General features: G+C 41.6%; 1 protein-coding gene and 1 pseudogene across 6 annotated transcripts; one reads left to right on the top strand and one right to left on the bottom strand.

Moving 5' to 3' along the window:
* The first annotated feature begins 18,124 nt into the window (after positions 1-18,124).
* Positions 18,125-18,776, top strand: LOC147433440 (uncharacterized; annotated as a pseudogene).
* Positions 18,777-19,739: 963 nt separating this feature from the next.
* LOC147433439 (uncharacterized) lies at positions 19,740-60,217 on the bottom strand. Of its 6 annotated transcripts, none has more exons than XR_015185261.1 (4): positions 59,951-60,217; positions 59,423-59,802; positions 41,348-42,671; positions 40,677-41,252 (listed from the first exon to the last, which is right to left on the bottom strand). XR_015185261.1 is itself a non-coding variant. In XM_086490115.1 (4 exons), the coding sequence occupies exon 4, from the start codon at positions 48,236-48,238 to the stop codon at positions 47,624-47,626; it is 615 nt and encodes a 204-aa protein (XP_086346241.1). In that variant the 5' UTR covers positions 48,239-48,486; positions 59,423-59,611; positions 59,690-59,802; positions 59,951-60,217; the 3' UTR covers positions 47,502-47,623. The 6 variants fall into 6 exon arrangements, 3 of the variants coding, with proteins under 3 accessions (XP_086346241.1, XP_086346240.1, XP_086346239.1); XM_086490115.1 differs by lacking the exons at positions 40,677-41,252; positions 41,348-42,671 and adding an exon at positions 47,502-48,486 and having other exon boundaries at positions 59,423-59,611; positions 59,690-59,802; XR_015185262.1 differs by lacking the exons at positions 40,677-41,252; positions 41,348-42,671 and adding an exon at positions 19,740-19,991 and having other exon boundaries at positions 59,951-60,205.
* Between the last annotated feature and the right edge of the window lie 11,872 nt (positions 60,218-72,089).

Here is a 72,089-nt window from a genome sequence, read left to right as displayed (position 1 = left end):
TATAATTAACCACTTTGAGCCGTGGGTGTAGATACTTAAGAGCCGATTTTCAAAGGCTATGAGGAGTGGCAACTAAGGTTTTGAATTGCCAAAGCATACACTAAGTACATACATAAAATTTTGTTAACATGGCTGACAATAATAAAGAGAGTAGAATGAACATTGATAGCTTTGATTTTGCACATGAAGGTGCTAATGATGATGCTCCCATGTTTGTGAATTATCTTGTGACTAGGTTGCAACAAGCTATGGGCAACCCTACCTTACAAGCCGAAGTTACTCAACAACTTCGTGCCTATGGAATTTTCCTTCCTCTCCAAGAGGAGAGAGAGCTTAGGAGGCCTCTTGAAGAGACCCCCAAAAGAAGACTCTCTCCCATTCGAGAGGAGGAATCCAAAGAGAAAGAAAGCAATGAAAGTCTAAGTTCTTCTGAAGATGTGGCTCCACGAAGAAGGCGGTCTAGACGATCGCCTACTCCTCCCAAGAGGAAAAGAGCAACCCATAGTCCTTCTCCTCATCACTCTCAAAGGCAAGAGAGGAAACAAAGGAAGAAAAGGGCTAGGAAGAGGTCACCCTCTTCTCCTTCTTCTTCACCTTCCTTCTCTTCCGATGAAAGTTATGGCTATTCTCCTAGAGAATACAAGAGGGGAGGGCATCGCAAATCATTTCCTGCATGGCGAAGGTCACAAAAGCTAAAGAAGTTCAAGGAGGGAGGAAAGAGTATCTCTTTTCTCACCTACGATGGCACCTTTGGTGCTACCGACAAAGTGTTGGCCTTCATCCAGCAATTTGATGCGGCCTTTGGGGACGAGGGCTTCACAGAGTCCTCCAAGCTACGCCATGTAGCTATGCACTTCCAAAAATCAGTTCGTCAATGGTGGGCTAGCCTTCGTGGCAATGGAGAAGCCCCAAAGACATGGAAAACTCTACGAGTTTCCATCATGAAGCAATTTCTTCCAAGCGATACTAAAGATAAAGTTCTTACCAAATGGCGCGGCTTGAAGCTCCTCTCTCATGAGTCTATCAACAAGTATGTAGATAAGTTTTGGGATTTGCATCTCAAAGCTACTGTCTTTCAAAAGATAGACTTTGCCGAGCAAAGACAGCAATTCTGTGCGGGATTACCTGAAGAGATGGCCGAATATATCAACTCTCAACGGCCCGGTACTATTACCGAAGTAATCCACCACACCATGGTTGCTTCACGCATCAATTTCCATCAAGGGGCTAGACGTAATGTCAAGCCCATGCAAAACAAAGATAAAAATGATGCAAAGGGGAAATCCAATGCTCAAAATAATTCCCAAGGCACTTCCAACAACAACAACAACAATCGGTCCAAGGAGAAGGGAGTTTACAAAGGTAAAAACAAACTCTCTCCTGAAGAGCTTGAAGCTTTTCGCAAGGACCATAAGTGTTTCAAGTGTGGGGAGCAAGGACATGGCTATCGTTCTTGCCCCAAGAAGAATACTCGCAATGAGACTCCTAGGGCTTCCACCATCGAAGCTCCAAAAGAGGATGCTCATTGCAAAGGATCATCACTCTCCTATGCTTGGGGAAAGGTACGAGAGCATGATGCCTTCATCTTGTTTGACCCTGGCTCTACTCTCAACTTCATATCAATAGAGTTGGCCACCAAGTTGGGCATTCAAGCTTTTGAGATGGGAGATATAGTAACAGCTGATGCAGCTTTCAAGGGACAACAAGCCTCCGTTACTCCCTTGATTGGGAAGTTGAGGCTTCATGTCCAAAGCTATGTCGACAAAGAAGACTTCTTCATCTCTCCCCTCCAACATCAGGATGTTATCCTAGGGGCACCATGGTTTGATCGCATGGCTGCCAACATGAAGTTCCCTGAAAGGAGAATTTACTTCACCTACAGGGGAAAGAACATGTATGTAGATGCTAGTGAGCGTGGTCGCACTATTCCACTTGTAAATCCTCTTTCTTTTGATAAATCAATGAAGAGCTCAGTTTCTGCGTACATGATTTATGTCAAAGAGTCTCTAAAAGCTAATAATGTTTCATCAAATGAAAATGATAGGAATCAAGAAGAGTTAGACTTGTCTACTTTTCTAAAAGGATTCCAAGATGTGTTCATCGATGATATCCCTATAGACCTACCTCCAAAACGAGGGGATGATGACCATCGTATTGAGCTCCTTCCAGGAAGCTCACCGCCTAACAAACCTCCTTATCGAGTCTCACAAGCTCAACAAGAGGAGATCATGAGGCAAGTACAAGAGCTGGTAGACAAAGGGATGGTGAGGCCTAGTTCCTCTCCCTTTTGTTCTCCAGTCCTTTTAGTGCAAAAGAAAGATGGTACATACCGTATGTGTGTGGACTATCGAGCACTAAACCATATCACTATTAAAAACAGATTTCCCGTACCTCGGGTAGAAGATCTGTTTGATAAGCTACAAGGCTCTACCTACTTCAGTAGGATTGACCTTAAGAGTGGCTATCATCAAATAAGGATAGTGGATGAGGATATCTTAAAGACCGCGTTTCGCACAACATTTGGTCTTTATGAATATCTAGTCATGCCTTTTGGCTTGACTAATGCACCAGCTACGTTCAATCGTTTGATGGAGAAAATTTTTAGACCATATCGAAAATTCACTGGAGTGTTCTTCGATGATATCATCATCTACTCCAAGTCTTTGGAGGAACATAAGCAACATCTCCAAGTGATTTTTCAAGCCTTGAGGGAGAACAAACTTTTTCTCAACCAAAAGAAAAGTGAATTCTTCCTTCAAGAGATTCAATATCTAGGCCATATTATCTCTCACGATGGTATTTGTATGGATCCATCAAAGTTGGAGGTAATAAAATCATGGCCTAACCCAAGGAATCTACATGAGCTAAGAAGCTTTATTGGTATGTGTGCATACTATAGACGCTTCATAGCAAAATTCTCTCAAGTGGCAGGACCACTACACGACTTAACCAAGAAGAACGTTAAGTTTGTATGGACTGCTAAGGAGCAAAATGCTTTTGAAAAACTCAAAGAGAAGCTTACTTCCCAACCAGTCCTCGTGCTTCCCGATCTCTCAAAGCCCTTTGAGGTCCAATGTGATGCTTGTGGTGATTGCCTTGGAGCGGTTTTGCTTCAAGAAGGGCATGCCATAGCATATGAGAGCCGAAGGCTCAATGGTGATGAACGATTCTTGGGCATTTATGAGAAAGAGCTTTTAGCTGTTCTACATGCCCTAGACACATGGAAGCACTACCTATTGGGGACTCCATTTATCCTACGAACCGACCACCAAAGTCTCAAGTATTTCATGACGCAAACCAAGCTTTCTGACAAACAAATGAGGTGGGCAAATTTTCTTTCGCAATTTAATTTTCATATTGCTCACATAGCTGGTAAGCACAATCAAGTTGCCGATGCACTTTCACGACGACCAAAAGTTAATGCGGTGTCTATAGCTACTCACAATGATCTATCCTCTATGATAGATGAGTATGCTACTAACCCTGACTTTAGAGACATAATGTCAGCCCTTGCTTTGGGGAAGAAAGAGGAACCATTCACCTTGCAGGATGGTTATCTTCTTCACGGCAATAGGCTATGTGTTACCCATTCCCTTCGTGAGAAGGTTATGTATGAATCCCATGCTCCTCCATATGCAGGGCATAGAGGTATTCAACCTACTCTCCGAGGAGTAGAGACGTATTTCTATTGGCCTACCATGAAAGTGGACATACAAGAGTATGTTTCAAAATGTGTAGTATGCCAAAAGACCAAGTATGATAGAGGGAAGCAACCTGGATTACTCCAGCCATTGCCTATTCCAAATTCACCATGGGAGAGTATATCCATGGATTTCATCTTTGGATTACCCAAGTCTATCCATGGGAATACAGGAATATGGACAATAGTCGACAAGTTTAGCAAGCAAGCACATTTTATTCCTGTCAAAAAGACTATTAAGGCACATCAAATGGCAACTCTCTTCATATCTCAGATTTTCAAACACCATGGATTACCCACATCCATCGTGTCAGATAGAGATCCTAGAATGACCAGTAATTTTTGGAAAGGTCTCTTTGAAAATCTAGGAACAAGATTGAATTTCTCTTCGGCCTATCACCCACAAACGGATGGCCAAAGTGAGATAGCCAATCTTACGATACTCGATCTACTCAAGACTTATGTTACCGAAGTAGATCAACGCTCACAATGGGAAAAGTATTTACCGCTAGTAGAGTATGCCTACAATAATACTGTACATACTTCTACGGGCAAAGCACCTTTCGAGATCATAGAAGGAAGACCTAAAAGTCCCTTGCTACTGAAAGTACATGGGAAAATCTTCGCCGCCGATGAGTATAGCCGTGACCTACAAGAATCTTTTCAAAAGATTAGGGAGGCTATAGCCATCTCTCAACAAAGGCAAAAAGCTGCTGCTGATAAGCACAGAAGAGCCTTAATGTTCAAAGAAAATGATTGGGTCTTACTCAAGTTTCCTAAGGCTCGATTAAGGCAAACGACGGGCAAAAATCCTACGGGCCATCAAAAGTATTATGCTAAACTAGCAAAAAGATACTATGGTCCTTTCCAAATCTTGAAGCCTATCAATGAGACGGCTTATCAACTCAAGTTGCCCAACCATTGGCTTATACACAATGCCTTTCATGTAAGCTTACTTAAGCCCTACAAAGGAGAGCCACCAATTGAACCAATTATTGAAGACCCTCCCGAAGTTGAAGACCAAGAAGAGGTGCTACAACCCGATGCTATCCTTCGGCATGAAGACAAGGTACTACGACATGGTAAGATTATCTGACGGTATCTTATTAAGTTCAAAAATTATCCTTTTGAAGATGCTAAATGGATGCAAGGAGTACAACTTAAGGATAGTATGAACCTTGTCAATGCTTACAATGCTACATTAGAGTAAGCAAATGTACAAATTTCTTTTAAATAACTCATGTTTTTGTCTTATATGACTAGTCCTCTTTTTAATTGTGCACAAAATTTAACTAGTATGCATGCTTAGAATCATGTTTGTGATGACGACGTCTCTCAAACACCAAGTAGAATTTGTCACTCTACTTTGGGAGAATAAAATGGACTAAAGAGCAGACATGCTTGCGGCAGCTATGTCTCCCAAGCACCAAATGGATTAGTCATCCATCTTGGAAAGATGTCATAGGGTAAAAAGGGATCCTTTACCCGCTAAGTACGATTGACTAATGACTAGGACTTTATCTTTTCTACCTCATAGTCGAGGACGACTATGATTTCAAGAGAGAGGTAATGTCATAAAATCTAATATCTAACTAACCCAAATGATTTTCTCATATTAAATTGATCACTTAATGTGGGAGAATAAACGGGAACAAGTGTTAAGATATAGGTATGTGCTTATAGATCTATCTCAACACGGGGCCAATGGTAAAGGGGCCCAAAAGGGAGATGGTCTATCAAAGAGCAAGGCTAACCAATGGAGCATAAGACCTTAGGGTTAGCTTCATTGAAGACCTCCAATAAATGTGTGTAAAAGTCCTTTGACCTTAAGTAAGCTAGGGCTGAGCTTGAGGTGGGAACCCGGCCCAAGCTCGAGGTGCTTGTCATGCTTGAGGTGTTTTTCATGCTTGAGGTGCTTGATTAAGATGCTTGAGGTGCTTGACTGGCTCCATGCTTGAGGTGCTTGACTTGCTGCATGATTAAAGTACTTGAGGTGCCTTGAGAAGCTTGCCTGAGATGCTTGTGGGAACACCCCCTAGTTCAAGTGCTTTGTCATGCTTGGTGAGTAAGGTGCTTGGTCACCTAAAAGTCAAAAGCATTCCTACAAGAGGGGGGGTGAGCCCTTTTCCTAGGGGCTAGAGAGAGAACACCCACTCACACACACAAGGGAAGCCCAACTTGAAGAGGCAGCAAGGACACATGTCAGGCCCCTACCCATGTTACCTTCATGTGTTGCTTGAAGCCTATTGGCTAGGCTTCAAAGGGGTCCAATGATAAATTACATGAATTATCTAATTGTTTTAGCATTTATCAAGTCCTCTCTCTCAAAGGGGAAAGGGGGACACTTGTCCCAAGGCTACCCATGTTGCTTGTAATGGCTCTTGCTTGTGATTGGCTAGGCCTGGAGGGGTCCAATGAGCTTCAGGCATGAGCTACAAGGGGGGGTCAACCCAAGCAAGCTAGGGGGGTGCCTAGGGGGTATACTCACCCACACACACTCACAGGCACTCTCATTGTGTGATATGCAAAGTGCAAGAGCTCCCTCTCCAAGCAAGTAGAGGTTGAGAGCCTACACCAACACTCTTGCCTATGGAGTGCAAATCCAACCAAGAGCCATGCTTCAATGCTTAAGCTTGCCATATCCTTCTTCTTCATTACTATGCTATTATGTATGCTAGCAACAAGAGTATGATAAGTGAGGAACTAATTCTTTCTCCTACGAAATGTTTCTTCTTCCTCTTCCCTACCCTCATTCCCTGCTAGCTCTCTCCACCTTCGAAGGTGTTTGAGGTCTTGGGACTGAGGCTTGGGATAGTTAAATCTTTCTTCAAGTTTATGTTATGTTTGTGGTGCATGAAGCCTTCCATCTTCATGGAATCACCTAGGTCACAAGGAACACAAAGACTGTATTGTAACAAGTCTCTCTTTATGGGAGAAATCATAATACAAATGCCTATTGGAGGGGGGACCAGCTCCACATAAATCCGGTCCTCAATTGTTGTCATGTTCTCTAAACTCTCTCTCTTGCAAAAGTATTGTCTATGCCAAGTTAACTAATTGCTATGATTATGTTGCTATCTTCAATTATGTCTACCCGCTATGCTCACAAAATCATTTCTTGAAAGTACTCTCATTAAATTCCGCTATTCTCAAATTGAATAGGCAAATTCCATTGCACTTCGTCACCGCATTGTTGTGTGCTTTTCAATTGGTTGTGCAACCATCTTAAGCTCATGAAGGTTGGTAGGCTCTCCAGAACCATCGGATAGTGCATCGGTGGTCGTCTTCCCCGTCTCCACTCGATTCGTGCCCTTTGTCGCTCTTGCTTTGCATCCTCATATTGTGAAATCCACTTTTGCATCACTGGATTGTGAAGCATGCAAAATCGGTTGTATTTAGCCTCTAGATCTTCCGTCATCTTCTTCTCAACACCGAGATTGCACATGACAATCCTAGATATGCGCTCATCATCTATGGTTCGCCATAGCGTGTCCCGGGCTTTATCAAATCCATCTAGCCACTCTCCAATGTACACTAGGGACTCTGATACCAACCAACCTTCTGCCATGCTACCCTCCGGACGTGCCTTTTGACGCACATATCCCTTAAGCGTTTTCATGAAACGTTTTAAGAAGAACATCCATCTGGAATGAACTGTGCCAGCTATTTCCACCTCATCAACTATGTGAACAAGAAGATGCACCTGAATGGTTAGCATGGTAGTAGGAAAATGTTTCTCAAACATGCACACAAGCTCCGCAGCATTTAGTTTGGCGAATAGTATGGAGTCTACGTTGATCTCCTTTTGTGAGATCCATTGCACCACCTTTGCAAGTTTGTAGATTGTGTTACGGATGTCGAGAGACAAACATCCCTCAATGGAAACCGGTAAAATAAACTGTAAAGTATGTGCAGCAATGATATTAAAGTCCACATTTTATGCAATGATATTAAAGTCCACTATGAACGTACCTGACACATTTTATGCCAATCGTGTGACTTCAAACCGGTAAGCTTTCCTTCTTTAGTAAAACACGTTCGGAGCGAGTGCATTACGCCATTGGGGGTCCGCAAAGATCGAATGGTCTCTTTTACTTTGCGTTCTTGGGCTCCTGTGAAAATCCATGGTGCTTTAGGGAGTTTTATCGATCCATCAGACGCTGTTTGCGGCCAATATTGCTCCATACGATCCACATTTCTAAGGTCAACTCTGGCTCCCAAAGTATCTTTCTTGCCGGTCAGATGGTCCCATAGTAGATTACCCACATTCTTGAATATGTGCATTGGATCGAGCAAGTGATTGATCATGAGTCGGGGCCAGTATGGTAACTCGTACCATAGAGATAGTCTCTTCATCCATGGAGGCAATCCGTCATCGCACATCTCCTTCTGCTCTTACCATGCTTGTGCAGACATCCTTGGTGGCTCTCTTCCCAAAAAGCCGTCGCGTAACACATGATTCTCTGGAAGATACGCTTGATGACCTTCGTAGATTTGCTTCTTCAGTGAGGGCGCCCTACGTGCATTCAGTCTAGGTCCACATGTGACACATGCTCTGTATCCGCTTGTTTGAAGCCCTGCATGTATACACATGATAATAGATCAACTATGGGAAAAAACAAGATTTACAGTGTCTGAGTGAGGAGTGTCAATAGATCACCTGAGCATTCTGTTAGCCCGGGATAGTCATGCATGGTCCACATTAGAATGCCTCTGATCAAAGCATTCCGTCGTCCTGTGTGTCGGCTCATATCCACCACCTCTATGCCAATCCACAATTGTTGTAGCTCTTCCAATAGTGGACGAAGATACACATCTATATTCCGCACTTTATATCGCCCTGGCACAATCAAGCTTAGCCATAGGTGCCCCTTCTTCGTAGTCAACCACGGGGGAATGTTGTAGTTGACGATGACAACGGGCCATACACTGTAAGATGTTGATCTTTGACCAAATGGATTTACGCCATCCATAGCCAGGCCTAAGCACAAATTTCGAGCTTCCATGGCAAAATCCGACTATGTTCCATCTATATGTTTCCAGGCTACGCAATCTGCAGGAATTCGTAGCACACCATCCGAAGATTTATTCTCCTCATGCCATGATGCTAGGGCGGCCATGGACTTACATTCGAAGAAATGCTTAATGCGAGGAAGCAAAGGAAAATGTCGCAAAACCTTTTGTGGAATTTTTGTCCCGTGAAGATCTACTCGATATCTTTTGGAATCACATTTCGGACACTTCTCCATGTCTATGTATTCCCCTCTGAAAAGAATGCAGTCATTAGGACAAGCGTGGATAGAATTGTAATCCATCCCCAAGTGTCGCAAAATCTTTCTTGCTTCATCTCGAGAATCTGGCATCGCATTGTCAGCTGGTAGTATGTGCTCTTTAAGCAATCTACACAACATAAAAATACGATACAGTCGTGTAAAAATCTATCAGATCATTATACATTTAGAGTTTTATTAAAGTAAACTAATTGTAATAGATCACCTGAAAAGCGCTGTGACGCTAGTGTCACTCCATCAAAACTTTGCCTACATGTTGAGAAGAACCAGGAGTGCTTTCAATCTAGACATACGTGCTCCATTCTACAATGGCGTATCGGCTTCACTTTTCATATCATCATAGATAAGCCTTTCTGAATCCATGATCGTCTCGATCATTTCATCAATCTCGGGCTCAAACATTGCCTCGTTGGGAATGTGCTCTGCATGATCATCCCCCGAGCTGTCAGAGGCTACATCTTGTGGCCTCACATATGCTGCTTGACCAAAGCGCCTGCGAACACGTCTATTGGGTTGCAAGATTGCTGCTTGTTGGCCAGCGTCAGAGTCCGACGAGTTATAATTGGCAACAACTCGATCTATAATAGATGGATCGAACTCGCCAAATTCGCGAACGTGCTGCAAAGAAACACGTCTTGTCCGTCGCACAACATGCTTGCATTGATTACAAGGACATAAGACCCTCGTTGAGAGATAGGTGTTTCGGTTGGACGGTCCCACATCCTCGTCACTACTCATAATGAGGATAAAAATCTTATAACCTGGACAACAAATTTAATATTCTATTGGCATTCTTCGTCTTATCTCTCTCTCTCTCTCTCTCTCTCTCTCTCTCTCTCTCTCTCTCTCTCTCTCTCTCTCTCTCTCTCTCTCTCTTTACCTCACATTCTCTAGTCATGTCCAATCCCCGCACACCTCGGTCTAGAGGTGCACGGAGATCAGAACCACCGGGTTATAATCTCGTCTTTATTGGTCAATACCTATATTTGTGGGTACAAGAAATCTACAGACCCACGTCTACATGATACTGCATGTAGTGGACAAAACCCCTTTGCCTCTTCTCTAGCTGTAGCACTTCACAGCATCTTAACATCTTTTCACAGTAGATCTTTTCACTGTTCATCTAACTCTAAACCCTAAACCGTAAGTAATTCTTGCGTGGACTTGATCTAACGTAAATAAGCGTAAATCTAAAGAAACATAAATCTAACTAAAAATAAACCTAAATCTAATTTAACGTAAGTCTACATCTAACCTAATCTTTAACGTCTTTTGGGATAGTTTCCTACGACGTTAAAACTCTCTTCTTCTTGTGTGTGTGTGTGTGTGTGTGTGGGTAAACCTAAATAAACCTAAATAAACCTAAGTCTAATCTAATATAACATAAATCTAAATCTAACGTAAATTATGTTATATTAAAAACAAAGAACTAAACTAACAGGGATTATAAGAACCTTAAAACTGATTTAATTCATAATTTTTCACATAACTCGGCAAGAGTTGGCATTCTCATCACTAAAGATGTGAGAGTTAACTTCCGACGGTGATACTGCCTCATCTCCATCCACATCTGACGACAGCAATTGGCCCTTTAGACCGTTCTTGCTCTTGTTACTAACTTTGAAGTTGCTGTTGAATGACTAGAGGTTGTCTAGATGGTCATTGTGTCGGGGATGTAGTGACTCTTGCCGCCCTGAAGATCCACCTTCTTCCCTATCTTCTGAAGACATTTCACCAGCACTTTTGGATCGACGGAGCCCACCATGAGTGAAGGCAGCAATACCCTATATTCCATTGAGGGCTTTCTTCACCCGCTTCATGCAGGCATCGCAGTCTATGGAGACCTAAATCTAATCTAATATAACGTAAATCTAAATCTAGCGTAAATAAACATAAATCTAATTAAAAATAAACATAAATCTAATCTAATTTAACTTAAATAAACCTAAATCTAATTTAACGTAAGTCTACATCTAACCTAATCTTTAACGTCTTTTAGGATAGTTTCCTATGACGTTATAACTCTCTTCTTCTTGTGTGTGTGCGCGTGTGTGGATGTGTGTGCCAATAAAAAGAGATAAATGGTATAACCTTTCTATCACCCATGCCAAGTATGATAGATTGGTTATGCCATTTCCCTCTTGAATAATAGGTCTTGAGTTCAACTCCTCGTCGGCTAGATCTTTAGGTCTTTTAATTTTAATTAGTTTCCTACGACGTTAAATTAGTTTCTCTCTCTTTCTCTCTCAATGTGTGTGCGTTTTTTTGTTTATGCATGTTTTCTCTCTCTTTTCCTCTCAATGTGTGCGTTTTTTGTTTATGCATGTTCTCTCTCTCTTTTCCTCTCTCAATGTGTGCGTTTTTTGTTTATGCATGCTCTCTCTCTCTTTTCCTCTCTCAATGTGTGCGTTTTTTGTTTATGCATGCTCTCTCTCTCTTTTCCTCTCTCAATGTGTGTGTGCATTCTTTGTTTATGTATGTGTGTGTGCTTTTTGTTTATGTTTGTACTCTCTCTCTCTCTCTCTCTCTCTCTCTCTCTCTCTCTCTCTCTCTCTCTCTCTCTCAAAAACACTATGTGTGTGTGTGTGTGAGAGAGAGAGAGAGAGGGAGAGAGAAAGAGGGGAAGGGAACATGAGAGTGAGGAGAGGGAAGGAGCATACCTGGCTCTCGTTCCTCTCCTCGTGTGTGTGTGGAGAAGAAAGAGAGAGAGAGAGAGAGAGAGAGAGAGAGAGAGGGAGAGCGTTACCTGCTCCTTGCTTGAGGGCGCCGAAAAACTCAGATCTGAGATCTGAGTTTTTGGGCGCTCTCTGTTATTTTTTTTGCCCAGTCGGCGTCGCTATGAGCGTCGCAAATTTACAAGTATATTTGCGACGCTCATAGCGACGCCGGGAATTTTTTTTTTGAGCGTCGCTGTGTGAGCGTCGCTAATATGAATAGCCTCTTGTAGTGCTTCTCGCTAATACTGCAATAAGATAGGATGGTGAGGTTAGATATGCGTCCCACACCAAGGCATAGGCTAAAGCCCACAATCCTAACAGATAGCTCTTGACAAAATGCATATATTATAATTGCTATTTATTGATTTTGACCACATGTATCAAGCTATCTGACTATAATTGTAATTTTCCAAGTAGTGCAAAATTGGGATTAAAGTACATAGGTGTGTTGCAGATTTAAAAAACTTTTTGAGTGACTTTTGTATAGTTGAACAGTGTAGATCAGAGCTAGATTGATCATTGTGACCAAAGTGCACATGTTTATCTATTTTTTTTGTATCATTGACATATAAAGATTTAAGAGGAGATATAATTGTTGTGAGTTGCAAGCCTAGCAGCAAGTTAGAATGGAAGAAATTTCATTTCTTTCTTGCTTACAAACAACAATCAAGCAAGGATCATAAGTGACATCAAGAAGGTGAGATTCATAAAGTTGTCAATTCCATTCATTTGGTGACTATAATTGTGGGAGTACTATAATTGCACTTATAGTTGGACAGGTCACGGTCTTAGCCTAACATTGCATTAGTTGTTTCACTGCTATCCTTGAGAGTGTGAGACTATCCACATCAAGAGAAACTGGTATTTGGGTGAACCAAGAAGACATAATAAGGCAAATCGGGTGAGTTAAAAAACTGAAAGGATCCTTATAAACAACCAAAACATTCAAAGTGAGTCAAACTTAGTGTTTAAGCTCTATTCATAGAGGTGTACACACATCAAGTGAGATAAAGCTAACTAGGCATCAAAATCAGGTACCTACTGAAGTCATAGAGCGGAGCTTAGATCGACTCACACACACACACACACACACACACACACACACACACACACACACACACACACACACACACACATAGAGATACACAGACAAAGAGCTTACACAGTACGCAAAGAATTCATTGAAGGGTTATACATCCCAATTAATATTATTATTCACACAAGTATAAGTGAGTATATACAAAGAGTTAGTGATAAGCGAGTTAGGCGGGCGGCCGGCCATATCCGTATATGAGGCCACTTGGGCTTTAATCCCAACACCTACTAGTATAATCATGATTATACTAGTGAACCAACTTTGGGAAAGAGGTTTGGCGTGAGTAAAGATACATCTTCATCTAGTCAAAAGTGAATTTGGCATTTTTGATTGAGAGATTTGTCACAAAACTTAGCTAGAAAACGAGGAAAAGACTCTTGAAGTGTATTTGAGTTCAACTTTTGACTCAAAACTATGTATTATAAGTGTACATTGCTTCATTGAAGAGTATAGCACAAATGTATGAGATTACACCTCTAGAAGAAATTTATTTGCAGAAAAATAGGACTATAATTGCGATTATAGTTGAGGTTTGTAAAAACGCGGTTATAGTTAGAAAACCTCATTTTTTGAAATGTTGATTGTAAACCTTGACTCAAGAGAATTATGAATAATTGGTTTGATGATATCCTATTTAAAACAACCCACTTTTTTTGGAAGAACTCTCTTTTGAATGTCTATGTATAAGGTTTGGTGATATTGGATTTTGTACCTAACAATTAGAGCATTGACAAACAAATCAAGTAGCTAGTCACGTTTCTACATAAAAGTTGATCATAAGATTCATGTTTCTCAAATCAGATGTATATTACAAATCTGGGTATAGACACACAAAAGTCTAGCTTAGCAAGGTTTCTACCGACGAGAGTGTTAACCAGCTTGACTTAGATACCTTAGGACTTGTCACAAAAATTAATCTTTCTAGCTTTCCTAAATGATTTCTCATCTTATATTGACCATTTAATAGGAAAAGATATGAGGAACAAGAGCTAGAATATTAATAAGTTATTGGCTATCATCTAGTCTTAGTGAAGTGAAAATATGAAAATATAGCCTAAAGTAAAAAGGAAACCTTTATAGGATTCCAATGAAGATAAAAGGACTGGGGGCAAGCTTCATTATGCCTCCAAAGAACTGTACAAAAGTCACACAAGAGAGCTTCCAAAGGGTAACAAGGAAGATATGATAGACCTTGAAACTTGACTTACTTTAAAGATTGGTAGTCAAAAAATTAGAGTTTAGACCTATAGCAAATAGACTAGAGGAGTGCTAGGAAAATCACATAAGAACCCTAGGGGATTACCTATTAGGAACCTTAATGTAACCTAAGGTAAGTGGGGGGGCCAAGGTGGGAGCCTACCCTACATAAGTCTCTCTAGATATACATCCCCTAGATGACACCCACCGACACTTGGAGAATTTGAATTCTCTCCTCTCTATTGGTATTAACCCTTGAATCCCTTGAGGCCTTGAACACATGGCACAATGATACACCAGCTGCCATATGCATGAAACCCTTTCATTGGCTGGCCAAGTACATGAACCAATAAATATCAAGCTTTCTTTCTCATGTATAAAGGATGCTTACCTTCTTGCTTTATGCATGCAGCTTACCCATTGGCCAACCTATTCCTTCATCAAATCAAATGAGTTTTTCTTTCTCATGTGTATGCAAGAAGGGAACTCAAATTCTGTTGTGAAGATTAAAGGAGTAAACAACACACACTCTACACTTTTTATGAAGACTCCTTCTGTTGTGAAGAGCTAGGAGAGCCTAGATTAACACACTAGGCTATTTGGCATAAAGAACTCCTAGTGTAAATTTCAGAAACAAGAATAATATACTGGGACCTTCCACAAGTGGGTCACATTATCCACCCTCTATCCTTTACTTTGTTGCGAGAATACTCAAGATGCCTGCATCTATGTGGACACCATGGGACAAATAGGAAGTAGATAGTTATCACAAATGGTTGCTACGTCATCTTTTTGAGACTTACACAGACTCGTAACTTTCCGTTTTTTTGGAACTACCACAATTGGTGATACCCAATCTGTGTGCTTGATCTCGTAAATGAACTCAACCTCTTTCAATTTGCCGATCTCTTCCTTTATTCTCTTGTAAAAAGTCTCATTGTAACTATAAGGATGTTATTTACTTGGTTTCGCATCAGGCCTTAAAGGAATTGAATGTTCACAGATGTTAGGATCCACTCCTTTTAGGTCTTTATATGACCATCAAAAAACATCTCTATACTCTTTCAGAGTTTGTGTGAGAAGTTCTTACTTCTCTTGGCTTCAATCTATGGCAATACAAGTAGGTCTAGGCTCTTTCTCTAGTTTTGCTAAGTCAATCTTCTTAGCATTTTCTGGGCCATCATATAATTCATTGGCTTTAGGCTCTCTCATTGGTTGTTGGATTACTAAACATCTATCTTGAATTGTGTACTTATAGTAATGGGGTGCAACATCAATCTTGTTTTTTTCCTCATCCATTACAAGTTCATCACTGCTTTCCATCTCTGTGGTCTACACGTTCTTAAGTTTTTGTTTCAACTCATTGTATTGTTTTATTCTCTCCACTCTTGTGATAATTGGATCACCAAAGATATCCAACATCTCTCGGGGTTCTCTCTTTATTTTCTTATTTCATTAGGAAATGTGTTTTGTTTCGAAAGACTGACATGGTTCTAAGTCGTTTTTTAAAAGTCTTCTCCTCTTTGCGCTCTCTATATCTTCTTTACCGTGAGGAAATCTATACACCGAGCAAAAAAAACCGAGCATTCTATTTTTTTGAGCAAAAGTAAAGAGAATTATAACACAAATTTCTTTTTTGATTGAGCCCTGCCATAATGTCAAGTATAAGCACTCCAACAAAATGGTGAATCCGTACAGGATTGAAAACTCAAATGCATGAAGGTGATCACAACTACAATATAAATTTGTACTTGATTAAGTAACATAAGCTAACAAAAATGTTGGCACCCCTCCTGCTATTGCAGAGAATCCAACAAAATGGCCAATCTGTAGAGGACTATAAACCTTAGCTCGTAAAGTCGATGCTATGTTAAAACTCTGGCCCAACCGAATCCTTGGAGCAACTCCACTTTTGTTGGTGCAGCCTGATGCACAAACTCATGAGCTGCAAAAACCAACCCAAGGACGCGAAAATACACAAAGTACATGTCTTTACAAGGCACATATGTGAGCCACTGAGTCTCTTTTTTTTAAAATCCTCACAAGTACATCGAGGGAAGTCTTCAATGATCACATCATATGTCACTCCATTTTGAATTGACCCAGGAGTGCTAACATGAAAAAACTGCGACACATCACACACCAATATGACATCTCTAACTAGTTGTGCTTACATGCTTCGACCCAATGCTATCTTCTCATTGGAGTCTTTGGTTATTTTGACCTCCATTGAACATGCTTTCCATCTGTGAATTTAGCTCAAAAAGAACTAGGTTGTTTCTATATTGCCCAATAGGGCAATTGTTAGGTTGTGCTACCACATTATCACCTTGCAACGTCTCTCACTTAAAAAACAAAGAACATTAGTAATCTCTCTTTCCCAAATGATTGTGTGATATCGATTATCGAACATCAACATAAGTTTTTGCTTGCGCTCGGGACCGAAAATAGTTATGTGACGACCCATTGCAAAGGTTGTACCATTGTCGTCTAGAGGCAGAACAAACCATTGTCAAAAGATGATACAATCTCTTGGGAAAAAAAAATAACAGTGCTCTTTTAATGACGCCACGCTCTTTAAGACGTCCATTGTGAAACGGTCATAAATTAGGGCAAAAAGATGTATTTTGATTTGAGTCCACAAAGACATTCCTTATTTATCATTGATCGTTATTTAAAATTATCTAGATCTACTCACCTTTAGACAGGGCATAACTCCCAACCTCATTTTCTTACCCTAATTAAATTTTAAAAAAATATTTTCCCTCGCGTGACAAATCTATCTTCTCTTTGCTTTCAATGTTCCAAACCCTAATTGTCACAGTCCCCAAATCAACCTCCTAATTGACAAAGCAAAGAAATGCCTTCTAGGGAAACTAAGACGGGTCTGCGGCTCTTTGCAAGGCCTCACATGGCTCCTAAACGGCATCTACCTGCCAGGTGTGCACGCTCTACTATTCTCGTGAGCTCACAAATGCCAATACATTGCTTAAGAGTAGAAAATGGGGGCAATGTATTTTTTGAAGACTGTTGAAATCACTTCATATGGCTTGTCCTTGCCACACACAATCTAATTTCTTGCCACGCACTTCAAAAATGTTCTTTCTTGCTACCTTAGAACTCGTTTAACCTTTGTAAGAGTTCATTGGCTTTAGAACTTGTTACCTTTGAGTTGGTGTTGATAAGAGAAGAGAGGAGAAGAAGACTAGTTCGCCCTCCCAAGCCTTGTTGTCACATGTAGGTGATAAAGATACTACGAGGAGAGTCGAGAGTCCTAGAGAGAGATGAAAGCAGCTACCTTAAGCCCTTAGGAATATCTTGAGAGCCCTAGAGAAAACCTAAGTGCAGCCTTGAGAGTCCTGGAGCACTCTCACTTGATGACTGTCAGGTGTAGAAGATTTTGGAATCCTGAGACTGTCTTCAACTTGCACACTTAATAACTTTCGCATCCCTTCTCAGAATCTCATAATCCAGGTACTTAAAACAACGGGAACAAGTGTGGTTGAAAAGGCTTCGCGAACAAAAACACAAATTTTGCTCTATCTTGGTTGAAAATTGTACTTCTAGCTTGAGCGTCAAAATTAGCATCTTTTTGCATCTCCAGGACTTCTCCAACCTCTTTGATCACTCTAGTCATATTTGTCCACAAGAAAGCTAAAAAGACGGAAGCTTTAATGAGGCTTGATTATGCGACTAAGTAATTCAAATGCCGATTCTAAGTGGCAGAAGCTTCCAACACCTTGCAAAGAGAGCTTGTAATCATGTTTATCGATACAAGTTCCTTTAGAGGGGGGATCGGCCTCATATATCCAATTCTAAGTGGTAGAATCTTCCAACGCCTTGCAAAGAGAGCTTGTAATCAAGTTTATCAATACAAGTTCCTTTAGAGGGGGGATCGACCTCATATATCCAACCCTTGACACTTTGTTGGTATTTGTGTTTATGCTTACTCTCTCCCTCTTTTATTTATGTTGCTAGAGAGGCAATTAGATTCTACAAAATTATTTAGTTTAATCCTAATTTAGTTTCATTGGTATCAGAGCATAAGGTTCTCTCTTCTTTCGGAAAAGGGCTATCTACCACACAATTTCCAGGCCACAAGTATGTAGGTGGGATAAGCAACATGGGAGAGCCATCATCATCATGGCAAACTTTCAATTTTTCATGATGATGAGGGAAGTGCACAAGGCATGCAAGCAGTGAGGTTTTTGCTTGCCAAGCTACAAGAAGGTCAAGCTAATCCTCATCTTAAGTCTTTTGTCAACAACCTACTGATGACAGAGGACTTAATGTTGACAAGCACACGAAGGCTTCCTTCCAGTGTGAAACCTGTATATACAGAAGCTATGGAAGAAATTCCGATAGAGCATGGACCTATGCTAGACGACGGTGCTACCAAGGAGCATCCACAAGGTTATAATAGCCGTAAAGGCAAGCCTCTCGAGGAAGGCAAAATACCAAAGGAGGATGAAGCACCTCCTTCTCAAGGTAGAAGGAAGGATCGCATCAAAGAGAAACATACCAAGAGGTGAAGAAAATATTCTAGTGACGATTCTTCGTCTTCCAAAAGTGATCGTAGCTCACACGGTCGGTTCCATAAGAAGGGGAGAAAATCAGATTCTCCTCCTTCTAGTCCGTCTTCAACATCGGTGGATGATGATCTCTCTTTAAGTGAAAACAACAAGTTTGGAAGAGATCAAAGAAGCTTTGTAAGTTTAAAGAAGGTGGGAAGAGCATCACATTCCAAACCTATGATGGAACATATGGAAAAGTAGACAAAGTTCTCATTTTTATACAAAAACTCGATGCGGCTTTTGGAGGTGAAGACTTTACCGAAGCTTCTAAGGTTCGTAATGTTGTGATGCATCTCACAAAGTCTGCTCGACATTGGTGTCAATACTACATGCCAAAAGAGAAGCTCCAAAGACTTGGAAGTCATGTAGAACCACCATCATGAAACAATTTCTTGATGATGATGTGAAGGATAATGTACTCACAGCTTGGCGTTGCTTCAAATTTCGTGAAGGTGAGTCCCTCTAGAGCGGTGATAAGAAGTTCATACGTCACTTCTATCAGTTGCTCGTCTTTCACCTTGCAGGCATCAGATAACTTAGTGAGGAGGTCACCTAACTCCTCCATTTCCTTTTGTTGTTTGTCCCTGGCTATCTGATGTTGTTCGGCTTCTATCTTTAGCTCTTGCACTTGCCTTTGGAGATCAGTGATAGTAATCATCCTGTCGTCGAGCTCTCCTTGTAGAGCATCAATGACCATTTCTAGTTCTTTGGCTTTTGTGTTGCCGTTTAATGCTGTTGAGCGGAGTTTCTCCGTCATTCTTGCATCTGTCTTGCATACTCATTTACTTGTAAAATTACTTTGTCATTGGACTGCCACTCCTTCTGTCTTGCTAGTTGTGATGTGCCTACAGCCTTCTGTGTTGCTTCTTGCTGTGTTGTAAGTGTTGGTGGTGCTATAAACGGGAGCGTGACATACCCGAAATAACACAATAAACAGTATAAAATAGACTAATTGGCATACCTGGCACAATCACGTGGTCGCATGATCGCAAGATACACAAACAGAGAGAGATAGAGAGCGAAAGAGATTGAGAAAGCACGTGCAGGCGCACCTCCTAGAGTGGAGTGCTACGCCGGCACGGTGAGAGAGAAGAGAGGAGAGATGAGAAGAGCAACACAGACACTGGGTGCAATCTCCCCCTGTGCAAGAGTGACCATTTTCCTCTTGCACGTATTTCATTTATAGATATCTTAAATGGTCAAAGTGATTACAGACTGGCCAGCCGGACATAATTGGCCAAAGCTTATAAAGAGCACTTGAATAATCAAATATACATAAAATGTAATATCCTTCTACATAATCCATTATTTGCTGATACTTTTGCCACCTGTCAGCTGCAATAGATAATAAAATATCAATCCTATAACATACCTCGACGTTGGAAAGCAACTATCCTCAGTTGGGAAGATAAAGATCTGCAAACAATACTTGTCAAAAACAATGATTAGAAATCTGTATCAAATAGTAAAAAAAAAGTCCATAAAATTAGACAACATTTCTTATGCTTGCCGTCATCCACATACTACCTATTCTAGTGTCCCATACCGCTAGAATAAGCAGTATATGTCATACCCTGATGAATCAAGATATCATTGGTCACACTCATCATCGTATAAATCAATTCTCATCAATATCAAAGTTCACTTCCATAAATACAGTCGCGACAGAAAATAGACATATACCAATTCCAAATCCAAATCTAAAATATCTTTCATTTTCTATACCCGGGTAACAAAATCATACCAGTTGCAGTGGTGGCCAGTCACTACAGCATGATTTTGTGATCGGTGTTGCCTAAATCGGCACATCTACACCAATAAGATGTGCTACCTAAATCGGCGAATCTGCACTAATGCTGCCTAAATCGGTGAATCATGAATCTGCAATTTATCAATGTGTTGCCTAAATCCGTAGATCTACACCAAGATGAGTATCTACACACTGCCTAAATCGGCGAGTCTGTGTGCATGTGACCAATGGAGTAGACAACGCATAATAAAATATTTGCCACCTATTTGATACAATATTGGAGTATATTCGAGTGCAAAGGTACTTACAAATTATTGCTATCATTCCAAATCACCTTAGCTGATATAAATAGTTTTATAGATCAGTGAAAAAAAATCGTCATAGAAGGGATGCCATTTAGTGTAAGTGCAAGTGATGTAAATTCCACAATTCATAAGATAATATAGGTAAACGAAATATGAAACATGAGTGAGGTTGATGTACGAACGTAGCTTGCTAGCACAACACTTGACAACAAGTAATGGTATTTTCACTAATCAAATTAACATTGCAATGCTCGGCTATAATTGAAAGAAATCACTACCTGGATTGTCACTTAGTCTCTAAAATGATATCGTTGCATAAGAAATTCAATATAAACATTGGATTTGATTGAACATCGAGGACTTGCCTTTCTTAAAGCTATATATAAAAGGGATTATAGATACAGACAAACATGTCTGTTGAGAGCAGACATGACTTGTGAATAATTAAAAGAAAAATAGACGGATACAGTGCATCAGATATCATCATGACGGGAAGAGAAATTTCACGATGTGGTAGTGTGCAAAATTACTCAAGCTATTTATCAAAGAGCAAAATTGTGGGTATCAGAGGCTCAACTTTATGGTAAAGGAATCAATCAAAAGAGATGACCATTTGCCGTGAGCTGGCGATGTCGAGATGAAAATGGAAATTTTATGTGAAGAATAATAAGCTTCTTATTTTCACAACAGTAATGTGAGGCATCTGCATAGTGTGAGATCGAGGGGTGCACTATCATAGCATGTGCTCAAAACCAATTTCAACAAGTTCAGTGTTAGTAGTAGCTATGGTAGCAGCAAGCCAACAAGCATACACCAACGCCCCCCTCACGTGACCCGACATGTAGATAACAACTAATAGATGCAACGGTGATGCTCACCAATAGTGTGAAGACGTTGTTTATTATCAACGGTAGACGGATATAATAACGACACGAATGAGTTCACAAAATGTCGTCCGACAGTAGCGCAAGAGTATACAATCTGGAAATGACTACTGTCTGAACTCATATCCAACCAATCCTAATTGCATATACCTGACCACAAACTGGCCAAACAGGTGCTACAGAAAATAGGTGGGCATTCCCGTCAACAAATATATGATCACTTTGGGCTGCTATTCTAGTACTAGCGATATTGAACATCACAGGCTCTAGGTCTGGCTTTAGCTGTAATGGCCAATATTGCCAATATCACTTTTTTTTTCCCGCATAGTGACCCTGAGATTGAAAGCTTATGGCCTTCTGCATGTAACTAAAAGAGCATGGTTGAAAATTAGTTCCGCGCTGCTGCGAGTAGGGGTGGGAAAAAACGTGAAGCCAATGGTGATGCTGGTTGCCAATGTTGTTGCCTTGTAGTGCCTAGCACAAGTTCCACTTAGTAGGCTATTCTCTAAACCTCATGGCGGTGGCGATCACGTCGGCAAGGAAGTGGAGGCTTTCGGAGGAGGGGGAAGTGAAAGAGGCACACCAGAAACTTATTGCATTGGAAGAACACTTGAAGTATTTACAGCAATGCTATCCAAGGAGAGAAGCACTCGCAAAAATCTGCAGAGGATCTTTGACATGTATGGGAGGCAAGGGTATGAGCGGGATCTATGGGACGCACGGGATAAGGTCACAACAGAGCTAGAACAACTGAACACTGAGTTCCTTTCCACTTTCTTTCGCTCACCGTAATGCATGTTTGTGTAGTTTGTTGATAACTTCAAATCTAATGAGGAAGCTCTATCTCCCGGTGTCTGTGTCTGCAAATTAGTTGAATGCCTTTGCTATTAGGTGTTGGCCGGAGGGGCGAAATATGTTACTGAAAGAGAGATGAAACAGGATTTCAATTGGACAATAGCCAAGCTTCTTGAATGCACGGTTTCTCCCGTGACAGGCCTTGTGCGTGTGTGTGTGTGTGTGTGTGTGTGTGTGTGTGTGTGTGTGTGTGTGTGTGTGTGTGTGTGAGAGAGAGAGAGAGAGAGAGAGAGAGAGAGAGAGAGAGAGAGAGAGAGAGAGATCTACTATAGGGTGTAAGAGCGGAGCAACTTTCATGCCACAAGAAAATGTGTGTGGGTGTGGGTGACAGGCACACCATGCAACCAAAAAGGGTGTGTGTGTAGTTAGTAGGAGAGAAAAGGGAGAGAGAGGCGGGCTGATTACGGCTCGTTAAGTGACCACAACCGCAAAAAGTGGGTGAGCCGTTTTCTCTCGTGGCTGAGGATAGCAGTGACTGGTGGAGAGTGAGAGAGAGTATGATTGATCTGCAGTCCAGAGCTCGTGGTGTAGGAGTCTAGCGACATTGCTGCATGGGTTTGGGTGGTTGAGCCGAACGAGAGAGAGAGAGAGCGTGTGGCTGGCAGTGGACCAGAGAAAGAGAGGGAGATCGTGGGGTGTTGGCACAAAGAGTAAACGAGGGGGTGGGGTATCTCCCACATTGCATGGCTTGTGTGAGCCGAAGGGAGGGGTTTATTTGTGTGTGCAGCTGCCAGTGGACAACGAGAGCGAGTGGATGTTGTTGGCGGCTAGACAGTTGAAAGAGAGAGAAACAGAACAGCTGCATGGAGTTGGAGAAGTCAGAATGGTCGAGTGGTTTAAGGTGCCAAACTCCAGTTCTGGTTCTCACAAGAGAGAGAGAGAGAGAGAGAGAGAGAGAGAGAGAGAGAGAGAGTTTGACTCGTCATTTGCATGCCCACTTTGGGTGTGTGTGTGTGTGTATACATCAGCGAAGGAGACACCGGTATGAGTACAAAAGTTGTTAGTCGTAATCAAGGGCCGGTGGGTATGGTTGGTAGCATCTGCATGAGGATTTTGCTAGCCAAACCGTGCTTTCTTGTAGCAGACGGCAAAAGTGATGATGTGGCCGTTTGCTGATGGGAGCCACTGCGTTGTTGCTATAGAAGGAGTGTTTTCTCATGGCCATGTCACGTCCTACTGGCCTGGATCTGTCCACTTGGGGTTCGTTCCCCTCATGATCAAGAGATCAGACACAATGACGATGGAAAAAATGCCAGTTTCTTTTTCTATCTCTATCTTCTTCTACTAAGTCATAGAACTCTAATATTATTTGACTGGAATTACTTCTATTTCAAAAGATCTACTCTAATTCTACTTTTCCTCCTTCGTGAGTTCTTAAACTACATGAGCTGTTTAACTACATTAAGGCTTCTTCTTTTATTGTTCAGTGAGAATGGTCTTTCTTGTTGAAATCGACCAGAGGGATCAACTAAGTTTTCTTCAACACAAAGAGCACTGCGTCGTATACTACAATGTAACTCATGTATGGTAGTAATAATACTTGAAGCTTTAACATTAGGATACCCAAAGATTTACAAGAAACCATTTTTTTTTCTGTTGAGAAATAGAATCCCCAAAAAATTAATAAACCAATAAAAAGAAAGAGTTATGTAAGTGCACTTACCTTTGGTGCATAATCGCTCAGGTCCTCGCTCTAATGCTAGTTTTTTTTAAGAAAAAATATTTTGATCGATCGTTACAAGGAGCGTAGCCTTGCTCTGATACCATTGCTAAAAACGGGAGCGTGGCTGCCCTGCGAAATACCCAAAATAACACAATAAACAATATAAAATAGACTAATCGGCATACCTGGCACAATCACGTGGTCGCATGATCGTAAGATACACGAACAGAGAGTGACAGAGAGCGAAAGAGATTGAGAAAGCACGTGCAGACGCACCTCCTATAGTGGAGTGCTACGCCGGCACGGCAAGAGAGAAGAGAGGAGAGATGAGAAGAGCAACACAGACACTGGGTGCAATCTCCCCCCGTGCAAGAGTGACCATTTTCCTCTTGCACGTATTTCATTTATAGATTTCTTAAATGGTCAAAGTGATTACAAACTGGCCAGCCGGACATAATTGGCCAAAGCTCATAAAGAGCACTTGAATAATCAAATATACATAAAATGTAATATCCTTCTGCATAATCCATTATCTGCTAATGCTTTTGCCACCTGTCAGCTGCAATAGATAATAAAATATCAATTCTATAACACCATTTTCCTCTTGCACGTATTTAATTTATAGATTTCTTAAATGGTCAAAGTGATTACAAACTGGCCGGCTGGACATAATTGGCCAAAGCTCATAAAGAGCACTTGAATAATCAAATATACATAAAATGTAATATCCTTCTGCATAATCCATTATCTACTGATGCTTTTGCCACCTGTTAGCTGCAATAGATAATAAAATATCAATTCTATAACATGTGGCACTGTAGATGTGGATGGTTGTTCTTTTCCTTGGCCATCATGAGGCTTTGATGCCTTGGCAATTTTTGGTTGAGTGGAAATAGTTGGTATGGTCTCAACCCTTACAGTCTCTTCAAGTGCTGGCCTTTCTACCTTCTTTAGCTCAGGCTCTTTCTTGTGTGTAGTGGTATGATCTTTTGCTGTATCTACCTCTTTATCAGTTTCTCTCGCCGGCTTTTGAGTTTCTGCTACTGCCTGCTCCGGTTCGGGCTCGGCTTCTTTTTCTCCTGTCGTTCGGTGCGGTCAGCTTTTTGTGTAGCTTTTGTTTGGTGGGGGAATTCAAAATCTTTTTCTATTTCGGTCTTGGCTTATTCATTGGTATCTTGGCCTGGCAGTGATGGTGGTGGACTAGGCATGGGATGGTCCTGGTGTTCCGGCGGCGGTGAGGTGGGTTGGTGAGATGCCTGGCTTTTCTCTTGGGTCGCTGCTTCTTCTGCCCCTTTTAGCTTTAGGGCTTCGGCCTCCTGGTACATTCTTTCTAAATAATCTTTTGGATCCTCGGACTCTTTTCTTGTATGATGCTTCGTTCGAGGTCCTTTCAGGCCTATGGGTACCCACTTTTCTTGGTCCTTTCCTTGTGCTTGCCTACTGCGTTGGTAAGCCTATTTTTATCTTTCAAATCGTGCTTGTTTTTGAGTTGGCTCCTCTTGGTGTGCAGCCACAACTTTCCTCTTCATCTCCTCCCTTCTATCTCTCTTTTCTTCATTGTCAGAGCTTTCGCTGCTGTGTCGCTCTGATGAGCTATCATCTGATTCATCATCTGATTTAAAAGATCTTTTACCTGATCTTGTAGCTCTTGGAGAGGGTTGTGTTGCCAAGATCCATGTATTCTGATCCTGGGTAGGCGGTAGGTTGTTAGCCATGCGGATGGCATGATAGTCTATTCTTGTCAACACTTTTGGCGAGCCCAAGTATGTGATTTTATCCTCCTTCCTGGTGGCCTTTAGTGTGGTCAAGACATATTGCACGTGGTCCACAGGCTGCCTTGTTGTTGACTTCGGAACTTGAGTAAAGGTGATGGCCACGACGTGATTTGGTGTCATGTACCTTGGTGGCCTTTTTGCCAGGAAATGGAAGTGTTGATGGTACAGACGGGCTGGCTCTTCCACCTGTTTGTGGATGAGATCGGCAAATGTAGCCAACCGCGACTGTCTCCTTGGTAAATGTGCCCGCGGTTTTCCTGTCTCTTGCCCGCATGGTCATTCCTTCAGTGGGCAGTCTGAGTGCCTCTGCCACTATTTCTTTTGTGATTACAACCTCGACCTTGTTCCCTTGGGTATCTGATATCTGGGTGGTTCCATCTTCTTTAATGGTGGATAGAAGCTCGTAAGCTTTCTGAAAGTCCACTCCGCAAGGCTCTTGTTTGTAGAAATGTCGTAGCCCCAACCTCTGGTTAGCTTCTTTGGTTTCTGGCTTTGCAACTACATCGTAGACCTCTTTAGACAAGATTTGCAACTCCACCTGATGCCCTTCTTCACTTTTGCACATGCCAGTGAAGACCGCGGTGTAGTGTCCTTCCAACTGTTCTTTAGAAAGATAGGATGCTTTTGCCGCCTTGACTGACTCGGGGTCCAATTGATACGCAGGCAATTCTTGTAGTTTCTCTTTTTGGTTTGGCTTCTTCTTGGCCTTCTCCGCGGCTTGCATTGCTCCTGTTCAGTGAATAGAGTGCAAAGTTAGCAGAGTTGTCGGATTTTTCTCTAGAATGTCCTTTTAGACTGAAATGCTGATAATTTGGTCCAAACTGCTTCAAATCAATTTTTGAACAAGCAAAGATGTATAAAATCATGCATCTTTGCTTGTCAAAACAAAAATTTGCAAGCAAAGTAAATAATCGCGATTATTTACAGTTGAGAAAAATTTTCAACTTTTGCAAATTTGGCTTTATAGGCTTGAAGTATATGCCAAATACATGCTCTGAGTGAAGTATGGGCTCATTTGGATGCACAGGTTGAAAATGGTATCAGATTTTGGTTTTAGGTCTCTGAAACAGTAGATATAAAGGAAATTTGAGATTTTGAACTCCAAATTGATTCAAGATTGGCTAGTGGGCTTAAACATGTACTTTGGATGTATGATGACAAAATATCCAAATTCTCCAATTTTGACCAAAAAGTAAATACTCGCGATTATTAACTTTTCTTCCAAAATTGACAATTTTTTGGCATAAACTGGTTCTAGGCATGGTATAGACCTTGGGTATGAGATATGAGGTGATTTGGATCAAGAAAAGCTGTTCATAACCCGGATTTTGTCTTGCAAGGATTTCTTTGCGTTTTTTGGCAATTTTACAAGTAATGGGTGGTCATTTTGGCTCATACTTGATTTTTGGCATGTAATAGGTGTGTACACATGATGGGTGAGGTGATTTGACAATTTCCAATAAAAAATCATGCAAAAGTAAATAATCGCGATTATTTACAACAGTGACAAAAACTTTGCAAATCTCACAAATTTTGACCTAAACATGTTTCATACACCTAATAAAGTCCTAAATTGAATTTGGTCAAGTTTGGTCATGCCAGCATCACTTTGTGCTCTGTCGACTATGAAATCACCGTTTTTTGTGATTACTCTATTTGTTGGGATGGTCAGTTACCTTTGAGGCTTTGGACTTGTCCGTAACATAGTCATGAAGCTACCTGTCCAATTCTGGCTCATTTGGAGTCAGTTTGGCCTCGTATGTCTAATTTGACGCTTTGTAACCTTCAAGCCGTTTTCTGCTTTTCGAGTGCTTTGCTTGATGGATTTCACCAAACCACTCATATACATCGTGTATGGACCTCATTAGCAAGCCATTTGTGGAGTCACGTCGGAATTCTGGCATTTGCCAAAAACCCTAACTTTTCTACTGGGGACCCCTTTGACCCCAGCCGAATGGTCATTTGATGGTATAGAAAGGTTCTATTATGGTAGGCCACTATGGTCAGTTTTAGGTCATAGGTCTTCGTGCACTACTCGATTTCTAGGGTTTTTTCTAAAGCTTTAGACTAGTTACCGGCCGTAGAAAATGGATCATTATCGAGTAAAGAACTTACCCCTCATGTCTCGTGTGAGACGGTGCTGAAAAAGGTCAACTGTGGGCTCCGGAAATGTCGCGGGAAAGAAGCCGAAAACTCTCTCTACCAAGGCTCCAAGTGGAAATGAGGTGGTTTTAGCCTACCCTGGCTATCTATACCTGGACTTCCCAAACCAAATTTTTCCAGATTCCCCCGTTAGTCCTACTAGTTCGTGAAATCTATGTTAGACTCAAAAATTTCCCTGATCGGATTCCTATAGCTCATTCTGCAAGAATTTTGCAAAAGTAGGCCTGACCGCCTAATTTAGGCTTCCCGCTTCCGTCTTCTGAATTTGTTGAAAATTTTTGTGCTTGTTCGCCTTGTCCTTTTGATCACCATCGTGTCTTCAATTTTTCCATCTGAGATTTCTTGCTATTTATTATTAATTTTGACCTGTTTATTTGAAAAAAAACAAAGAAAATAGTAAAATTCTTTAAAACAATAAAGTAAAAATCCAATAATTAAGAAAATCACTTGAAAAACAGAGCTTTATTGTTTTTTTTTGGATTTCTCTATTTTTAATCCTCCTTATCAACAAAAATGATGAAAAATATCCAAAAAGGGACTATTTTCTGATAGTATATACACTATTTACACTCATCGGGAAGATATTATCAATGAATTTTCCCTTGTCGATGAATTATAAGGGCATTATTAGATAATTTTGCAAAAAATTACACGTTAACATGGAACTTTTTCCTCCCTCTTCAAACATTGCCCTTAATTACTTAGTACTTAGTGCCCTTTCACCCCTCCTAGATGGCGTACTTCAGGACGACTACGTGCATGGGTTGAACAATTGTGTGTATGCATCGCTGTGATTGGCTCTACCATGATATGAAGATCAATGCAATTCAAACCAATCTGTTGTGCAAGAGCTGGGTCTTGAGTAAATAACTCAAGGGTTTCTGATGTCGAGGTTTGCTGCTGATGTCTTCTAAAGAGAAAATCTTGTAGCTTTTGTGCTCTCTGTTTGATTGTACCATCAGGGTGTTTTAGCATGCTAATTGCTTGAGCTATTAGTAGCACGTTAGACTGTTGTCGAGCTTTTTCATGCCATTGGGGGTAGCTCGATCGGCTTGATGCTGCATAGTGCATGCTACTTGTAGCATTTGTTTGTATTGGAGATGGAGAATATTTGCTTCATGAATTGGTCTTTTGATTGCATCTTTTCCATTCCTCCTTGATTGGTGCAACTGGAACAATGAGTTGCCCTCCTTTAGGTGATAGCTTTAGCTGATTCGTATCCCAATCTGGTACTACTTTGTATGTACGCATCCAAGGAATGCCAAGAATCATCGTCTCATTCATGAGTTCATCTGGAAAGCATACAAACTGATGCGGACATGAACATCCATGTACTACCACATTCAAGTTGACTACTCCCAATGTTGGAGTTGGATTCTTGTTGCATCCTTTGATTGTCATTACTCCTGCAGTCAATGCTTGACTTGTTGCCTTCTTGTATGTGGAATAATTGACTGCATTCACTCTAGTCCTGTGTCTACCAAAGCATTGGTGCTATGATTGTTGAGTTGTACTTTGATGCACAGATCCATTCCATCTAACCAGTCGTCATTTGTTGAAACTACGTCTTTAGGTAATTTCCATTGTCGATCATCTATTTCCAAAGTGTTGATGGGAATCTATATCTGTTGATTCTTGAGAGCAGCTTTACGCTTCAGTACCCGAAGTCTAGCTTTCTCTTGGGCTTCATCAATAACCTGTTGTCGCTTCATCTTCCTTTATTTGGCTGCATGCATTCTCTCTAGCAAATCATTGGTTAGTGGCAAATTGTATTTCTTTAAACAACATCCACTAATCCAATTAGCCATTGGTTCACCATCTAGGGTGGACAATTTTACTGCTCCACTTGGAGATACATCTTCAATTATAAATGGTCTGTTTTCCTTTCTCTTAAACTTGGGAATGTGTTGCTTAAGGGAACAGACTAGAACTAAGTCCCCTTTTTTGAATATTTTGGTGATTAAGTGGGAATCAAAAAACTGTTTTTGTTTCCACTTTTGTGTATAGATATGAGTGACAACGGTTAGCCTTTGCTCGTTTAGCTTTTCCAAGTCTTCAAGTCTTTGTGACAATTCATGTCCAAGTCCACTCAAGAGTTTGTGCTACCCTTAATCTCAGCAATAGAAATTCTCTTGGCAGTATGTCATGAAGCCCATAAACAAGGTTAAAGGGTGTAGCATTTAGAGCTGTTTTGAACAAAACTCGATAAGCCCATAGAGCAGCATGGAGATTCATTTCCCAGTTTGTCCTCCCTGAACTAACCACTTTGGTCAGTACCGAGCTAAGAACTTTATTTGTACGCTTAGCTTGACCGTTTGCTTGTGGGTGATAGGGAGCTGATTTGTTATGGATAACCATAAACTTATTAAGCAAATACTCTATTACCTCGTTGAGGAAATGAGTTTCCCGATCACTGACAATCTCTGTTGGCAGTCCATATCTTGTGAATACATACTCATATAAGAATGCAACAGTGGTTCTGACATCATTCTTTTGAGTCGCTTTAGCCTTGGCCCACCTGGTCAAATAGTCCGTAGCTACAATGATATATTGAGCTTGGATTCTATAAGCATGTGGTTGTATCGGTCCAACAAAATCTATACCCCATTTTTCGAAGGCTCTAGTCCCCATCATTGGTCTTAAGGGCATGTTGTCTACTCGTGTTGGCATTTTTGCTCGTTGACAAGCATCACACCTTCAAACATATTCTTTGGCATTTGCAAAAAGTGTTGGCCACCATATGCCTGCCATCAAGATTGCTCTTGCGGTGGTCTCACAAGAAAAGTGACCTCCAGCTAATTCAGCATATGCTTGTTCTATAATCGGAATATACTCGTGTTCATTTGCACAAAGACGCAAATGTTGATGAGGGGATACAATTGGTTCCCAATAAGATCAGAGTCTCTTACGTCAGTTTCAATTGCTCTTTGACGGCGTTTACTCATTTCCTCAGGAAATGTTCGGCTCGATAAGTAAGTAGCTAGATAATTACTCCACTTAGGAACATATGACATTTGAAACAATGTTACATGAGGAATTGGTGGTTGTTTTTGACATTGAGGGCAATCTTTTACAAAAGATCTAACATCTCTCCTCATAGTCGGCCAAAATACTCCACGTCTTAAGATTTGTTGCATAGTTTGGTCTTTCGCAAAGTGAAGTCCTACTATGGTAACATGTGCTTGACTTCGGTATTGATCCTTTTCTTCAAGGTTAATGCATAAAAGCAATATCCCATCTCGATTTCTCTTATATAGCCTTCCAGGTACTAATTGATACATAGCCAATTGCTCGATTAAATCAATTGTGATAGGAAGTGATGAATCCTTTTGAGCTATTGTCATCAATGACACAATGTTTTCCGACCATCTAGGTATCATTTCCATGGAGAACAAATAGGCATCCGATAGATCATTGTCTACCCTTTTAGGTGATTCCCCTAAAACAATCCTTGACAAATGATCTGTTCATTGATGTGTAGTGTCTTTTTTTACAACCACAGTGAAATCAAATTCGAGAAGAATGATGAACCATCTCACTATTCTCCCTGTGTTGCATGGCTTGTTGACCAAATATAACAAAGCTTGGTGGTCCATAAAGAACACAAACTTGTTGGCTAATAGGTAATGTCTATACTTTTTAACAGCATAGATCATTACTAGTCCTTCTCTTTCAGTGGTGGTGTAATTCTTTTCTACCATGTTCAATTGTCGACTAGCGTAAGAAATAGGAAAGTCAATTTTTCCATCTCCTGGTTGGGCTAGTATACAACCAATAGCAAAGTTTGAAGCATCTACATGTACGTGGAATACCTTATCCCAATCGGGTGCTTTCAATATTGGAGCTGAGGTGAGAGCTTGCTGAACCTTCATGAAGGATTCTTCACATGCCTCGGTCCATTCAAAGTGCATGATAAAGGTATACATGGGTTTTGCAATTATAGTGTACATGTAGATGAACCGTCGGTAATATCCACAATGTCCCATGAAGGCTTGTACCCCCTTGACTGTTGTTGGTCTAGGCAAATCAGCAATGACATGAATCTTTTCAATGTCGGTAGCTATGCCATTTTTAGACACTATATGTCCAAGAATTTTCCCTTGTCTTCCCATGAATGTGCACTTTTCAAAATTTAAGCAAATCCTATAAAGTCTACATTTCTCGAATACCTTTTTGAGGCGTTCAAAATGATCAGCCCAGATTGACAAATGTACGCATAGATCATCCATGTATACTTCCAAGAGTTTCCGAAGATACTCTTTGAAAGCATGGCTCATCAATCCCTGAAATGTGGCTAGAGCATTAGTTAACACAAACGGCATAACCCGATAGGCAAATATACCCCATTCTGTTGCAAAAGCAGTTTTATGCTGATCTTTTGGGTCAACCAAAAGCTGATTGTATCCCGAAAAACCATCTAAGAAGCTATAGGCTTCTTTTTCTACCACTCGTTCTAAAACATGCTCAGTTATTGGAAGAGGAAAGTTGTCTCTAATGGTAGCTGCATTCACTTTTTTGAGATTAACACACACTCCTAATTTCCCAATCTGTGTGTTCAATTTCGTAAATGAATTCAACTTCCTTCAGTTTTTCAATCTCTTCTTTGATCTTTCTGGCAAATGATCTTTCTGGCAAATGTTTCGTTATAAGTGTATCGTCTCTGTCTACTTGGTTTTGCATCCTCTCTCATGGGTATAGTATGTTGACAGATTTCTAGATCGACACCCTTGATATCCTTGTAAGACCAAGCAAAGATATCCCAGTATTCCTTTAACAAGCTTAGCAAAAGCTTTTCTTCTTCTTTTGTTAGGTCATTTGCGATGTAAGCCGGTCTATGCTCTTCTCCTGGTTCAGCCAAGTCTACCATTTTAGCGTTTTTAGGTCCTTCGTAAGACTCGCCTTGTTTTCGTAGTTCCCTAACAGGTTGTTCGATTATGATTTTCCGATCTTGGAGAGTATACTTTTTGTAATGGGATGGAACATGCATTACATCCTTACCATCCTCTTCCGTGGTTTCCATTCCAGTTGTGTATATCTCCTTTAGAGCTTTTTTCAACTCTTGATATTTCTTTTTCCTCTTGACTTTGGTCATGAGTGGTTTTTTATCCTGAGATTTTTCATGAGTATCCTTCCTTGCTTTTCTCGATGTCTGAGACATTTCTGAGTTTTTGTTTGGAGGATACCTGTCCGTTATTTTGTCCTTGACACAATCATTAGCATCTATCTGCATCAATAATTGTGTTTTACTGGAGACTGATGGCATAGGTCGTGTTTTCATGATTTTGGTGGCTCTCTTTCTACTATAATATTTTTGTCTTCTTGATTTCTCGTTTGGAAAGTAAAAAAACTTTTCCTCCCCTCTTTTTAAGAGTAACTGATCTCTCGTATGCTATTTTTCTAACCCCGAATCTTCTCAGGTAGCTGAGTGTTCATCTAACTCATCAGTTGCATCATAATAGAGGTCAAAAAAGACTTGTTGAGATTTCATTAATTCCTTTGTTCCCTCATCTTTGTTTTCAATGTTAAGGACTGACATCATTTGGATGGAAATTATGTCGTAGCTATCCTCATTGCAAAATTGAGTAGGCATAGACGTATTCACACATACATCCATTGTCACTAAAATTTGAGTCCACTTGAATGGTTCAAATAAATGCTCTAGAAAGGGTTCAGGTATGTAGGCTTCGTCTGTACAATCCCTTTCTAGGATACATTCCGCTCGTCTTAAGCTTCCATTTTCTGAAGCTCCGCAAATCCAAATAGGAGTGTCTTTGTTTAACCACGATGGGAGTTTAGTTTCAACCGAAGAGACTGAATCAAACTCTTGGATGGATGTTTTCAAGACGTCTCTATAGGTGTGATCTTTTAGATTGACTCTTGTTATAGGTCCCACCTGGTTCAAGTACAGATAGTCGTTTCCTCAATCTTGGATAAGTTGTACATGTCGCATGAAAGGTCTTCACAATATGATTTCATAGTTAAGTTTTTTCCCAAAGTCTACTATGGCAAAAGTGTGTTGATATTCAATTCCACAGGAGTTGACTATCACTTTTTCTAGTAACCCTAGTGGTCTCTCAATGTGTCCGTCAGCCAATTGCAATTTCATTCACGTTTGTCTAATGGCTGGATGTCCCTAGGATTCCCATACTGCTTTAGTGGCTATGGCTATGCCAGCCCCACTATCCAGTACTGCCATGGTTTCAATGTCATTATATTTCATTGGGAGGGTAGTATTTCCTTCTTCCCCTTCATAATATTCTCCGACCTTGTTCATAGGAACTGATCGAATCTCTTTGTTTTCCATTTCATTTTTCAATTTTCTGAAATTCTTAGAGATTAACCCCGTTATCCCCACCTTCTCTAGGGTTTTCTGTAAATTGTTCCATAAGTATGGCCTGAGTTTCAACAGTTCTCCCAAAGTAAGAGGGCATTGGATAGGTGTAGACATGATTGAATGAATGTTGTCTACTTCTATGGTCTGTTTGGCTCTTTTACTTGAGTGTTCTTGAAAATGATGGATCCATCTTCATTATCTCCCAAGTAAGAAGGTAATGTCTTTAATGTCAATGGTTTAGATATTCTTGAAGCCTCTAATCCGCAATCCCCGTACAAGGATTGTAAATCCATGTTTATATAAGATGGTAGGTTATCTAACCAAACTTCCTCTATAGGAGTTGACCTTAAAGTTAGGCTCCCATCATTGATCTCTCTTACCTTTTCCCATAAGTGTTCTGGCCAGTCTTCCTCTATGAATGGAATTTCGTCTAAGGCTTCTACGTTGTCCGGCGCTATGAGCTCTGGTTCATTTGTTTCAAGGTGGGGTTCTGCCACCACATCGGATTTTGCTTTCATTTCTTGTATTGCAAGCTCTTCTGATTTTGCAGTACTTTCAAGCTTGGATTTTTGTTTATCCAGCATTTCTTGCGTGATTCTTACCAAGTCTTGATAAGCTTCCAGCTTCGCTGCTTCCATATCTGGAGATGGATAGTTTTTCCATGTTTTGGCTTGCTTTAAGTCCTCCTGGGTAGGCTTCCAAGGCAGCATTAATAGGCTCAAAAATCTTATCAACCAGAATGGATCCTCCAGATTTCACGGTTGTTTCCTTGAATTCACTGCCAGTTTCTTTCAACTTGTCATGGGCTAGCATTTTTGCTTTCTCTTTGTTTTCAACCCATTGTTTTTGTTTTCTCATTTCATATCTTTTGCTTCTGCTCCTTTTGATTCTTTGAGAAGAAACCTTGGTGTTCTCCGAATCATCAGAGAAATTGTGTTTCTTTTTCTTTGCTTGGGCTCTAGTGATTACCTTGATTGAAACAATCGACTCACTCTCTAATGAGCTACTAGGCATCACTTGGACTACGTTTACAATAGTTTTTTCCTTGTTCAAATGATTCTTAGGACAATCTTCCGGAAAGTGTACTCCCTTTTTGCAACATTGTATGCAATAGGCTTCAATTGGTTTGAGGTTTTTGTCAGGCTCTAGACATTTGTTTTTCCAATGGTCATCAACACCACAGTTATGATAGTTTCCTGTTCTGGGCTTCATCATGGGTCTTCCCATGGGAGGTCTGACACCTTCATTAGCTGCATAATACATTGGCGCGAGCTCTGGTGGAGCATAAGTCATGGACGTGGTGGTGGATGTGGACTATACCATTCTCCTTCTACCATTACTGTAGATGGACTAGGCTCTGCATAGGGTGTAACATGCACTAATGCTTGTTCATCTATGAATCCTTCTGAGTGCATGTACTTTACAGGCACCGCATTATGTCCTGGATATGGAGGTTGTTGTCCCAATACATGTTCAGGTCTTTCCATACCCATTGGTGGTCTTTGAGCTTGGGCCATATTAGGCTGATATCTGTATATGGGTTGTCCCTGGGGCCTCATGGGCACGTACTAAACATTTCCATCATACTTTGGTCTAAAGTGTAGACATGTAGTAGTGTTAGTGTGTATACGCGCTTCACCAGGGGCACTTTTCTCCCACTGGGTTTTTCCCCCTGGACATCTGGTGTGAAAGGACACCTTATCTCTTAGGGTTTCATATAAGCTTTGTAGCTATGAGTTTATATACACTATTATTCTAATACAGAGAGAGAGACTACAGAGATCTCGTACGCAAGCTCTGTGTCTTCTCCTTCTCCATCTTCTTCCTACTCTGAGTTGCTGTCTTCCTTCTGTTTCCTGTTTCATCATCTTCAACAATTGGTATCAGAGCTTGGTGATTTCCAGAGCCTCTACTTGCGTTTTCGCGTCCGCGCGCGCAATCGTAGTTTTCAGGCAGTTTTCAAAAAATTTGCTCGTGGGAGCATCCTCGACGTTCCGGGAGTATTATGAGCAGGCCACCTGAAGTTTTACCCCCCTTTCGAAGCCGTTCGAGCCCTCAGAATTTTGTTCTGAGCAGCGTAGCACAAGTTACTTTTCGGAGGCGTTTAGATCAAGAGGGTGTGTTTTTTGACAGATTTTCTTCAGGTAAACAGTTCTTTTGGGAAGCAACTTGTCTTAGCTTTGTGCTGAGATTTTGTGTAGAGTTTTGCTTGGATTGGAGAGGAGATTTGTGAATCTCTTGGAGGTTCTTTTTCTCTCTTGTGTGCATCCACATTATGGCTCAATCTATGGAGAAAGAGATTTTTGGTGCGTTTACATCCGAAGACAAATTGGATGGTACCAACTATTCTCTTTGGTCTTTTATGGCAAAAAATGTTTTGGTTGGTAAAGGATTGTGGGATTATGTATCTGGAGATGAAGTTCGTCCAGGTAGCATTGCACCTGCTACGCCTGGTCGTGGTGCAGTTGTTGGTGCAGGACCCTCACAAGTCACTCCAGAGCAAAAGAGATGGGATACTAAAGATGCACAAGCTATGGCTGTGATTGCCTTAACCATAAAGAGGACAATCACACCACATATCAGATCTTGCAGAACTTCTGAGGATGCTTGGAACACTCTGCAAGCTATGTTTGGAGGAAGAAATGCTGCCAGAATAGAGTTTTTGAAGAAACAACTTGACAAAATACAGATGGACGAAGGTGACGATATTGTCGAGCATCTTACAAAAATCAGGGATCTTAAAGAGAACTTGCTTAGCATTGATGAAGTGATTCCAGAGAAGGACTTGGTTTCCAAAACACTCAATTCACTACCACCATCTTATCTGACTTTTCAGACTTCTTTGACTCTGTCTTTGCGAGCTAATCCTGAGCCTCTTCATTTTGAAGAGTTAGTGGCTTTGCTATTGCAGGAGGATCAATCACGTAAGAACAAGTCTTTACAGGTGGATGGTATGGATCATGCTCTTGTTGTACAGAACAAAAACAAGGGTAAAGAGAGTGCTCATTACTCCAAGTCTAGTGCAGGACAATCTTCAGAGAAGTCTAAAGGTGATTCCGACAAGTCCAAGAAGAAAGGTAAATGTCACTACTGTAAGAAACCTGGTCACTACATTAGTGAGTGTAAAAAGCGAATTGCTAAAGAAAAGAAGAAAGAGTCAAGTTTGGTTGTTTCAGCTTCTAGTGATTCTTCTACAGCTAAAGAAGAGTCTGCAAACTTTGTGCAGGATTCTTATGCTTTCGTAGTATGTTCAGATTTTTCTGCTTACGGTGTTGACAAGACACAAATGATTTGGTACTTTGATAGTGGTGCATCCAGGCATATTACTTCAAGGAAGGATTTGTTTTGTTCATTGGATGCAGCTCCAGCAGGAAAGAAGGTGACATGTGCAAATAATGCTTCTTATCATTAGGAAATTTCGGAGGTCATATGGAGGGCCTTCTAAGAAAATGTATTTTTTGCACTCTCTCTCTAGAAAAAATGGCAAATAAAAGAGCTGGGTCTTTCATAGTAAAAGTTCAAAAAGTGTACTTTAAGTAGATTCCTTACTCTTCTGAACATTCGTTCGTAGTGATTGAGGGATAATCCTCTTTTCAGTTGCATTGAATGAACCTCGTCAATATGGAGGGAATGAGGCTAACATGGAGGGACGAAGGCGCAGCCACTATTCACTTTCCATTAAACCTGGACATTTGGCTAATGGTGCACTCCTCAAATGGCACAAATATTACCCAGAAACGAGCCAAATATCACCTTCACATTGATTTGGACAATGAGTACCAACCATTGATTAAGCGCAGTAAAACAAACACACATATACCTCCCGCTTCCATAGACACGCTCAGAGCTCAAGGAGCTAAACACATAGATATCTGGACGAGAGGCTCTCTCTACCCTAAGAATCCAATGACTAATGCGTCTCCACCGTTTGTCAATCCTACAAGCTTATTGACCTTTGCTGGTGATGGAGAAAGGGCCTTCTGGGTTATTGTAAATCTCTTACAAGAGAAGCTGAAACTTACAAGAGCATTCTCCAAGCTCAACAATGTGAGATTGTTCGCCTTTCACATTTACATTCTACAGATCAGGTTACCATTTTGCAACATAAAACAGAGGTACAAGAACTGAAAGGAAAGGTGCGAAGTTGTCAAATGAAGGACACCATCTTGGGTGGTCGTATCCGAAAGAAGAAATTGCGCAATCTTGAAACATTGCAGGTTGCATCAGGAGGTCTCAAGAAAAGAATCCGAGCATTAAGGTGATGCGTCTTGGTTGGCTACATTGTCTTAGTTAAGTAATCTTTTTGTTTTTTCTTGTTATGTATTGTTTTCATGTGCCTAAATAGTGTTAGTGAAGCAAATTTTCTGTTATTTACTTATGCATTGTCTTCATGTAGAGATTCAATCTATCATGACAAGGAAAACATTGACCCCAAAGCCAATATAGGAAAGAGATTGAAGCCACTTATAAGTAGAAGCCTGGCAGCAGATATAGTACATGACAAGAAGTTTAAGGTCCTACAACGAAATGTAGTGGACCGCTTTATTTCAGAGAACTCAGTGCCTGCAAAAGAGATACAAGGCACACTTGATTCACTTGGTGTAAGCAAAAGAGGATATTCGGCTATCCAAAAGTCTGTCTCATCCATCTTTGTTAGGAAGGGTATAAAATCCAAACTTCTACCATCAGCCTCAAGTGTTTGGAAAGAGAGGCTTCAGCTTAACGAGGCACAGGGAGACTATCTTGGACAACCCTTTCATATTAAAGCAACTTACAGTGGCCATGGAGCAAACATGGCATATGATGAGTTCAACAATATTTTTATGGACCTGCGAATATTACAGAAGAGAATGGTGGAGTTTTACAACATCACATTTGAAGAGTCACGTGGGGTATTACATTTTGTGTTAAAACTGGATGAGTGTGAGCTTGTTAAAGAGAAAAAGCTAGAGCGTGTTACTATTACTTTAATGAATAGAGCCCTCTCAAAGTGTCCCAATGATGATCCTTTATATTTTAGTGTTCAATCAGAATCTAACATATGGTGGCTTGGTGCGTTTGAGGTAAGCGAGATTCTCAGGTAAGCTCAAATGTTCACATCTACTTAAGTCTCATTTATTTTGTGTTGCAGGTAAAGAAAGAAGATCATGAGATTCTATATTGGGTGTTCCATCGAACTAATATTCCGGAGGTGATTGATCGACAGACTAACCAGGGAGAGGTACTACGTCTAGATGGAAGGGGAGACTTTCAAGTTCAGTGGCATCTTGCAGGTGACCTCAAAACATTAAAGTGCATGTATAATTGTGGAATGGGTGCAATGGCAAAGTCACCGTGTTTGTTCTGCATGGAGCCTGCAAAGGTCATGGACCCAAAGTGGTGGAGAAAAGCTCCAACACGTCACATTGAGGATCCTTCTTTTCGACCGGTTTTGAAAATACCACTTGTGAATGTCCACATTTGTACAATGCATGCCCTTTGTAGAATTGTGGAGAAATTGGTCTACTTATATATCGGGTTTGCTTGGAAGATTAAGAACTCCGCAGAACGACAAGTAGCCCTGCAGTGCTTAGAAATGGTACTGTCGGATATGGGGCTTCATGGTGGCAATGTGAAAATCCAGCGGGATGAAAAGAGATCAACTGCTGAGAAGGATGTCCCATGCAAACCATCCATCGGTGGGGTGAAGGCACGGAGGTTTTTATCTAAGCCCCAAGGTACAAGAGATCCAAAGCTAACAAAACATGGAAAAATATATAACACATCTTATGTTAGCAAGGTAGAGTATCAGAGCTAGAAAAAGCTACATATTGCAGTCAAAGACCACGAACCAACTACTCGTAACGCGAAGGCTGAGGTTTGGCGATCAATAGACATCCTATTTTTTATGTGCGACAAAGATGACTGGTCACAAGGTGATATGAACAAGTTCAAGGAAAATCTCAACCTTCTGAAAAAATCATTCAAGACAGCATGGACAGACACCCAGATTACTCACTACATGGTATTATCATGTATTTCTTTCTCTCTCATGTGCAAATATGTGACTGTAAAACATTCTAACTAATCTGTTTTCATATCCAACACATCATCTTCAATCATTTACCATATTTATATACAAAAGTATGGGAACCCGGCAATATGGAATACCCAAGGGATGGAAAAGTCTCATTACATGGCGAGAAATGCTTATTTCAGGCACACACGACATGGTGGCTCTCGAATCAAGGCTAACAGTTTGAGAGAACTATTTGAATGGTTCTATCGTAGAATCATTCATCGAATGCAGGCAAAAGAAGTCTTGGCAAATTCAGCAACAGCACAAGCCATCAGACATTTACAACAACAAAAAGTTAAAAGATCAATGGCATACAACAACTCCGGAGCTCGTGAAAGTCAACGAAGGTGGAGAGAGACAATGGTGTATGTGAATCACAAGTGGAGAAAGATACTCTGAGTGGATGACATTGTACAAAATTTATGTAATACATGATCTTATACAATTGCTACTGGAAGTGTATCAAGATTTTGAAGGTTCAATTTTGTTTTTTGGCACGTCACCCTTGTAACGAATCATGAGATGTTTGCCATACCTAAAAGTTCATCTGGGTTTTGTCTACCAAGAGCTAGTGCCATTGCTGTGTAGGTGTAGTAATACGCTGCCCGACCACCTGTATAGCCCGGGCAGTAACCAAAACAATCTCTAGCAAACACTTTGTCCACAAGAATGACTTTATCTGCACTTTTGGGCAGCACCGGTCCACCCAAGAAGCGTGATAGTGTCTTGAATGTGTAAGTTGCTATTGAACCCTCTTGTGACATGGAATTGTGAAAAACTACTATCGGCGACTCGCAAAGCTTTGAAAGGTACTGCGCTAGGGCCGCATCCCTTCCTCGATACTCTCTTGTCCGGCGCCGAAGGAAGTCATCCTTGTCAACAATCCAAGACTGCACATACCATGTCAGAAGTGACACAAAGAGAGAGAGAGAGAGAGAGAGAGAGAGAGAGAGAGAGAGAGAGAGAGAGAGAGAGAGAGAGTTACCATGAAGCTCTCATCCTACAGAAAGAGGTTTTCTTGCCACAGGTCTGCAGATGTAGTTGAACCCTGACCTGAATGGTTAAACCAATCCTCCACTTCTTTGTTACTTGTTGATGGTCTTAGGCTTTGTCTTATTGCTTGGAAGGTGGCTTCATCAGGTAGTGTCTCCTTGTATTTTTCAGCTTTCTCAAAGCATCTTCGAAGGCATTCCATTGGATTGCTGGATGTTTCCATTGCCTCATCATCACTACTATCCTCTGAAACAAATCCACTCCTCTCCTCTTGGACTTTGGAAATAATAGCCAGGGAGAAATCCTCCCTTAAATAAAAGACACTTTGCACATCATGTAAGAAGATATAGGTCCTCTCTCCAATCCTCAAGTCAGGCACAACAGGCAACATCATCTGAGCATGCTTCTCAGTGAAGTTACTGACATCCAATGGAAGTTAAATTCTTGTGGTTTTCATAGAGAGCATCTTACTTCTTTGTACTTCAATTGCCTCAACCTCAAGGTCGACTGTGTCTTCAACCTCCTCGACTTCTTGTATATGAGTTGTCTCCTCGCATTCTTCATCTGGTGCTGCATCCTGCTCCTCTAACACCTCATCAGGATTTTGCATGAGGAATCCAAACATGCTGTTCAGGTAAATCATAAAGCCAAAGGCTTCCTGAATGAGTTTGCATTCTTTTTGATGCAAAGGGCAGGCTGAATGTCAGCAAGAAGGTGGTAATTCCCTATACTTGTTCAGTCCCTGTCCCTTTCCACCACAGTCATTTAAATGCACAAGAGTCATAGTAGGCAGAACAACCCTCCCTACCTGCACCATCACTTCAAACTTATCTCTGTAGGACTGCAAGAAATTACTGTGCTGAGCTAACAGGTCTTCAATGTCAAACTTTGGATTAAACATAGAATGAACTAGATCAAACTTGTCCCCAGCACCACAAGATGCTACAAAATCAAACAGCCTCTCATCAGTTGCAGCTGGGTCTTCCAGAGAAGACACATCCTCTTTGTCTTTACATTTAGTTGCACAGGGACTACTTTCTAGCACATCTGCATCATCTGAGAAGTCTATATTCCTCTTTCTTGTATTTTTCTTCAGAAGTATTGTACAGGGCACCACAGCCTTGTAGGGTGAGGGATCCTCTTGCCCTGGTGACCTCTCTGATTGATCTTCACCAATTGACTTTTCTTCAGATATATCCTGACAAAAGTCAACAGTTCTTTTGGCAGATACATTTAGCAACTGAGCTTGCAAGGGTTGAAATCCTGGTACAAGCTCTGGATTAGGTTTCACCTCTTCTGCCTACTGGACCTTAATCCTATTCATCAGGAAACATGACAAGTCTCTCTCTCTCTCTCTCTCTCCAGATAGATATAAATAAATAAATAAATAAATAAATAAATATATATATATATATATCTGTCTCTCACCAAAGCACAAACAAAAACACACATAGTCTCTCTCTCTCTCTCTCTCTCTCTCTCTCTCTCTCTCTCTCTCTCTCTCTCTCTCTCTCTCTCTCTGTGTGTGTATGTGTCTATTTGTACTAAAGGCGCGCAAGGACGAAAACGTGCTTTTTGCAACTCTCTACGCGCGCCTTAAGTGCAATTGAGGGAAAGACGCGTAAAGATGTAAACGTGCCTTTTGAGAGAGTCATAACTATACTATGGGCGCTCGGAGAGAGCTGGAGCCAGTGTTTGGTTGGCTCTGCGCGCTGTTAGTAACGTGGACAGAGAGGGGAGGGAGAGAGAGAATGTGTATATATCTGTGTGTGTGTCTCTGTGTATGTGTGTGTGTGTCTCTGTCTATGGAAGTATGTGTTGAGGTATGTGTGTTGAACAACAGTCTGGGTTTTCCTTTGATTAGACACACACACACACACACACACACACACACACACACAATTTGTACCAACTGTTGGAAATACAGAGAGAAAGAGTGAGAGATCACCTTTTGTTGGTGGGGTTTGCAGGAACTCCAAGGGAGGTGTCTCCTCCATTGCTTTTTGTGTGTCAAACTGACTCTGTCTCTCTCCCTCCCTCTCTCTCTCTCTCTGAGAGTAAGGAGTCCCTCTCTCTATCTCTCTCTCAATCTGTGTCTCTCCCTCTCTCTATCTCTCTCTCAATCTGTGTCTCTCCCTCTCTCTATCTCTCTCACAATCTGTTCTCTCTTTCTCTCTCTGTCTCTCTATCACTCTCTCTCTCTCTCTCTCTCTTTATCACTCTCTCTCTTTCTATGGCTCTCTCTCTCTCTCTCTCTCTCTCTCTCTCTCTCTCTCTCTCTCACTCTCTCTCTCTATTGTTCTCTCTCTTTCTCTCTCTCAAAATCACACTTATAACGGATACACACGGCGGCGCCCCACGTGTCACTATAAATTAGAGTATATTTGCATGTTGTCACACGTGCGGTCATTATTGAGACCGTATACTTTTGTACGTCATATAAAGAGGTCAAGAGAGAGAAAAACCACACCTCGTGAAAGAGAGTGAGTGAAAGAGAGAGAGAGAGAGAGAGAGAGAGAGAGAGAGAGAGAGAGTGCAAGAGCCGTCGTCTGCGTCTCCGACAGCAAGCCGACCCATCGACATAACGAAGGTCTGCCTGTCCCTCTGCCTTTGCCTCTATCTCTCTATCTCTGTTTCTGTCACAGTACCAAGCACAGTCTTAACAAACAACCCACACAAACAGTCACACACACACACACACACACACACACACACACACTCACAAACACACAGACACACATATAAAACATACACACACACACACACACTCACAAACACACAGACACACATATAAAACATATACACACACACACATACACACACACAAATCACAAATCACAAACACACACACACAAATATAACTTACACACACACACACAAATACAGGCACGCACACACACACACACATACGCATACCCTCTCTCTCTCTCTCTCTCTCTCTCTCTCTATACCAAAGGCGCGCGTAGAGAGGCATAACCGGTGTGCATGTCTCTATGCGCGCCGTTAGTACTGTGCATTGACCAGTGTATGTCTGAGTGTTATATATAGAGAGAGAGAGAGAGTGTGTGTATTTCTTTTACCTTATACTAACAGTGCGCGGAGGTGTTTGTTGAGGTAAAAACGTGCTCCACGCGCGCCTTTAGTAATGGGCTCTCTCTCTCTCTCTCTCTCTCTCTCTCTCTCTCTCTCTCTAGTAATAGAGAGATTAGAAAGGAGAGAGAGAGAGAGAGAGAGAGAGAGAGAGAGAAAGAGAGAGAGACTCTTCTTTTTGTGTACAGTGAAATGGCTAGAACAAAAGCCACTACAAGGAAGGCAGGCAAGGGACCAGGATTAGCATCTAAAGCAAGTAGCAGATCTGCAACCCCAAAGAAAAGACCTGGAAAACCAAATAAAATTATGAAAGAGCCAAGGATGAAGAAGTTGCAAACCTGCATGGGACTTTTCAGAGAAATCAGAAAGGCACAGAAATGTGTAGATTTATGCATACCAAAGTTGCCCTTCCAGAGGATGGTGAGGTCCATATGTGATGAAGCTACCTGGGGCACCAAAAGGTGGAAGGTGGTGGCATTAATGGCTCTACAGGAAGCAGCAGAGGACTTCCTACTGGAGTACTTCAGTGACATGACCATTGTTGCAGCCCATGCCCACAGGGTTACTATAATGGACAAAGATAGTGAGACACTGAAAAGAATAAGGTGGAGGTATGACAAACTACTGGTCCCCAATGTCTGCAAGGATAAGAAAATGAGGAAAATTTTGTTATACCCCCCGGAGCTAGTGCCAGAACTCACAGTTGTAGATGTCACACATGATGTGAATACAAGGGAAAGGGCAGAGACTATTGCTCGCCAAACAGAGGACATGAGGGAAGTAGAGCTTAAGGAGAAAGCAAAAGTAGAAGTGGAGTCCCAGAGGCAAACAGAATGCAATGTGACCCTGTCCATAGAGGCAAGCAATCAAGAAACTCTACTTTCAATGAAGGATGGTTTGCTTGCAGAGATACCATTTGTAGATGGAGCCAGAAAGCTAGCTCTGGAAAAAGTGGACATTAATTTATTGCAGAATCCAGATGCTCAGATTTCAGACACAATTATCTATGCTTGTCTTAAGTAAGTGTTACTATCTTGCTAGCTTTGAAAACTCAGATAATAGGTTTGCTAACTCAGGTAGAGTCTCTGCAGCCTGATCAAAAGTCAACTCCCACTGCACACCCACACAGAGGTGTTTCTTCTTGATCCACAAATGTCAATGATTATTAGACAAAAGAACAATCCATCTGGGACCTTTGAGAGTTGGTTTCTCCACTGTGCTATGCTGGAAGTTACTGTCATCATCTTTCCATATGAGAACAACCATCACTGGAGTCTCATATGCCTTGATGTTGACCAACCAGCAGTATGGGTGTTCAATTCAATAAAAGGAACCCACCCTGAAATTAGGCTGTAAGTGTTTTGTATCAGAAAGTGTTTCTTATAGATATCCATGTAAATTTGAAGCCTCATGCTAACATCTTGACATTGCTTTGTGCAGTTGTATAAAGAGGTTGTTGCTTGCCTATGGCAAGCTATGTGGAAGGTATGAACTATACAAGGCCCCAATCAAAGATGTACCTGTCCCAAATCAAACCGATGGAAATTCTTGCGGCTGGAGATGTCTTCTCCATGCAGAATATGTCCTGCAAAGCTACTTTGCATTAAAACCTTTCATGACTAAGGTACCCATTTGGCAATGCATTCAGTTAGTTTTGGTTTAGTCTATAAAAGAATTCTCACCATGTGGTCTTTCAATTTTGCAGAGTGCTTTAAAAAACTACACATATGATTATTTGCAAAGATATCGGGTAAGTTTAATACAACACCTGCTTACTATGTCTAGCCCCAGAGAGCTTGAAGATAGCGGCTTGGATGACCGCACTATTGATCTAACAAAACATGACGTGCCACCACGACAAACCCTTGCATCCGATACAGTGAAATCACAACGGGCCGAGGGGGTCATATCAGCAGAAGATGAAAGAGCCGAGGATGAGGAAAGGTCAAATGAGCATATGGAAGGTGCTAGTGTACAACCAGAGGAGACAATGAAAGAGCCAAGTCAGCCAGTGGAGGAGCCAAAAGAGCCTATGGCTGAAACCCAAGATGAGGAAAGCAGACCTATAGATGAGCAAAAGGATATGGATGAGGAAAGCAGGCCTAGGGATGAGCAAAATGATATTGATCATGCAAGGATGTATGAGGCAAGCCGATCAACCGAGGGAGAGGAAAAGACCTTGGAGGAAACCTTGAATGAGGCAGAAAGAGCCATGGGGGAGACCCCTGATGAAGATGTGAATGATGACTATGAAGATAAAGCAGAGGAGAGCAACAACGACATGAACACTACAGAGACCCAGTATGGACCCTTGCTACCTGTAGATACGGTTGTTCCGGTAATGTCTATTCAAGTATGGAAAAATATGTTCAGCTTCTAACTACTTATATGTACTTGTCAACGTTTACAGAGGTTGATTATCTTGGACGTCAATGGATTGCTGCTGATGCGGGTGCCTCTCGGTGACAGAGGACCCTTTGAGGATTTGCAAACGTTTCGGATGGGAACTTGTCGAGTCGTGGTTCGTCCAGGAACCAAGGAATTTATTCAGTTTCTTCTTCCGCGCTTCAGAGTTGCCATATGGTCTTCAATGCAAAGGCAAAACTTGTCGCCACTAGTTGCAATAGTTTGCAGTGTATGCCACGCTCACACGTCAGATTTTGCCTTTTTGTATGATCAAAGAAAATGCGTTACCGTTGAGGGCCACTACCACCCTAAAAAATCACACTTACCTCTTTTGTACAAACCGTTTAGCCAAATCAGTGTACCCTTTGATGCAACTAATACACTACTGATTGATGATACTCCTGAAAAGGGAGAACTAAATCCATCGGGAACAACTGTCTCACCACCTTCTTTCGAGGGGCATTCCTTCGATTTTTACCTTGAAGACATTCTGATTCCATACTTACAGAAATTGTATCTCAGTCCATTGTTCACAGACGAGTTTGTACTTTCTAATGAATTAAAATGACTCTTCTATCATGTCTTTGTCTTGTCTAACATAGAGAGAGAGAGAGAGAGAGAGAGAGAGAGAGAGAGAGAGAGAGAGAGATTTGACATGGTAAAGAAATGTATTTCAAGCACACTTTTTCACAGGGCACAATTGAAAAATGAGCTCAATAAACTTCATGTCTTGAAAGTCATTTGTATACACTTGGGTTCACAGGAATATCTGTTACATTGACACTACTTCAACCCGACCATCCAACTCTTTGCACAAAATATCTTTTTCCCTTCGCCGCATCACCTTACGGCCAGCTAGGAAAAAGAAAAAATCTGATAGGTCCTTGTCCATTGACTCTTCAATTATGTCATGCCGCAAATGTTGAAGACTGCATAGCTCCCTTATTGTAACCACTAACAGTAGGCCATGCTCTTTATCAATCACTTCCACATCCACAACAGGATTATCTTCCAAACCTGTAGAAACCTGGTCCATAAGAATGTACTTACCGTTGAGCATTTGTGATCGCATATACCAAAACGAGAGTAACAGTGATTGGTTTGCAATCATGTACTTGACAACTACAGTATCAAGCGCGACCTCGCACCGTAAACCAATCTCTTCCTTTGCATACCATCCTTTGTCAAGAAGTTTGTCACAGGATGACTGCTGAAATGACTTGCACATGAACATAGTTTTCGTAACTCGGATGTTGTAGCTATGAAACAGCTCTATGAAGAGTGCAACATGACAGAAGTTTGCAATTCTAACCAGTTTGGTGGGAATAGAGCTACGTAGAGACCTTTGTATATCCTTGTAGAGCTTACTTCGCATTGCCTCCACCATTGTTTCCTCGGGAACTGGCCAGTCCACAGTGTTTCAATCGGTTGGTAGAGGCACTTTCACCAACATGCCATTCTTATTCCCTGAGCTGAGTTGGTAAAAGTGGTCATAAAAAAAGATTCTCTCATCAGCCAGTCTTTTGCTGCTCCTCCCTGAATACTGTAGAGAACCAATGTGGGCATGAACAACATGAAAGAGGCCTATTATGCACTCCACAGGCTCCCATTGCTCATAAGAAGAGGGATAAACATCTGCAATATATATAAGAAGAGTTAAACTAAGAGTATCAATAAGTACAAATGACAAATCTAATGTAATTGAGCTGTGAAGAATGGAGACATTGCTCATAACAAGCGGGAGAAACATTGCAAAATATATAAGAAAAGTTATAATGAGAGTATCAGTAAGTTGACATGTCAAGAGTACTTACAATTGCAACGTGGTTGATGTATATCTGATACATTTCCACCGTTTGCTATCACCTCTGGATGGGTAAACACATGCTGAACAAGAACTTCCTTTACAGATCTTTTGCCGATTTCAACTTTGAAATCCAACACTCTGGCCTTCCATGATAAGCGGTAAACGTTGATACCACTAGACCTCTTGGGTCTTCTTGGTTGCATGAGGACCCATGAACCTTTGTTTATCCTTTGTCCAACCCATTGGTTTTCTGCACTTATTGAAGCTGGTATTGTAATTGAGGATATGCTACTACTTGGCCTTCTAGGCAAAGTGCAGTTGTTGGTTGTTGGTGTGAGAGACAGTAAACACCTGGAGCCTCTTGGGCGAGAAGATGTGGACGCCATAACTCTCAGAGAAAAGCTTTAGTGGAGGGAGATTCACTTTGAAAGCATTCTAATGGAGGGAAAGTGTTTTAGAATTCCAATATCTTGTGCGGGCTTAATGGTCACCCTCCAGTACGTTAATGACCATAAGAGAATATCAGAAGTGGGACCACATGCAAGCACCTAAAAGCTCGGTAAAAGAAAGGAAATTACGATGCTACAATCCTAGAATCGTGAAAGTTTTATGCTATTTTCCTATTTTTTGAGTCTTTCCACGTACTTTCCTACGTAACGTAGCCTTCGTGCTCATTGGACGCGCTCTATTATTCTCTCTCTTCATATGGCCCTCCAAATGACCTATGAAATTTCCTAATGCCAATCAAAGGCGTTGGTAAGATTTTGATTACCATTTCAGATGGTTCAGATTTATGCTTGCCAGATGTCTTATATGTTCCACGAATCAAGAAGAATTTTTTGTCTGTATCCTCTCTTGCAAAAAATGGTCTTCGGGTCATTTTCTAGGATGACAGATGTGTTGTACGAGATCGAGAGAATGGTTATTCTCTTATCACTACAGGTACGCTGGAAAATGGACTATTTGTGCTAGATCGTTATGAAAAGCAGATTCAGGTATGTATTGCAGAAACAAAGACTCAGGCCATGCAGGATGCTGAGTTGTGGCATGTTAGATTCGGGCATGTTAGTTATGGCAGTTTGATGACTTTACAACGTCATAATATGGTGCATGATTTGTCTTTATTGGAGATGCCACCAAGACATGTATGTGAAGGTTGCGTTCTTGGAAAGATGCACAGATTTGCATTTTCGCAGGATGGTTCAGTTAGAGCGACACAAAAGTTGCAGCTTGTACACAGTGATGTATGTGGTCCTATGAGGACGCCATCTTTGGGAAACAGCCTTTATTTTGTGACCTTCATTGATGACTTTTCCAGGTTTTGTTGGGTGTATCCACTCAAAGCAAAGTCAGACGTGTTTGCAGTTTTTCAACATTATGTCGCCATGGTTGAAAATGAAACAGGTTGCAAAGTACAGACTCTTCGTACCGATCGAGGAGGTGAATACATGCGAGATGCATTTAAGGATTTTTTGGGAAAGAAAGGCATTAAACACCAATGCACTATGCCATACACACCACAACAGAATGGTGTTGCAGAAAGGAAGAACAGGTCTTTAATGGAGACGGCTAGATGTATGCTCAATGCTAAGAGTTTGCCTCATAAGCTATGGATGGAGGCAGTTGCTTGTGCAGCACATGTTTTGAACAGGTGTCCTACTCGTGCCTTGAAGAACATTACTCCATATGAAGCTTGGTATGACAGAAAACCTTCAGTCAGTTATCTTCGTGTTTTTGATTGTCTTGCTTATGCTCACATCCCTTAGCAGTTACATGGGAAACTTGATGATAAGGCAATCAAATGTATATTTGTGGGGTACAGTAGTGGAAGTAAAGGTTATAGACTTTACAATCCTGCTACAAACAAGATTTTTGAAAGTCGTGATGTAATTTTTGCAGAAACTACTGCTCAACCTATGGTTGCTTTTGATGTACCGCATATGCAGACACATGATGTATTTGAAGGTTTGCTTCCTTCTTTTGTGGAGAATCAAGAATCACAACAGGTTGATAATCTTGATCAATCTTTTGATCAGCATGTGACACCTCATGATGTAGAGGAAATTGTGCGTGAAGAGCAAGAAGTTCTCAAGGAAGAAAGAACCTTGCCTAAATGGGTTCAGAAAACTTTGCAGGATAGCAAGTTGGATGCACCGTTGCCACGAAAAACACGTGCTGGTACTACTTTTGGTAGAGAGCAAGTAGATTTGGCTTGCTTTAGCACTCTTTGTGATGCAGATGAGCCTGATTCATTTGAACAAGCTTTAGAGTGTGTTCAGTGAAAAGATGCTATGCAGCAAGAAATTGATTCTATTCATAAGAATCATACATGGGATCTAGTGGACTTGCCTACAGGTAAAAAGCCTATTGGTACAAAGTGAGTTTTTAAGGTAAAAAGGAAACAAGATGGTACTGTTGACAGGTACAAAGCAAGGCTTGTGGCAAAAGGCTATGCGCAACAGAAAGGCATAGATTATGATGAAACCTTTGCTCCCACTTCTCGTGCGTCCACAGTTAGATCACTAGTTGCAATTGCTGCTCATCATGGTTGGAAAGTGCATCAGTTGGATATCAAAACTGCTTTTTTGAATGGTGATTTGCAGGAAGAAGTTTATGTAAGTCAACCAAGTGGTTTTGTTGTAAAAGGTCAAGAGCAAAAGGTATGTAGATTGCGTAAAGCTTTGTATGGTCTCAAACAGGCTCCAAGAGCATGGTATGAGAAGATACATACTTATTTGATTGGCCAGGGATTTCAGAATAGTCCAACATAAATTACTTTGTATGTCAAAAAGAGAGATGGAGTTCTCATTATGCTAACACTTTATGTGGATGATATGCTTCTTACAGGCAATACTGCAGATGAAATTGAAGCGTTTAAAGATGCTTCGAGAAAAACCTTTGAGATGTCTGATCTTGGTTTGCTACATTATTACTTGGGTATTCAGTTTGTGCAATCAGAGGATGGCATATACATGCTGTAGGCAAAATATTTGCATAAAATTTTGGACAAGTTTGGTATGCAAAATTGTAAACCAATCTCTACACCCGTAGAAACTGGATCAAAGTTGAGCATGCATGATGCTGGAGAACCTTTTGATGTACATACTTATGCAGCAGCGGTTGGTTGCTTGATATATTTGGCAGGCAACACTCGTCCAGACATTCAATTTGGGGTTTCACAAGCAAGCAGATTTATGCACAGCCCAGGTATGCATCATTGGCAGGCTGTGAAGCGCATACTTCGTTACCTTTCAGGTACCCCTAATCTTGCCATGTTCTTTCCAAGGGGGGATATGTATGGAAAGCACAGTTCTATGCAGCTTCTTGGTTACAGCGATTCAGATTGGGCTGGTGATTTTGACACACGACATTCCACAAGTGGCAATTGTTTTTTCTTGGGAAATACATGTATATCTTGGCTAAGCAAGAAGCAACCCACAATGGCTACATCAACTTGTGAAGCTGAGTACAGGGCAGCTTTCACGGCAACAGTTGATTGTGTATGGATATGCAGGTTATTGGCAGATCTTTGTGAGTGTCAACAGGCACCCACTACCATTTTCACTGATAGTCAGAGTGCTATGGCAGTTGCAAGGAATCCAGTATGTCATGCAAGAACAAAGCACATAGAGGTTCACTACCACTATGTCAGGGAAAGGCTACATGCAGGGGAGATCACACTAACTTACTGTCCTACACAGGATAACATTGCAGATCTATTTACGAAGGCGTTATCACGAGAAAAGTTTGAAGCTTTCCGAAAAGCTTTGGGCTTACTCTCATACACATGATGATCTGCTACCTTGTACGGATTCACACTATCACTACAGGGGGGATTTGTAGACATGTAGTAGTGTTAGTGTGTATACGCGCTTCACCAGGGGCACTTTTCTCCCACTGGGTTTTTCCCCCTGGACATCTGGTGTGAAAGGACACCTTATCTCTTAGGGTTTCATATAAGCTTTGTAGCTCTGAGTTTATATACACTATTATTCTAGTACAGAGAGAGAGACTACAGAGATCTCGTACGCAAGCTCTGTGTCTTCTCCTTCTCCATCTTCTTCCTACTCTGAGTTGCTGTCTTCCTTCTGTTTCCTGTTTCATCATCTTCAACATAAAGTAGCACTCGTGGGTCTCATGCTTGGTCCATTTACCCTCTATTGTACACCATTTTTGTGGCCTAATTGGTTGTCCCTGTGGAGGTATCCCTTGTTCTGATCCTGTCATAGTTGCTTTTTGCATATTGTTCATCATGTCATTCATCCTTTTTAGCATATCTTCGATGGCTGAGACTGGTGCCACAGCAGCCGTTCCCATTTGATCTAGTTTTGTGGCTGATCCACTGTATTTTTTGACCCATTTTTAAAAATCAGCTGGTCTGACACGTCTATTTGATTCAACTCCAGGTCTTTTGGGAGTTGAACCTGTTCCGAGTCCTTCAAACCAGTCTGTCAGAAATAATGACTCATGTAGCCCTGGACTGGCCTTAGTGTCACCCGGTTTTCTACGTGATGAGGTGGTTTCTAGTTTCTTCACATTACTCTCAGATGATCTCTCACGATGTTCGTCTCTTGGAGTGGTTTCTGGTCCTTGACCCAATATCCAATCCCGTATGGAATACCCCTGGTATTTGGTTTGTTCTACCTCCTCAGGAGTCATCATAACAAAGTTGTTGTTATAACAATTCCTAAACAGGTAAGTTGGTAGATCCGCAGATCCTTTATCTTTGATCTTGAAGATATAGATGATCTTCAAGGCCGTTAATTGTCCTGGTCTAGCATGAGAAGTCCACAAAAGATCTTTTATTTTTCTATCTTCCCAACAATAGACTTCAATTCTAAGATTATCCGTACTAAGCCGTTTCAAAGGCTTCAAATCTACTTGATCGTATCTCTCGAATTCCAAGGTTGGTGGTTCTTCTTTTGCTGATATATTTGGGATTATAGTGTTTACTTCTAACCCCCATTTGTCTACCACATCAGGATTTTCGACTTATATATATTGAGTTCCATTTCGATCCATGTATATTTTTCCTTGTTTGTTTGCCCTAACCTCTTCTTCGAACTCAATACCATGATCATCAATGCGAATGGCATACTCTTCGTTAGGATCCAAGTAAACCTGGGCTCCATGACGATTAGTTTTATAAAAAGAGAGGATATGCTTGTAGGGCATTGTCATTCCGGTTTTCGAGTGAGTCGAGTAAGAAGACATTTCGGATGTTGAATCTAAAAAGTGTCCAAGACTTCTTCAGGAATTGTGTGCAAGGAATTGCCTTGATTTACGCTTTCTTTGGTGGATACTCTACTGGTGGTTTCTTCGAATAGGCCTTGATTTTCTAGTACACGACCAGATCTAAGGTTCATATAGATTTATGAAGCCCTAGATAGAGTACTCACCTTGGATTGACTTGTCGTCAATTTCCACTCGATTCAATTGCAACTTTCTGTCAAGCCACTGATGCCTCGTCTGCAACCTGATTCCTTTATAAAATTAATCAAATTAACTGTTTTTTTATAAAGACAGTAGAGCTCTTGAGAACTCTCGTGATTGGTCTCTGTATATCACTTCAATTCGTGTTATGAAAGTCAAAATTTTGACTTTCAAATTCAACTTTAGCAAAATCAAAGGTCTAACCTGCAACCTGTGAACTCAATGTATCTGTACCAATTTTGATCCGATTGAACCCAAAATTGCCCTATGGCCTTATTTTATGCTGGTCTAACACTGTATAAGCCCAAAAGTCAAAATTGAAGTCTCTAGATAGCATAAGTAATAATTACGATTATTTACTTTTGTCAAGTTTTTGTACTTTTTTGATAGGTTTGGCAAGTATACAACTTATTAAAGCCTTTGGACAAGTTTCAACAAGCTTGAACAAAATTTGATCAAGGTTACCCACTATTCCGTGTCTGTAGACTCTGATTTCGAGAATCTGGCTTAAGTCTCACTTTTGTGGTCCAGATTTCACCAAAATTGATTTGTGGGGTCTACTTGATGTTCTTGCCCTTAAGATATCCTCAAATTTGCAAAATCACCAAGTTTTGAAGCAGATGTAAATAATCGCGATTATTTACTCTTGACGGTTTTTTTACAAATTTTTGCCCCAACTTTGACACAGATCTGTTAAGCATCTTAAGTTAAGGTCACTAGTCAATTTTCATCAAGTTTGGATAATTTTTGGTCAAATGGTCATCAATTATCGATCCAGAGACTAGCTTTGTAATTTTAGTCACAATTTTCAATATTCCAGTGATCCAAATCTTACAAAATTTCGTTTGTGGACTTATTACAAGATTGTAAAGCTAGTGGTATGCCAACTTGGTCAAAAAAGTTTTAAAAAAGGGTAGATGTAAATAATCACGATTATTTACTTTTGCCAAAATTTTGCAAGTTTTTGGTCAACTAAGCATGTACACATGTTTATCACATCAATATAAGCCTATGGATCACTTTTCAACAAGTCTAGATAAAAATTTACACAATTTACAAGCAAGATTTAAAAAGTCAGTACAAACTTTAGTTTTTACCCAGTTTTTTATCAATTTAATGATCCAAATCTTTTGGGCTTTTACAAAAGTTGTTTGTACACATGCAATGAGTCAATGGTATAAACCTTGGCCAATTTAGAGCAAAAAGTTAATAATCGTGATTATTAACTTGAGGCTTGAAATGAGCACTTTTTTGCAATTTTCTTAAAGACAATCTTTTATGACGTTTTTTAAGCTTATAGATCAAGTCAAAACTTAATTTGGCCTAAAATGTCAAGAAAAAGTAAATAATATGAGTTTTGGTCAACTTCTTGTAATTTTTACCTCAAAGTGTCTTTGAGCTTACCCACTGGTTCGGACAACTCTTATGCTTACTTTCCAGTCGGATTGGGTGAATTCGATTCTTTTCAAGCTATCTCTAGCCATAGACCTGAAATTTTGCAACTTGACATAACAACTCACACTTGATTCCTTCAGAGAGAGCAATGTTCTAAAATCCACCTCGGATCCTACTTACCCTACTCCTAGTTTCTTATGTAATGAGGTTGTGGAAAGTGTCCACAAATACTCGTTTCCTTGTGTTTTTTATGTTTTTTAGAGTTTTGATCTTAAGACTTATCTCGTCTACCAATCATTCTCCAATTTCTAATCTAAATCTACAATCCTACAGTCCTAAGGCACTTAGCAAGTACGATTACTTCCAAGCTACCTCTACACAACAAAAGACGACACTCTTAAGCTATGCGGTTTCTAAAAGAGAGAGTTTTACTCTAGGTGAACCTAGAGGAAGTTAATAAACGATTACACAAGACGCTCGTGTTTTCTCTAGTTTAGGTCTATTCGTTCCCCGGAAGCGGCACCAAATGTGGGATGCGTGTCTAACCTCACCATCCTATCTTATTGCAGTATTAGCGAGAACCACGATTAATTTGTCAAACCATGGGACGAAATTGACTCGACTAGTGCATAGAGGTTAAAAGAAATTGTCAATCTCTTGGAAAACAACTAACAACTCGCATCTAACTCAAGCTACACTCAAGTGATTGAAATCACCAAAAGCCAATCGCTCATCGACAAGTAAATCACATCCGTTGTGTGCGTTGTGTGGTGGATTTGGGGAGTGTGTGAGCAGAGGAAATTGGACAGGCGGTGGTCTACTAGTGTGAAGTGTGTCTTTTGAAGGTGTTTTCCAAGAGGATAGGGGTGTTGTGGATACCCTGAGCTATAGAGAGTCCCTTGTGTTTGTGTCGGGCGTGTTCGCCCATTCCCCCTCTCCAACGCTAGGGATAATCGAAGAGGAACACATAAGAATTCTCCATGATGAACTTGTAACAAAGATTGCCCGGCTCCAAAACTATGGATTGTTTGTGTTGGAAAGCGGTTTATTGAGAGAAGATGGTGCGGTACAGGTGTTTCCGCTCCTGGTTCATGGTAAAGCGAGGCTATGGTTTGATAGCCTTGGTGAAGAAGAAAAGGCAGATTGTGAAGCCTAGAGGTGGCTTTTTGAAGCAGGTTTGTTGTGGATGCGCAACTGGATGAAGTAAAGCAAAAGATGGACGGATTGAAGCAAAGCTTGGAGGGTGATTTTCAAGCGTTCAAGTAGGAGTTCGAGGCCCTTTGGGGGAAGTTGATAAAGGTAACTGCTACAAAAAATGCTGGTTTTTTAAAATTGAGTAAATTCATAGATTGCCTGCATGAAGAAGTGCGAGATAAGGTGGAGATAGATGGCCCTATGTTGTATGAAGAGGCGGTAGCTCTAGCGAAAGGGCGGACCAAAAAGATTTTGAAGCGTGAGGCTAGGCAATTTTTGTCAAGCATTGTGATGCCAATGCAGTGTAACTCCGTGGTAGCTGAGCCATAGGTGGGGCAAAGAGAACTGCAAGTACGTGAAGAACCAAGGGTTCTTTGGCTACAAAGAAACAGGGTGGTTCCTATGCCAAAGATGCTGACTAGAGCGGTTCCAATTGTGGAGGAAGTGCAGGTGATTCCAGAGTGGACGAAGGAAGCGTTGTCAAGTTCAAGTGCGGCTGTAGAAGCTTCATTGAGGTGTGATAAAGAGCAAAAAGTGCGGTTTGTAGAGGAGATTGAAGTGGTGAAGCTAGAGGAGATTCCCCGAGCTAGAAACAGGAGAAGAGACTGGATCGAGTGACAGCAGCTCTATGGATGCGGACATTAGATAGGAGACCGAGTCGTTTCAATCCAAGTATGATGAGTTCGACCTCTTACATGTGAGTGGAGAAGCAGTAAATGTGTGCGAGGAGCAGCATGAAGTGCAAGCCGAGGTGCTTAGTGAAGACCAAGTGGAGCAGTCTATGCCTACATGTGGTGAAGAGCAGGTAAAGGTGGTGTGTAGTGCCATGCTAATGGCCATGTTGATGAAGGTAGCAATGGAAATTCCATAGTGGTACAACAGGTGCAAAGTTTTGCCAAAAGGCATAAAGCAGTCGTGCCGATGAAAGAGGACGAGGGTGATGCGATAGAGAACGAGTTTCTCTCTTCCTTGGCGAAGCTTGATGCAACGGTAGAAGAGCAGGTGGTTGCAGTCGACAAGCACGTGGTGCTTATCGACCTTGAAGGGCCAATTGACAAAGAGGAGCTCGACGATGCTTGCCCCCAACTCAACAAACCTGCCCAAAATTCCCATCCTCTAAATAATAGGCTTGACCCCGTTAGGAATAAAGGTCGTCAAGCCAATAAGTTCGCAGTTCTAGCCTCTCTCCCCGAATTTCAAGTCTCATACGTAGTGGAAGTCCCTAGCCTCTAACTCTAACTCGGAGAAAGAGTCTGACTCTACTTCCAAAATGCAAGAACAAGTGAACAAGGCCGACGAGGACAAAATGCTCGATCTCAATAGGGCTTCCACCTCATTTGACGAGAGTAGCATGGTGGACAGAGCCGCTCCCAACCTGCCTTTAGCCTTTGTCCAAGCTCCCACCCCTATGCAGGTCCAAAAAGACAACAAATGTTCTCACACTCCACTCTGCAACGCCAACTCAAAATTGAGGAAGACCTCAAGCTAGCATGCTGACATCGTCTTTAGGGGGTGGTGGGCAGATCAGGTCCACAAGCCCACCAAGAAGATATTCAAATCTCCTAGGAAAAAGCTTGTCATCCCCGGCCTCCTCTCCTTGGAAGGGAGCACCACTACCAATGAAACGGAGAATCTAGCCCTAGTCAAACAGCATTATGAGAAGCTCTTCAGCACCCCCGAACGTTCCGTCGAAGCTTAACAGCAAGAGAAGAGGTCAAAAGATGTGGTCCAAGTTATCCCCAAACCCACTTCTGACAACCTCGATCTCGCTCTTTCGATTACCAAGATATGTATGCCCATTGAAAGCCTCAAACATAAGAAAAGGTGGATCATTAGATGCACTAGCCTATAGCATGAGAGACAGGTCACTGCATCCTAAGGGATGCCTCTTGTTTAAAAGATGTTGAAAAATGTTTCAAGCATAAAAGAATAGATAGATTTTTTGAGTCCTCGTTTATGGCTTACATGTATTGGTGCAATTGCTGATGGTGTTTATCAGCAGTGATGCCTCAGTCTGTCCAGAGGCGATCTTGTCAAGTGTCAAAGAATTTGTGGAAAAAAATCCACCATTAATTGCATTTAGATAGAGCAGCTCGACCGATCAGGAATCAGGTCCCTCACTTCTCTTTCAGTTTCTGAGATGGTCCATTTCCACATTATTTGTTGTAGGTAATAAAGCTGTGACTAAATGCCACCGACTTTATTGACTAAGAGATAATGATTTCCTTGTTTTACTACTTGTCCACCATGCAACACAGCACTGGTGTCCGTATTGCTAATGGTTGAGAGTCCATGAGCAACAATCACTATGGTCCATCCCCTCATAAGATGGTCAAGTGCATCCTGCACAATCCTCTCAACAAGTACAGCGCGGGCAATGGCTACATGTTGCTTTTGAATTGCATGCCTCTCTCCTACTGTGTGTGGTAACCCTGGGGAAAGCCAGTAATGAAACTAACTGTGCGCATTTGCAGCCTTAGCTGCCCTTATGATTTCTTCCTCACATGCATAGTGGTTTCCATATTTTATGTTGTCATTAATGCTTGATGCACAAAGGGCAGGCCCTTGCTGTACTAGGGCCATATGTTCTTAAAGACAACAAATTTACTTGCTTGATATCTCTTCCATAAACTAAAACCACACCAGACTGAAGATCATAAAATCTTGCAATAAGCAGATGTTTGCAGATTCAAGCACTTGAAACTGAAAGACAACCTGGTACAACTCAACAGCTCCTTTTACCTCACTCGATATTTCTGAATCCGAATTGTGTTTGGGTCAATCTCTGTCCTTCGATCCAGGATGCAGATAGTGAGGCTAATGCTTGTGAGCCTTGACAATGTCAGGGGCCATGGGAAACGTTCCTTCAACTCCGTAAGTTGTCTTAACCAACACCATAAATGCCTTCACGACGTTTCCAAAATTCATTTCCTGCAAATTGGCTAGTACAGATGCATACGGGAGTGCCAGGCCATATGATCCATAATGCAGCATTGTGAAATGTCGTACCGTATAAGTTGCCCCCTCAACCAAAAACTTCTCTTTGTACAGCCTCTTCCGCCACCATGCTAGCACGGGCATAAGCTTGTCCAAGGCTCCCCAAATCCTTTCAGAAATAATTTCTGCACAAATTACATCTGGTTAGCATATCTGAGCTGTAAACAAAAGATGCACAAGCCGATGAATCAGTTCTGCACATCACCAACTATTAAAGGTTAATGACATGTTTTGTGTAAGACTTGACATGCGGTCTGCTACAGCAGCTCTTACTAGAGTGGCATCAAAAGCGAGTTGACATGTGAGTAGACTGCTTATATGTTGAGTCTTGACGTAGGTCGAACCATGCAGCCTCATTTTGCAGATGTAGAATTGAGGAGGGAGCAGTCCCCCTTTAAAGAGATCATTCATGTGTGTGTTCTACATCGTGCACAGAAGGTGACGCAGGCAGTGTGTTTAAGAGAGAGAGAGAGTACGAGCAGACAGGAGAAGGCGTGGATAGAATGCTGTGTTCGTTCATTCGGATGGGTTACATTTTATGGTTGAGAGATGAGACGTTTGACATCTCCTACGATTACGATGACGTGGAATTAGTATTCCAACACTCCCCGTAATTCGAATCATCATTGGAGTTGAATGCATGAAAGAAAATGACAATGCAGTGTTCCACCCTCGATGCATGCAAGTCTACATGCTATAGAGACTAGCTTGCATGACCCGTCTATCGGCGGGTCTCGCTCGCTCTTACTATGACACAAATTAAATTAATGACTCACATGGTATTCATAAGTTGTGCTTGTCTCTCTCTCTCTCTCTCTCTCTCTCTCTCTCTCTCTCTCTTATCATGACACACATGATATTCAAAAGGTGTGAAAAACTGTTTTGGTTAAGTTGTACTTGTATGACCTTAATTAGTTGTTTTCATGGTTCTCTCTCTCTCTCTCTCTCTCTCTCTCTCACACACACACACACACACACACACACACGCACGCACGCACACACCCACACACACACACACACACACACATAAAGCTTTGGTCATCTTTGGGTGTCTTGCACACCTCATTGGCCCCAGGACCCACCTATAACACTTGGCGTCAACTGTAGTAATTATTGGTATAGAGCAAAAACAGGGCATCAGCCCTTCCTTTTACCCTTTGTGAAATGACGGGCATCTTCGCTATGCCCAATATGGGGCACACCAGTGCTACACAATGAACATGCTTATGGCATTCATTCGCTTTAGGCAAATGTTGAAGGCATGCAGCTTGGTGTCCAATACGGCAACCGCTTGCTCCACAAACAGTGTTATGCCCTCCATGAAGATGGCTTGTGCACTAATCTCTCATGGAGATTCCAGCAGAAGAGTGAACTCATAGTACCTTAGCATGGAATGGTAAAATAGAGAGGGACCAAAGAAGCTCTCAAAATTTAAATAAAGTGGAAGAAGCTAGAGGGCTAAAAATTGGTAAAAGGTAGTCTACTAACGTAATCTCTCTCTCTCTCATTGGTAAGAAGGTAAGAGGCCGAGTGACTTTTTCTTTTTTTTCTTTTGAGGGGGGGGGGGGGGTTGCCTACAAAATTCAACTCAATTAGTGACATTGAGAGACCATTCATTGTATATGGGGGGCTTACCCTATGCCCTACCCCATGTAAAATTCTATGCATATGTATGCAACACTAAAGCAAACATTGTTGCATAGCATTTAGGGCAAGCACCTATGCTGCAACCTAGTGTGAGGCAAAGAAGAGGGGGAAAACTCCTAGTACCCACTTTATTGCACGCATTTTCTTTGCATTTTTCCTCTTAGTTCTCCCCAATTTTGCCCTAATACTCACATGGAAAAGTTGTTAAGTTACCAGCTACTAACTCTAGCATTTACTCTTTGCCACTTTTTTCTTGCAATTCACATGCACATATTTTGAATCTCTTGCCTCTACAATTTTTTTGTCTTGTTGTATGTCGACATCTTCTCACATGTCATATAGACATGCATTTTGCTCATGAAGTTACATCTAGCTAGCCATTTCTATCGTACTCAAGAACAACAGCCAAAGAGCCCATCCATCAATCAAAATGTTGTTGTAGTAGCATGTGGAAGCATTCTATGTGTTGATGATAGTAAGCTTTCCTAAAATACTTTAAATTTTCTCCAGTGATACATGTAGGATGCTTATTTCCATCTATTTGTCGTCAATAAAGCTACAAACAGAATTCACAAAGTGGGCATTGGCGGCCAGCACCTCACCCAAGGCGCTCCTCGGCCTCTTGTCAAGTATACGCGTGCAACATTTATAGTTTTGGAGGGGAAGAGAGGAGCAGAGAGAGAAAGGGAGATACCCAAGGTCAGGACAATGTGGAGAGAGAGAGAGAGAGAGAGAGAGAGAGAGAGAGAGAGAGAGAGAGAGAGAGAGAGACTCAACGTGAAACACATGCCAATGCAGTCAAGGCCCCGCAAGGGTATGTGGAGCATCAGCATGGCCTTATTGGAGAGGGTGTGTGTTTTCTGGCCTGCTCACTACCTCCATGATCGGTGCCCTTGAAACATTGGACAAAGAGTCCTTAACGGCCCGTCATTCAAGACTCAAGAGATGAGCACAGGGAGATGGCTGGAGTTGGCATTTGCTGCCAGGTTGGTCCTCACCCTTCCTCGACTCCCATCCTCCTCCATGGCGCACAACACTCTCTCTCTCTCTCTCTCTCTCTCTCTCTCTCTCTCTCTCTGCGCACTGCACGTTTGACTCGACTGTTGGAGCTTTATCATGTTTCGCTATTTCCATGCAACTGTACACATCCCACTTCACCTCGCCAATGCCAAAGTCCTCGACATAAGCGCTAGGTAGCAAACTGCATACCCATGCTTTCTAGTTGCAAGCCCTGTTCTCTATACCCGCCGTAGGATTGCAATGCCAAGACCTGTCTCATTCTCGAGCTGCAGGCAAATATTCGACATCCCAACCCTTTACACAACTGGAGGAGAGGCTGTGCAGTTACATATCAACGTGTTGTAGTTACGTCTGTGTCCTCCAGCCCTAGTACGTGTGTGTGTGTGTGTGTGTGTGTCTGTGTCTGAGAGAGAGAGAGAGAGAGAGAGAGAGAGAGAGAGAGAGAGAGAGAGAGAGAGAGAGAGAGAGAGAGAGAGAGAGAGAGAGAGAGACGTCTGGCGCTCTACCAACAAAGCTGAAGCAACATGTAGACATAAGGTGTAGACGATGTATCAACGGCCCTCCCCCTCTACTACACTACGAAGCAGGCAGAGAGAGAGAGAAAAAAGAGAGAGAGAGAGAGAGAGAGAGAGAGAGAGAGAGAGAGAGAGAACCTAGAGAGCCTACAACATCGACAACACACACACACACACACACACACAGGTCCCATACCCTACAACAGTAGCGCAATTCAGTGAATGTGGGTTTATAACATTTCTCCCAAGGTAAGCTGAAAGGTCAGCAACGCTGAAAGCGTTTTCTTGCAAGGCGAGCTCCCCATCTAGCTCTCTTAACCGATTGTTGTGGCGCGCTCGCCATCCAGCTCTCTTAACCGGATCCAGCTTTTGAAGACACGTGGCAGCTTGAATACGTATCTCCTTCATAGGTAGTATAGATGGGTCTCTCTCTCTCTCTCTCTCTCTCTCTCTCTCTCTCAAATGCTACACACCGTGTGCAAGACTTATCCCAATCAATGTAATTGCATGATGCTCTGAAGAAAACGGTACATAAGGCATAAGTATGCAAGCTGTGTGGGGTAAGGTAAGGGGGCCGGTAGAATGGTGGCCCCCAATTCCAGTGATGCTATATGCCAGTAGTATTGCACATGGCAACATTCTCAACGTCGGGAACAGAGGCGAATTGGCTAGCCCGTTGAATGTAGGATGCGTGTGTGATGGGTTCTACCCTGCTCAATTTCTGGTCCATCAATGCCACATTGCCTCCTGCTAACTCTTTTAGGCTGGAATTACCAACAGGATTTGCTCCCAAGGCCCTTGGTTTGCATACCAAGGGTCAACACTGATTTGCTTTCATGTTTCAATGGCCTAATGGTCTCTTTGCTTTCTTCCTAAGCCACAAATTGTATTAAAAAAAGTATTTTACTCAATAAAATCATTTTCAAGCTTATTCTAATGCATGCAAGGGAAGGAGGTGGGCAGCAAAGGTTGCCACTGCTAGTAGCGCAGGGACCTCCAGCTTGCTGGTTGATGCCTTGGCTAGAAAGAGCAGTTGGGAATCGGAAGGGAGGTGGTGATGCATGGACTGCACATGCGTGCACTATAGAGCAGCCCAACAGGGCACCCTACGCGAAGGGAGACATTCGCGCATGAGCTTTTTCTTTGATCGTCGCCAACCGAGCGAAGCAGGATATGCATACGAAAATATGCGCTCATGTGGGAGGTGGAAAAGCGCTCCACGTCAAGTTTCGTGCCATAATATTGGCCCCCTCGCCTTAAAGGGGTAGCAAAAAAACTGCTTTTGTACTCTTGGGCCTCCGACCCTGTTCTCTCTCTCTCTCTCTCTGTCTCTCTCTCTCTCTCTCTCTCTCTCTCTCTCTCTCTCTCTCTCTCTCTCTCTCTCTCTCTCTCTCTCTCTCTCTCTCTCTCTCTCTCTCTCTCTCTCTCTCTCTCTCTCTCATGTGCTCTCTTGAGTCTTGTGTCACCGGGCTGGGCTGCAGAGAACACTTGCCGGAGCAAGGAGAAATCAGCACGTGGCCGTCTGAATTCCTATCTCCTTCATATATAGTAGTCAGCCTCACCTCGCCAATGCCAAAGCCCTCGACATAAGCGCTAGGTTGCAAACTGCATGCCCATGCTTTCCAGTTTCAAGCCCTGTTCTCTATACCTGCCATTGGATTGCGCCACCAAGACCTGTCTCTTTCTCGAGCTGCAGGCAAATATTCGACATCCCAACCCTTTACACAACTGGAGGAGAAGCTGTGCAGTTACATGTCAATGTGTTGCAGTTACGTCTGTGTCCTCCAGCCCTAGTATGTGTGTGTGTGTGTGTGTTTGTGTCTGAGAGAGAGAGAGAGAGAGAGAGAGAGAGAGAGAGAGAGAGACGCCTGGCACTCTACCAACAAATTAGCTGAAGCAACATGTAGACATAAGGTGTAGACGACGTATCGACGGCCCTCCCCCTCTACTACCCTACAAAGCAGGCAGAGAGAGAGAGAGAGAGAGAGAGAGAGAGAGAGAGAGAGAGAGAGAGAGAGAGAGAGAGAGAGAGAGAGAGAGAGAGAGAGAGAGAGAGAGAGAAAACCTAGAGAGCCTGCAACATTGACAACACACACACACAGGTCCCATACCTTGCAGCAGTAGCGCAATTCAGTGAACGTGGGTTTATAAAATTTCTCCCAAGGTAAGCTGAAGGGTTAGCAACGCTCAAAGCGTTTTTCTTGCAAGGCGATCTCCCCATCCAGATCTCTTAACCGATTGTTGTGGCGAGCTCGCCATCCAGCTCTCTTAATCTGATCCAGCTTTTGAAGACACGTGGCAGCGTGAATACGTATCTCCTTCATAAGTACTATAGATGAGTCTCTCTAACTCTCTCTCTCTCTCTCTCTCTCTCTCTCTCTCTCTCTCTCTCTCTCTCTCTCTCTCTCTCACGCAAATGCTACACACCGTGTGCAAGACTTATCCCAATCAATGTAATTGCATGATGCTATGAAGAAAACGGTACATAAGGCATAAGTATGCAAGCTGTGTGGGGTAAGGTAAGGGGGCCGGTAGAATGGCAGCCCCCAGTTCCAGCAATGCTATATGCCAGTAGTATTGCACATGGAAACATTCTCAACGTCTGGAGCAGAGGCAAATTGGCTAGCGCGTTGAATGCAGGATGCGTGCATGATGTGTTCTACCCTGCTCAATTTCTCGTCCATTAACGCCACATTGCCTCCTGCTAACTCTTTTAGGCTGGAATTACCAAGGATTTGCTCCATATCAAAACCAAGGCCCTTGGTTTGCATACCAAGGGTCAACACTGATTTGCTTTCATGTTTCAATGGCCTAATGGTCTCTTTGCTTTCTTCCTAAGCCACAAATTGTATTAAAAAAAGTATTTTACTCAATAAAATCATTTTCAAGCTTATTCTAATGCATGCAAGGGAAGGAGGTGGGCAGCAAAGGTTGCCACTGCCAGTAGCGCAGGGACCTCCAGCAAGCTGGTTAATGCCTTAGCTGGACAGAGCAGCTGGGAACCGGAAAGGAGGTGGTGATGCATGGACTGCACATGCGTGCACTACAGAGCAGCCCAACAGGGCACCCTAGGCGAAGGGAGACATTCGCGCATGAGCTTTTTCTTTGATCATCACCAACCGAACAAAGCAGGATATGCAGGCAAAAATATGAGCTCATATGGGAGGTGTAAAAGCGCTCCACGTCAAGTTTTGTGCCATAATATTGGGCCCCTCGCCTTAAAGGGGTAGCAGAGAAACCACTTTTGTACTCTCGGGTCTCTGACCCTGTTCTCTCTCTCTCTCTCCCTCATGCGCTCTCTTGAGTCTTGTGTCACCGGGCTGGGCTACAGAGAACACTTGCCGGAGCAAGGATAAATCACCACGTGGCCGTTTGAATTCCTGTCTCCTTCATATATAGTAGTGAGCCTCACCTCGCCAATGCCAAAGCCCTCGACATAAGCGCTAGGTAGCAAACTGCATGCCCATGCTTTCCAGTTGCGAGCCCTGTTCTCTATACTTGCTGTCGGATTGCGCCGCCAAGACTTGTCTCTTTCTCAAGCTGCAGGCAGATATTCGACATCCCAACCCTTTACACATGCTTGAAGAAACATGAAATTTGCGAGAAGAATTGGAAAACAAGGGTTAAGCTGAAAGAAGCTAGTGGCATTGAAGTTTGTGCCAAAAAGGTCTCAAAATGGCTTTGTCAATTTATATCGCAATATAAGATTGAGTATGGCCTTCCTAAAATATTTGGATAGCCCTCCCCTTTGGTTGGAATTACAAATATCTCCACTTCCACTTCAGTGTTAAATGCCTTTACCTTAATAGTATTGATAATACCACTACAATGGACCTTTACACTATTTGCCATTTGGCTCGGCATGGTGCTGGCCTACTTACCTCTAAAACAAGTTGGTGCATTACTTGCTCAATCATGACACAAATTTGCACTCCCCCATCAATGTAGACATTGGAGACTCACTGCCCCTTGATGTAGGCAGCCATAATAGGCAGGATGTCCTCCAAGTTTCTTCCAGAGATAGCCCCAACTATCTTTTTGACTTTGGTCGTCTAGTGCTCACCATTCTTGTCCACTGTCGCCTCACTCTTGGTGCAAGGTGAAGCAGTTGGGGCCATGTGATCTTTGGATCCTGCATAGAAACATCATTTATCAAATCATATGGCTGTGTAGACTCAAACAAGTGTGAAGTCTACAATATCAATCCTGTGTTGCGGCTTGGATGGCCTCTTGTGGGACTCTCCCTTCGTCTTCATTTTTTCATCTTTTTGTGAAGATTTTCCATGCCTGGCATGCTTCACTCCCATGGCTTCCACCTCTTCTAACTTTTCCTTCAAGTTGACCTAGATCTCTTAACCATAATCCAGGAAGGATACTCTAGCACTTCGTCTGAGTATTCTTTGTACAATATGGCTGCCAAAGGATCAGCCATGAACGTCCCTAGTGGAAACTTAGTGGTTGGAACATCAAGCATCTTCAAGGAAAGTAATAAGATAGATGTGGAGCTTACATATGTTATTATTCATGGAGCTAGCATCTATCAAGATGATAATGAAAATTACTATTATCACTGTAGACATGTATCAAGAATTTCACCTGAATAAGTGGAAGCTTATTACAACTCCGATTGCTATGTGGATAGAATAGGTGCATAGTACCAAATGGTGGAGGATACCGACTCTATAGATGAATTTGGGAATATAATTCTTGCGAGGGATGAGAGTGATATAGTTGAAAGATAACCAGAGGTTCCAATGTCTATATGTAAGAGTGCTTACAAGGTCATACAGGTTCCTACCAACCATGCGGTTGATGATTTTTATCGGGTTAGTGCTAAAGCAGGAGGTAATTTTTGCAAGTGCTTGGATCCTAGAGTGAGGGAATTGATGATGAAAAGTATTTGTATGTCTTTGCTGACCAAAGGTAAGCTAAAGCACCAAGCCTTATCCTAGATAAGTATGAGTGTAAGTATTGCCGAGCAAATCATGTGGACCTCAACAAGCTCCACATAGGTGGAGCATCTATATCGCAAGTACTTGTGAATTCTATCAATCCGGTTTCTCAATAAGCTCCACATAGGTGGAGCACCTATATCGCAAGTACTTGTGAATTCTGTCAATCTTGTTTCTTCACAAAGAGTTGATGTCGAGTGAGTAGCAGAGTCTCAAATGGAATGGTTGACCTTGAATCTTCCGAGAAGTATCCAAAAGGTTGAAGTAGTGATCACGAAAACGGTGATGCAAGGACCTGGAGAAGAACACCATCATTAATTATGGTTACAGAGATGACACGGCAGAGAGGTGGACACTCAGTCAATACAAGACTAATGTGTCCACATTCACGAGTAGATGCCATTAGAGCACCACTAGTGTGAGTACCAAGAAGGTTTCTTGAAATACATGCTGATAGAGAGGAACCTCGAAGAGAACCTTTTAGAAGAGCACCCAGAGTGAATGAGCTAAGAGATGTGGCCTTGGGAGAACTGTTTTGAGGAACGACATGTGAGACCATCTCAAGTGGCGAATTGGGTGAACAAAACAAATTTCTGGATCAGGAGACCCATTTGCACATGTGGCTAGTTTTATTCATCATCGAGGCCGAGAATGTGACTGACCCAAGAACTCAGTATCAAGGATTTGGAATGACCTTACAAAGAGATGTGGCGGATTGGTTTCAGCCCATAAAAAATGCTACATACAATGACATGCTATGAGGAATTCACGGGAGAGTTTTCTAAGAGAGAAATCAAGCACAACAATTATCTGCATGATTATGATTTTCAGCAAGAATCAAAGGAATCTGTTAGAGATGCATCTAAACAGATGAAGAGGTACATTAAAAGGTCCCTTGGAAAAACTTCCAACTGAAGCTAGAATAGTCAGTAGATGTATTCGAGGCTTCAAGAGTGAAGTTTTCTAGAAGGACTTATATTTTAAGAAGTGTGCAACATTAGATGAGGTCATAAAGGAAGCGATAGATCTGATCAATAACTGCAATATCTTTGATGAAGAAAAGGATAAGAGTGGTGACAAGAAGGGGATGACATCTTGTGAAACTTCTTTTATTATAACCGTAAAGAAGACGGATACACTAGTTGACTATGAACAGTTGACTGAGGAAGTCATGAAATGAGTCAACGCAGCAATAGAAATAGTACTAGAGCCAAAACAATGAAAAATATGCGATGACAAGCACAAGCTAAAAGCATGCAAATGAACCTAGGAGTGATGAACAAAACAATAAAGGTGAAAAGACTGACAAATTTAGTCTAAGTTGAAAGAATGGAGATCACATATAAAAGCGAGTTGAGAGCATAAACCAAAGACTACAAAAGTTGAGTTGGCAGCATCTTGAGAGAAATTAAAATAGCAAAGGGAAGCGAAAACCCTTAAGAATGCTGAAGTATCGAGAAGTGTGAGTTTAGGAGGATCTGTCCTTGTAGACAAAGTGTTTGAGCCTTTGGATTCCATCCTTAAGCGAGACTTCGAAATAGGCTGACTCTGGAACAAAGGTGGTTGACTCATTCTTATGTGGAACTAGAGAAGCAAAGAATAGAAATTTGCAAGCAAATCAAGCTTTGCTGGAACTACCTCCAATGGAGTTAAGAGAAAAAGTAGTTACCCCAATGCCAAGAGAAGGAAGGGTTGGGAACGATGAGATGCTTTGAGGTGAGAACAAGTACAAGAAAGAGTCATTGCCAAAATTCCAAGACCAAAGGATAGTTTTGAATACAACTGATGAATTAGAGAAGGAATTTTAGCCATAAGTTTTGGAAGTTGACAAACAATGGCCAAAATAGCTATGGAAAATAGGAAGGCTCAAGAGAAAGAAGGTGAGACTACATCAGCACCATTTTTTGAGATTGCCTTAGATCGACCACATGAAGATGTTGATTATACCTCCATCATTGAGAACTTTACCGTCATACATGGGAGATTTCAAAGCTAAGTCTGAGGTCAGGAGATGTCCCTCACAGAGCTTATGCAAGAATTGAGAATTGGATACTAAAATTTTGACAGACTTATTATCCGCACCACTGAAGGGCACAATCACGTTGGAAGAACTGCTGAAAATTGAATGTAAACTGGAAATAAACTCGGTAATTATGTGGAATTTAATTGCCTCCCTAGCAACATAAATACAAAGTTCGCTTTATTTTGGCTAAAAATCGTACTTTTAGCTCGAGCATCAAAATTATCATTTTTTTGTATCTCCGGGACTTCTCCAACTTCTTTTAAGCTTTTTCATGTATTAAAAATTGAATGTAACCATAAAAAAATATTAAGGTTAAATCCCTAGGCTCTTGTAGACTCACAACTTCCATCTAAGCTCAACATCACTTTGAAACTGTGAATCAAGCCTCATTGAAGCTTCTGTCTTTTTAGATTTCTTATGGAAAAATATGACTAAAGCGATTAATTCTAGGAATATTTGTCCCTAATAAAGCTAAGTATTTAATCAAAATACAATTTTGATGACATTTCCCCCGTCTTAAAATCATAGTTGTCCTCAATTATGCATCAAATCAAGATAGAGAGAGCCCATTTGTGCTGGTTGGATCCACATCATAGCACCATCCTTTCCATACGAGGTGGCAAAGCTTGTAGGTGTTTAAGAGGAAACTCTTGCATTAAATTGACTGTAAACATTAGTCCATGTGCTATCTTTTAAGTCTCTTAATAGCATGTCTTTTCTTATTGGGTGACAAGCCCATAACTGCGTAGGAGATAACATAATCACTAAGCCTGACCATTTGTCCATTGCTATCTTTTTGTCCATTTTATAACATGTATGTTCTTATGAGGTGACAAACCCATAAGTGCTTAAGAGCTCGAATCTCCAATAAGATGACCATTTTATAGTGTACACTAAAAAAAACAACTCATGCAAACATAATTCATAAAACAAAAATGAACAATACCTTTTTATTCCTGAGTATTGTGAAAATCATACAAAGATTTATACTCTTGAAGAAGAGCTAAAGATTCCTTAAGTTGGGGCTCTTGCATCCAACGGGAATCTTCATCTAGATAATTGGCAAACTTGACCAAGTATCACCTTAATATCTTGCTTGTACTTAAGACTTCGTCTTCATGCTTAAGGATCCTTTCAGGCCTTATAATTTCTTCCATCTCCTCAATTTCTAGCGGTTCCTTCTCAATAGGGGCTTGAGGTGGAGCTCATTTATATGGCTTATTTGCAAGATTTGAAAGGGACCATAGTATCATTTGGCCAACTTTGCATATAATTTTTGCTGGCCCATATGAGTACCCTTATGATCCTTGCCTATGGTATGTTTCAACCTTGCTTTGAAAAACATAAGCAATACCCAATCATCTTCTTTCAAACCAAGATGACAGTGGTGATTGTCAGTAGCTTGCTTCTGTTTCATTTCTGCCCTTTGGAGTGCTTCCTTTACCTTAGAAAAGGCGTCTTGCACATCCCTTACAAACTCATCAGCAGCAAAAATATGTTCTTTGAGCCGCAAAATAGGTGAAATTTTGAATAGCCCTCAACTATTTCAAATGGAGTTTTATTAGTAAAAGTATGGACAGTGTTATTATATTCATACTCTACTAATGGTAAGTACTTTTATATTGATTACATTGTGTTGAAATTAGGGTTGCAAGGAACACACAGCTTGGAGAAGATGAAGGAAGATCAAGGCACATAACAGAGAGTGTATTACTTGATGTGCAATGGAATGATGAGGTACCCCTAGTATGTTGGGCATATATACAATGCATGGGGGAAAAAACCTCCTAGTGAGGCAAAAAGTGCCTTGGCAGTCCTAAGTGTGCTCACACACATCACTACCACATGTATATGCTAACAAATCCCTCCTGGGAGTGATGTAGTGAACAAGAGCTGGCACATAGAGTATAGGGAAGTGCCATGTCCCAAGGACATGATCAGTCCATAAAGGGGAGTAAGCCCAAAGCTTTGCAGAAAGCTTCGAACTTCTCACGACAATGCCTTTGTGAAAAGGTCTGCAAGGTTGTCTTGTGTTGTCACATAAGCCAAGCTGATCTCTCCTGATGAGAGCCTCTCTCTGACGTAGTGGTAATGCACCTCAATGTGCTTTGTCCGAGCATGAAAAACTAGGTTTCTTGAAACTGCCAATGCGCTCTGACTATCAGTGTAGATAGTGTTGGCAGTGTCCTGTCCAACACCCAAATCAGACATAAGGCGTCTAATCCATACACACTCAATCGTAGCTGTGAAGAGTG

This window comes from Adiantum capillus-veneris, chromosome 19, assembly GCF_014529385.1.
Source record: "Adiantum capillus-veneris isolate H3 chromosome 19, ASM1452938v2, whole genome shotgun sequence".
NCBI classification, from domain to species: Eukaryota; Viridiplantae; Streptophyta; class Polypodiopsida; order Polypodiales; family Pteridaceae; genus Adiantum; species Adiantum capillus-veneris.
The sequence above is the reverse complement of the archived record's forward strand: the minus strand, read 5'-3'. Positions and strand labels throughout refer to the sequence as shown.

Bases quoted from the DNA above. Each gene is read 5' to 3' on its own strand.
- LOC147433439 (XM_086490114.1), bottom strand. From the start codon at position 48,238: ATGGTGGAGGCAATGCGAAGTAAGCTCTACAAGGATATACAAAGGTCT.